Below are 72,089 nucleotides of genomic sequence, written 5' to 3'. Positions count from 1 at the left end.
CTATGTAGAATATCCAAAAATTGACCAAAACACTCCTGGAAATAATAAGTAATTTTAGCAGGGTTGTAGGATATAAGGTTAATACACAAAATTCAATTACTTTTCCTGTATATCATCAATGAGCAAATGGTATTTGAAATTAAAAAAAAAATACCATTTGCATTAGCACCCCGAAAAGTGAAATACTTGGGTAATAATCTAACAAAACATGCACAAGATTTATATGAGAAAAATTGTAAAACTTTAATTAAATCAAAGAACTAAATGGAGAGATACTTTATGTTTGTGGATAGGAAGACTCTTCTTTCAAGATGTTGGTTCTTTTGAACTTCATCTATAGATTCAATGCAGTCCCAATCCAAATCCCAGGAAGTTGTTTTGTGGGTATTGAGAAACATTTTAAAGTTTATATGGAGAGGCAAAAAGACCCAGAATAGCCAACTCCATTTTGATTGAGAACAGCAAAGTCATAGGATTGACACTTTCTTCAAGACATACTATAAAGCTACAGTGATCAAGAAAGTGTGATATTAGCAAAAGAAAAGACAAATGGATGGATGAAACTGAAGAGAGCCCAGATATAGACCTACATAAATAATGTTAACTGCTCTTTGACAAAGTTGCAAAGGCAATACAATGAAGAAAAGTTAGTCTTTCAACAAATGGTGCTGGAACAACTGGACATCCACATGCAAAAAAAAAAAAAATCTAAACACAGACTTTACACCCTTCACAAAAACTAAACTCAAAATCAATTATAGGCTGGGCATGGTGGCTCACGCCTGTAATCCCAGCACTTTGGGGGTCTGAGGCGTGTGGATCACCTGAAGTCAGGAGTTCAAGACCAGTCTGGCCAAGATGGTGAAACCCCATCTCTACTAAAACTACAAAAATTAGCCAGGCATGGTGGTGGGCACCTGTAATCCCAGCCACTCAGGAAGCTGAGGCAGGAGAATTGCTTGAACTTGGGAAGCAGGGGTTGTAGTGAGCTGAGATAGCGCCATTGCACTCCAGCCTGGGTGACAGCATAACTCCGTCTCAAAAACAAACAAAAAAATCAATTTTAGACCTAACTGTAAAAAGCAAAACTGTAAAACTTAGAGGATAACAAGGGAGAAAATGTAGATGACTTTCTGTTTGGCAATGACTTCTTAGTTGCAACACCAAAGACATGAACCGTGGAAGAAATAATTGATAATCTTTACTTCATTAAAATTAAAAATTTTGCTTTGTGAAAGACACTATAAAGAAAATGAAAAGAGAAGCCACAGACTGGGAGAAAATACTTGCAAAAGACATATCAGATAAAGGACTGTTACCAAAAATGTACAAAGAAATCCTGAAACTCAACAATAAGAACACAACCTGATTTTAAAATTGGCCAAATATCTTGACACCTCACCAAAGAAGATTACACATAAGCATATGAAAAGATGTTCTACATCATATGTCATGAAGGAAATGCACATTTAAAGCAATGAGATACCACCACACACCTGTTAGAATGGCCCAGATCCAGAACACCAACACCACCATTTGCTGGTAAAGATGTGGAATTCTCATTAATTGCTGGTGGACATGCAAAATGGTACAGCCACTTTGGAAGACAGGTGAGCAGTTTCTTACAAAACTAAGCACACTCTTACCATAAGATCTGGCAATTATCTTTCTTGATATTTACCCAAAGCAGTTGAAAACATGTCCACCCAGAAACCTGCACATGATTGTTTATAGCAACTTCAAAATTGCCAAAATTTGGAAGCAACCAAGGTGTTCTTTATTTAGGTGAATTGGTAAATAAACTCATACTTCTAGACAATGGGATATTATTCAGTGCTATAAAGAAATGAGCTGTCACATCATGAAAAGTCATGGAGGAGCCTGAAATTCATCTTACTAAGAGAAAGAAGCCAATCTGAAAAGACTGCATACTGTATAATTTCAACTATCTGATATTTGGAAAAGGCAAAACTAAGAAGACAGTGGATTGGAGGGGAGGGAGGGATGAATAGGCAGAGCACAGAGGATTTTTTAGGGCAATGAAATGATAATGGTGATTACATATCATTATCTATTTGTCCAAACCCACAGAATGTCCAACACCAAGAACAAACTCCAATGTAAATTATGGACTCTGGGTAATAATGATGTACCAATGTGTGTTCATCAGTTGTAACAAATGTGCACTCTTGTTGGGGATGTCAATAGTGTGGGAGACAGCATGTTTTGGGACAGGGAACATGTGCGAAATCTCTTCCTTCTGCTCAGTTTCACTGTGAACACAAAACTACTTTAAAAAAAAAGTCTATTTTAAAAAGAGAAGAGGGCTTAGGACAGAACCTTAGAGAATTCTTAATATTGAAGAACTAGCCTTATAATAGTTCTGCTGTTCCTTGTGAAAATTAACTTAAATGTCTGCTCTGAATATAAAAGTGAACATAAGCTGTTTTTAGTAAATTTTCTGTAGGCAAATGATGAAAGAATTTTTTTTTACCTGTTTTCTGATATAGTGACCCTTAGTGTTCATACTTTTAACAGTCTCAGCTTTGATACTCAGAAACAACATGGAGAGCCAGAGAATACAGTAATTTGTTATTTTGCTGAGGCACAAATTCAAACCACATTCACTTTAAGACTCCCGTTTGGGAGAGTAACTTAGCTCTTAAGTAAGCTTAGCATTCCTTTCTGTAAGATTCTCTGCTCCTCATCTCTTGCTTAGTGACACCTGAAGGATCTGAAGGAATCACGTGTCTGTGTTCATTAGTTTCATGCATATTAATTGGGAAATTCCATGTAGTATTGGTGAGTTTGAGGATTAACAAAGATTTGTATTGGGCCACATATCTTGAAAATACCAAGGATGTACTATGCCTTTTGTAAATTAAATTTAGCTTTGTCTCCTAGCATTAGAATATTTTATGACTAACACTAGGCGTTTAGTTGTGATGGGGGAAAAGGATAAATATTTGAGTACTTTGTTTATATAAGAGTAACTGTTTTTCTGCTTGGGGAAAACATTCAGTGGAGATCTTAATAAGGATTGACTTTTCTTGGTAACAGAATGGATATTAGTGGTGGATGACATCTATACAGCCAGACACAAATCTGAACTTGTTGGATCCTAAATAAGTGTTTAAATATTTGTTATATTTCCTAAAATGATTGGTCTGTAAGATGGTTAATAGTAACTTATGCAAAAGTCCAGAAATTAGGTGTTCATATTCACTGAGAAAAGTCTGCCTTAAAAATTAAACTTCTTTTTTCTGATATTAAGAGCACTATGAAAATATATAGAATAAAAAGTAGAAGCTATCTTCTGCCCACTGTGTAGAAGTCGGCTTATCCTCCATTGGGTGTTAATCCTTACATTTTTCCATGCATTTCTATACATGTGTGTACAGATGAGCAAACATCATTTTTGGGTTTAATTTGTTTTGTTTTCCCTTAGTGGGGTAATACAATAAGTATTATTTTCCAACTAGCAGTTTTTTTTTTTTTTACTCCAGCATTTCTCAGAGTTTGCATTATGCATTATGCATTGTGAATTTCCAAAAGTGGGATACATGATACTGCATGTGTCAACTTGACCTTAAAAACCTCTTGTCCAGGAGCCTCTTATAGACACACTGGTTTGGGGAGTACTGATTTGCAGTTTTTGCCTAGTATCTGGGAAACAGGATGGTAATTTTGCTTTATGATCCAGTTAATGGTGAGTCACTTTATAATATAAAATTATTTCACATGTGGCCTTTTTGTTTAGATCTGTTAGTCAAGTGTATTGGTGAAGAAACCAAGTATGAAAGCATCAGACTTCTGTTTGATGGCTTACAGCAGCCAGTACTCAACAAGCAGGTAAAGCACATTAAAGCTGATAAACTCATGTTGGCTAGGTTTGGTGAATGACATAGTAAGATGTCTGGTAAGTCATTAGCTGTATAAATGACACTATACTAAACCAAGGCAATATAATTTTAAACATTTAGATAGAAAAAAAGTTTTATTTGTGTTACTCTTTTTGTGTCAGTTTTTTTCTTAATAAGATGAATTATTTTGATTTAAAATTAATATATAGTAATTGTAGAAAATTTGGAATAGAAAATTCATGAAATACAGTAAAAAATTAAAAATTGATAATTCCATTGTTCAAGTCACATAGAATAACCAGTTAACATTTTTTGTTTATGGTTTATGTAAACTATATATAAGCTTTATATATTCTGTTGAGATATTGATACATTGTAATTTTGTGTTTTTGTTTTTCTAAAAATTAAAATACTTAACATAAAAATGAATTAATGAGGCATAATGAAGTGTCCTCACGCAAACACATGTGTACTTATTACCTATTTTGGAAATAGAACAATACTGATACTACTGAGGCTATTTTTGTGCTTGTTTTATATTATCCCATTCCTTGCGTTCCCACTTAGAAGTAACCACAATCTTTAATTTTGTGTTTATCATTTTTATGGTTTTTATGTTTAGTGCCTTAACATTTATTATTATTCTTTTTTTGGTGCTTTAGCTGACTTATGTTTTATTGGACATTGTGATACAGGAACTGTTTCCAGAGCTCAGTAAGGTAACTGAAAAGCAGTAATTTTATTCATTATTTTCTTAATGGTATGCTGACATTTATTTTAATTAGGGACATAAATGTAAGAAAACCCTTGTCTCTGTTCTCTGTGATTCTTTAAAAAATTAACCTCAGCAAATTGCCTTTTATATTTTCTTTATTAAACATGCCCAAACAAATCTGGGGGACAGCTATTGAATAGCTTCTGCTTTGACTTCATCCCTTTTTAATTACAAGCAGATAGGGACCCTATACAGTCTTTCCAGGAGAAGTGAGTTTAAGTCCTAGCACTGGAATAGGCCAAGCTCAGTGTTGTCATCTGCACCATTGTATGCTGTGTAAGTCAGAAACTTGAGTTTTTTTTTGTTTTTTTGTTTTTTTTTTTGAGACGGAGTCTCGCTCTGTCACCCAGGCTGGAGTGCAGTGGCCGGATCTCAGCTCACTGCAAGCTCCGCCTCCCGGGTTCACGCCATTCTCCTGCCTCAGCCTCCCGGGTAGCTGGGATTACAGGTGCCGCCACCTCGCCCGGCTAGTTTTTTGTATTTTTTAGTAGAGACGGGGTTTCACCGTGTTAGCCAGGATGGTCTCGATCTCCTGACCTCGTGATCCGCCCGTCTTGGCCTCCCAAAGTGCTGGGATTACAGGCTTGAGCCCCCGCGCCCGGCCAACTTGAGTATTTTTGAAGCAATTTTTATATAAACCCAAGCACAAAATGAACTAAAATTAGAGCACGATCATATTATTATTATGTTGAATCTTGAGGATTTTGAGTTTTGAGCAAAGTTTCAAGTCATTATTTTCTGTCTTTTTTTTTGACTAATCCTTTTGGTTCAATGAAACAACTATTGTTCAGTGCTGTGATATTGCAATGAAGTGTCACTTTTGCAGAGTAGAGGAAACCAGATTTGTGCTATCTACTTATTATAAACTTTCAAGTTGGCCAGGCACGTGCCTCACGCTTGTAATCCCAGCACTTTGGGAGGCTGAGGCAGGGGGATCACGAGGTCAGGAGATCAAGACCATCCTGGCTAACACAGTGAAACCCCGTCTCTACTAAAAATACAAAAAATTAGCCGGGCATGGTGGCAGGTGCCTGTAATCCCAGCTACTCGGGAGGCTGACGCAGGAGAATCGCTTGAACCCGGGAGGCAGAGGTTGCAGTGAGCCAAGATCGCGCCGTTGGACTCCAGCCTGGGTGACAGAGCGAGACTCCATCTCAAAAAAAAAAAAATTTCAAGTTATTATGGTATTAAGTGCATGTTAAAACAGAGTGGCAGTTACAGACTTTATATCTTTAATTTTCATGGGAATCAACAACAGGAAACCTTTAGCTATGTTTGAGACTTCATAAGGTCTGTCATTAAATGTTGCCTTTAATTCTCATATCTAGAACATAGATACTACTTGCTCCGTATGCCAACCAATTTATTTTGGTTTACAATATATGTATGTGTTAGGTTAGAATTTTAATTCTAACTAGAGCTGTTAGGCAATTTACAAATGAACCTGTGTCTTCTTGTCTTATGTTAAATGGATTTATTTTTACTTTAGGTACAAAAGGAAGTTACCTCTGTGACATCTTGGATGTAAACACTTGGATTTGGTATAGAATAACCCATTGAAATTTCTGCTGTGCTAGGGTGGTATAAATGTACTTTTTTGGGTATATTCTTATATATATTATGTACATTGCTGTCTGAAATTTTAATTATTTTTTGTTTTTAATAAAGACTAACACAGACTTAATAATGATTAAAAGTGATTGAGTCTCGTAGCCTTTCATTTACTAGCTATGATCCAAATTTTATTAGAACATACGTCACTTGTTATTGCCATTTTTAATAGAGAAAATTCATAATGATAGGGGAAACAGATAAGACTGATAAACTTCGTACTGTATAACTTTGAAAATAATTATGCCTAGTATGGAGAAACAGGAGTAAGATCTGATTTTCTTATTTAGAGTTAATATATTTTAGTAGATTGGTTTTCCTTTTTTTATTTTGTACATAGTTAACTGTGTATCTATAAATAAAACATCCTATATGAGTTTTTCATAATAAACAAGGGACTTCTCTTTACTCTTGCTGGGTGTCTGACAGGCCATAGCCCTGTTCGGTGTGAAAACTGAATACTTACGGATACTCGTGATTGTGTGGTTGCCTCTAAGTTTCACTGAATTGTCTGTAACTATCAATATATTCCCAAAGCTCATGTAAACAATTTAGGCAAGTAGACTTTTAGTTTATGTTGTCTGTTATCTCTTCAAAAGGAAAATGTAGAATTACTTATACTTCTTGAAAGTTAACTTAAAAGATTATTTTTAAGAAATCAGTGTTTCATAATTTTTGCAATTCCTTACCATGTCGTGCAGTTATCCTTGAAACAAGTTTGTCACGATTGAGCATTTTGCATTAGGTTATTGGCTGTAGAGTTTATTCAGAAAATTTATTGAGCTTCATCCATGTATTAGACACTAAGCTGGGTAATGTGAGAACACTGAATATAATTTAGAAAATTAACAAATTTAATTATTCATTTTTCTCAAGATTTCAAAAAATGGTTGTTAGGTGTTACAAATTTTTTAAAAGGTTTTCTTAGCAGTTCTATTATACTTTTAAATACTTGAAAGTTCTAGGATATGTATGAGTTTCTGTGAATCAGTGGGCTTTTTTTCTTTTCTTTTTTTTTTTTGAGATAGAGTCTCGCTCTGTCGCCCAGGCTGGAGTGCAGTGGCCGGATCTCAGCTCACTGCAAACTCCGCCTCCCGAGTTTACGCCATTCTCCTGCCTCAGCCTCCCAAGCTGCTGGGACAACAGGTGCCCGCCACCTCGCCTGGCTAGTTTTTTGTATTTTTTAGTAGAGACGGGGTTTCACCGTGTTAACCAGGATGGTCTCGATCTCCTGACCTCGTGATCCGCCTGTCTCGGCCTCCCAAAGTGCTGGGATTACAGGCTTGAGCCACCGCACCCGGTCCAAATCACTGGTTTAATACCAAGCCTTAATGAACAGTTACTGATTTCTCAGGGACAGGTGGAAAATTGATCAAACCATTCACATTTAAATCCATGGCATTTTGAATATTATTATTTAAAATGTCATAGGTAAACTGGAAAAATAAAATATTTTACAGCCTTTTTTATGTCATCCTTACCTATTCTTCTTTAAATTGTGATATTCTCTTTATTTAGATTAAAAAAAATTGGTGAGTGTATCATGTCTACTCGAGTTGCCATAACAAAACACTAGACACTGGGTGGCTTACACCACAGACATGTACTTCTCACAGTTACGGAGGCTGGGAAGTCCAAGATCAAGGTGCCAGCAAATTAGGTTCCATTCTGAGGCCTGTTCTTTTGGCTTGTAGGTGGCTGGCTTCTCGCCGTGTGCTCACATCACCTCTTGTACATATGTGGAGAGGTAAAAAGAAATCTCATTCTTTCTTCCTCTTCTTAAAAGGCCACCAATCCTGTTGAATTACGGTCTGACTCTTTGGACTTCATTTAACCTAAATTATCTCCTAAAGGTTCTATCTTCAAATATAGTCACATTGGGATTTATGGTTTCAGCATATGAATTTTAGGAAGATATAGTTCAATCCATAACAATAGGTGAGCTCTATTTAAAGAAGATGTTTTGTATAAATGTCTGTACATATAAAATTAATAAACCACATTATGAAAGCGGAAAGGAACTAAAATACAATCCCTATTTAATTTTCCAGGAACTTTATATACATCATCACAGCAAGTCTGAGGTGGTGTTTCTTCTTTTTTATAGATGAGGATATGGGGCCCTGAACGAGTGGTAAAATTAGAATTTGAACTTAGTATCTCTCTAGTCTTCACGTTCTTGTCACTGTTGCACCGTGAAAGGAACTTATTTTCAGATGTAGTCACTCTCTGGATCCCTTTAAAAAATATGCTCCCTGATTTATTTCAAAAATTTACTTTGTACATTCCTTTCTATTCATGTTTGTGTGTGTCCTCTAGTGTATGAGCTTCGTGAAGAACACATTTTTAAATGTGTTTACATAAACAGAGCTGTCAGTTTTTCTGGTTGGGGGAGATACAATGAAGTTAAATAGATGTGAAAACACTTTGAAATTTATAAAGAACATTGTAAGATTGTGTTAAAAGTATTAATTTTTTTTTCTTCAACTTTTAAGTTCTGGGGTACATGTGCAGATGTGTGGGTTTGTTACATAGGTAAACGTGTTCCATGGTGGTTTGCAGCACAGATCAACCCATCACCTAGGTATTAAGCCCAGCATCCATTAGCTATTCTTCCTGATGCTCTCCCTCCCCCTGCCACCTCCTGGACCCCCACCACAGGCCCCAGTGTGTGTTGTTCCCCACCATGTGTCCATGTGTTTTCCTTGTTCAGCTCCCACTTGTGAAAACATGCAGTATTTAGTTTTCTGTTCCTGCGTTAGTTTGCTGAGGATAATAGTTACATATTAGAAGATTCTGATTGAAAACATTTAAATTACCATTTATTGACTTCCTAAAAAATGTTATATTTTTACAATAGAAGTATAAACAGAAGTCTCATTTGCCCACTGTTGTTCTTAGCAGACTGTATAATAAGATATGTACAAGTTATAATTTCAGATCAACATGAGAATAAAAAATGACTGACTGGATGAAGAAACAAATGAGTATGTCTTCTTAGTCCACTATACAGTAGTACTCTTTTATCTGCAGTTTTGCTTTCCAAGGTTTCGGTTACCCAAGGTCAACCAAGGTCTGAAAAACGGTATAATAAGATATTTTGAAAGACCGCACTCAAAATATCTTGTTACAGTATGTCATTGTAATCATTCTATTTTGTTAATCTCTTACTGTGCCTAATTTTACATTGAATTTTATAGGTATGTATGATTAGGAAAAATAGTACAGTCATGCTTCATAATGATGTTTTAGTCAATGATGGATTGCATATATGACAGTGGCCCCCTAAGATTGTAATGGAGCTGAAAAATTCCTGTCGCTTGGTGATGTAGCCAACTTAATGTCATAGGACATTTGTGGTGATGCTAGTGCAAACCTGTATTTCCAGTCACATAAAATTGATAATAAACCACTGTGTTACTGGCTTATATATTTACTATAGTATACTTTTTAGCATTACTTTAAGGTGTACTCCTTCTGCTTATAAAAAAAGAGTTGACTATAAAACAGCTCAAGACAGGTTTTTCGGGAAGAATTCCAGAAGAAAGCATTGTTATCTTAAGAGAGGACAGCCCCATGCATGCTACTGCCCCTGAGTACCTTCAGTGGCACAAGATGTGGAAGTGGAAGACAGTGATGTTGATGATCCTGTCCCTGTGTAGGCTTACGCTAGTGTGTATGTGTCTTAGTTTTTTGTTTTTTTTAACTTCTATGAGACGGGGTCTCACTTTGTTATCCAGGCTGGAGTGCAGAGGCGTGATTGCAGCTCACTGCAGCTTCAAACTCCTGGGCTCAAGGGATCCTTCTGCCTCAGCCTATCAAGTAGGTGGATTCCCAGGAGTGAGGCTGAGGCGGGACGATCCCTTGAGCCCAGGAGTTTGAGACCAGCCAGGGCAACAGAGTGACATCCTTTCTCCGCAAAAAAAAAAAAAAGAAAAAAAAGAGGAAAATTAACCGGACATGGTGGCACATCCCTGTAGTCCCAGCTACTCATGAGGCTGAGGTGAGAGGATTACTTGAGCCTGGGAGGTTGAGGCTTCAGTGAGCAGTGATTGTGCCATTGCACTCTACCCTGGGCAACAGAGTGAGACCCTTTCTCTAAAGAAATTAAAGAAAAATAAAAATAGAAAAAAAGCTTATAGAATAAAATATAGTAAAAGAAAATACTTTTGTACAGCTGTACAATATGTTTGTGTTTCAGGCTAGGTATTAGAAAAGTGTCAAAAAGTTAATACTACTCTCAATCATTTGCATGTTGTGGGCTTTTCTGAATAGGATGGGGATGGGTAGAATTGTAAGCAGTGATCAGATAGACCAGCAGCCTGTGTTATCAGTCCTGTAGTTCTAGAGAACAGCAGTTACTGAAGTTACATTACTAGTTTGTTCATTATGACTTTTATTCCCCAGTAGTAGACGGGATCTCTTTTCAGTTTTACCCAGAGATAGATTTTTTTTTTTCTTTTGAGACAGAGTCTCACTATATCGCCTAGGCTGGAGTGCAGTGACGTGATCTCGGCTCACTGCAACCTCCACCTCCCAGGTTCAAGTGATTCTCCTGCCTCAGCCTTCTGAGTAGCTGGGACTACAGACACCCGCTACCACCCCTGGCTAATTTTTGTATTTTTAGTACAGACGGGGTTTTGCCATGTTGATCAGGCTGGTCTCGAATTCCTGACTTTGTGATCTGCCCACCTCTGCCTCCCAAAGTGCAGGATTGTAGGCATGAGCCACCCTGCCCGGCCTCAGAGATAGATTTTCATTGAGGAATGAGGCAAGGCTAGATGAAGAAGACTTAAGGAGATTAATGATACATTTATGTTGTAAATGAGCAGGAATGATGCTATTTGTATTTCTTAGTGGTGACACAAAATTTGTGATTACATAATCACAGTTTCACAATGTGACGAGTTAGTGAAATTTTCAGCAGCACTGTTTGTATTAATGCTAATATAAAGTCTGTGCATTGTGATTTTACCAGTAAAATAAAACATATGTTTATCCTTCAAATGTATAGCCTTCCCTACTTCATCTGTGGAGTTTAGAGCTGAACAAAGAATCAACATCCAATTAAGAGCATCAAGCTCAGTTAAAAATTTGATTAGCCGTATTTATTTATTGCTATAAAATAATACTTTGCAATATCTTAGGGGCTGATTTCATTACTCACATGCTTACAGATTATTTAATGACTTGTCTTACCAAAAAGTTATTTTGTTTACTTCTCTGGCATTTTTGACTTTCATGAAAATCTGGATATCTCACATGTGAATATACATTATTGGAGAGAAAGTTGAAAGTGTAGTTTTTAAGGAAGACTTAGAAGGCGATTTTTTTTTGTTTTTAACTTTTTTTTTTTTACATGTTTTGTACATGAATTCATATTCATTTTCAGAGGGGCCATTTCTGGGTAATTTTTAAAGAAAACCGGGTTTAGTTGGCTCATAGTTATGCAGGCGGTATAGGAAGTATGGTGGTGGCATCTGCTTTGCTTCTGGGGAGGTCTCAAGAAACTTAGGACAGAAGGCAAAGCGGGAGCAGACACATCACATGGCCAGAGCAGGAGCAGGAGAGAGAGCAGGGAGTTGCCACACACTTTGAAATGACCAGTTTTTTGTTTTTTTTTTAGACGGAGTCTGGCTCTGTCACCCAGGCTGGAGTGCAGTGGCTGGATCTCGGCTCACTGCAAGCTCCGCCTCCTGGGTTTATGCCATTCTCCTGCCTCAGCCTCCCGAGTAGCTGGGGCTACAGGCGCCTGCCACCTCGCCTGGCTAGTTTTTTTTTTTTTTGTATTTTTTTAGTAGAGATGGGGTTTCACCGTGTTAACCAGGATGGTCTCGATCTCCTGACCTCGTGATCCGCCCGTCTTGGCCTCCCAAAGTGCTGGGATTACAGGCTTGAGCCACCGCGCCCGGCCAAAATGACCAGTTTTTATGAGAACTTACTGTCACAAGAACAGTACCAAGGGGATGGTACTAAACCATTTATGAGAAATCTACCTCCATAATCTAGTCACCTCCTACTAGGCCCCACCTCCAATGCTCGGGATTATAATTCAACATGAGATTTGGGTGGGGACACATACCCAAACTGTATCAGAAACCAAAAGGCTGGAGTTCATTCCTCAGTCAGCCTTCTATCTTTATAAACTTGGGCTTGAACCAGGCTCAACAATTCAGATGTTCCCGTCTCTATGTAGGCAACATACCAAGGCACAAGAATAGTCAAATGTCTTTATGGGTTTTAGCTGGCAAAGATGAACCCAGCAGCTCTCCAGCCTTAGTCTGGGACCTGCAGCACGAGGGCTGTGTACTAAGACTGTTCTTGTGGTGGCATTTTAGCCATGCCTCACTTACCTTGCTGTCCATTTTCTAGGATAGCTTTCCAAGTTGCTTGATTTGGGGAGCAAGCTAATACCCCTCTGATAATGTGTGTGTGTTTACAGAATATATTTTTCTCCAAGTATCCTAATGAATAATGAGCCTAGTATAATTTTCACTGTTGTAACTAATATGCCAGCCATGCTTGTCATGGATTAGAGTTAATTGGTTTTATATTCTAGCTAGCTTATTTGTTAACAATGTCTTTCATGAAGTATTTAATTTAGGTTCTTAGAGGCCTCAGAGGCACTACTCACTAGAAATTTGAGATCCTTCCAATTTATTGTAAAACTCCAAAGCTCCTTCCTTGATTGCACTGGATAAGAAAACTGGTTCCCTTTGCTGTATAGGAGCTAAAGGAGCTCAAAATGTCTTCGATTTTGTCAGGAAAAAAATCCCGAAAAACAAAAAACACCATGAATTATAACCTCTCATTTACAAAGTGTATGGGACATAGAGCTGCAGGTTGCCCCAGGGCTGCTGCAGCTGATTATGGAGTTGTACTGAGGACTGGCAATCAGTTGAATTGTATCCTCCAAAAAGATCTTGAAGTCCTGTGGCGGGACTTCCATCCTAACCCCCCAGTAACTATGAATGTGATCTTATCTGGAAAGAGGTTTTTGTAGACAATTAAGATGAAGTCATTATAGAGCAGGCACTAATCCGGTATTATTGACGGCCTTATAAAAGGGAAATTTGGGCACAAATATAATCAAGTAAAAAAAGAAAAGGATGTAAAGACATGGAGAGAATACCATATATAAGCCAAGGATGCCTTAGGCTAGAGGCTACCTGGTGCTAGGAAAGAGGCATGGAACAGATTCTCTCCCACTGCCCTCAGAAGAAACCAACACTGCCAGCTTGACCACAGACTTCTAGCCTCCAGAAGTGTTAGATGATACATTTCTGTAATTTAAACCAACCAGTTTGTGTACAGGAACCTTTACCTAATCTTGGCAAGCAGCTATGGCTTCTTGCCAAACCAAACATCCATGGGACTACTTACTCACAGAGGTAACAACTTCTGAAGGACACCTATTAGCAGCCTAAACTTTCCTCTAGGAAACCCAGCCTACTCTTGTGGCAGACTGCTAAAGGCAGCTACTGCTGTGATCTGAATGTTTGTTTTCCCCCAAACTCTGAATGTTGAAACCTGATCATCAATGTGATGATGTTGGAGTTTGGGCCTTTGGGAGGTGATTGTGTCACGAGGGTGCTGAATGGGATTAGTGCTTCCAATAAATGAGGCCCCAAAGTCACCTGCCCTCTTCCATCTTCTGATGACACAGTTGGTGCCATCTATGAATCAGGAGTCAGGCCCTCACCAGACACCAAATCTGCTAGTGCCTTGCTTTGGGATTCCCCAGCCTCCATAACTGTGAGAAATAAGTTTTCTGTTGTTTATAAGCCACCCATTCTATTGTAATTTGCTATAGCAGCCTGATATCATTTGGCTGTATCCCCACCCAAATCTCATCTTGAATTGTAGCTCCCGTAATCCCCATGTGTCGTGGGAGGGACCCGGTGGGAGGTAACTGAATCATGGGGGTGGGTTTTTCCTGTGCTGTTCTTTTGATATGGAAGTCTTATGAGACCTGATGGTTAAATAAAGGCAGTTCACCTGCACATGCTCTCTTGCCTGCTAGTATGTAAGATGTGCTTTTGCCCCTCCTTCACCTCCTGCCATGGTAGTGAGGCCTTCTCAGCCATTTGGAACTGTGGGTCCATTAAACCTCTTTTTCTTTACAAATTACTCAGTCTTGGTTATGTCTTTATTAGCACTGTGAGAATGGACTAATATAGTAAATTGGTACCAGTAGAGTGGGTTACTGCTATTAAGATACCCGAAAATGTGGAAATGACTTTGGAACTGGGTAACAGGCAGAGGTCGGAACAGTCTGGAGGGCTCAGAAGAAGACAAGAAGATGCGGGAAAGTTTGGAGCTTTTTAGAAACTTGTTGAATGGTTTTGTCCAAAAAGTCCAGGCTGAGGAGGTCTCAGATGGAGATGAGGAACTTACTGGGAACTGGAGCAAAGGTGATTTTAGCTATGCTTTAGCAAAGAGACTGGTGGCATTTTGCCCCTGCTCTAAAGATCTGTGGAACTTTGGACTTGAGAGAGAAGATTTAGGTTATCTGATAAAAGAAATTTCTAGATGGTAAAGCATTCAGGAAGAAGCAGAACATAAAAGTTTGGAAGATTTGTGCTCACTTCAGCAGCACATATACAAAAAAAAGTTGGAAGATTTGTAGCCTGACGACACAATAGAAAAGAAAAACCCATTTTTGGAGGGAAAATTCAGGCCTGCTGCTGAAATGCACGTAAGTAAGGAGGAGCCAAATGCTGATCATCACGACAATGGGGAAAACATCTCCAGGGCATGTTGGAGACCTTCATGGCAGCCCCTCCCATCACAGGCCCAGAGGCCTACAAGGAAAAATAGCTCCCTGGGCCAGGTCCAGGCACCCCCTGCTCTGTCCAGACTAGGGACTTAGTGCCCTGCATCCCAGCTGCTTTAGCTCCAACCGTGGCTAAAGGGGGCCAAGGTACAGCTTGGGCCATGCCTTCAGAGGGTGCAAACCCAAAGCCTTGGCAGCTTCCACGTGGTGTTGAGCCTGCAGGTGCACAGAAATCAAGAATTGAGATTTGGGAACCTCCTCCTAGATTTCAGAGGATGTATGGAAACACCTGGATGTCCAGGCAGAAGTTTACTGCAGGGGCAGGGCCCTCAGAGAGAGCCTCTGCTTGGGCAGTGCTGAATGGAAGTGTGGGGTTGGACCCCACACACACAGTTCCCACTGGGGCACTACCTAATGGAGCTGTGTGAAGAGGGCCCACTGGGGCACTGCCTAATAGAGCCATGAGAAGAGGAGCTTTGAGAAGGGGGCTGTGAGAATGGTAGATTCACCTATAGCTTGTACCATGTACCTGGAAAAGCCACAGGCACTCAATGCCAGTTCATGAAAACAACCAGGAGGCCGGGAGTGGGGTGGGGGTGGTTATGCCCTGAAAAGCCACAGGGACATAGCTGTTCAAGACTATGGGAACCCACCTCTTGCATCAGCATGACCTGGATGTGAGACGTGGAGTCAAAGGAGGTCATTTTGTAGCTTTAAGATTTGACTGCCCTGCTGGATTTTGGACTTGTATGGGGCCTGTAGCCCCTTTGTTTTGGCCAATTTCTCCCATTTAGAGTGGCTGTATTTACCCAATGCCTGTACTTCCATCGTATCTAGGAAATAACTAGCTTGCTTTTGATTTTACAGGCTCATAGGTGGAAGGGATTTGCCTTGTCTCAGATGAGCCTTTGGACTGTGGGCTTTTGAGTTAATGCTGGAATGAGTTAAGACTTTGGGGAACTGTTGGGAAGGCATGATTGGTTTTGAAATGTGAGGACATGATATGTGGGAGGGGCCAGGGGCAGAATGATATGGTTTATGTCCCCACCCAAATCTCATCTTGAAATGTAGCTCCCATAATCCCCATGTGTCATGGGAGGGACCCGGTGTGAAGTAATTGAATCATGGGGGCAGGTGTTTCCCATGCTGTTCTCTTGATAGTGAGATGGTTTCATAAAGGGCAGTTACCCTCCACGCACTCTCTTGCCTGCCTCCATGTAAGATGTGCCTTTGCTCCTTCTCTGCCTTCTGCCGTGATTGTGAGGCCTCACCAGCCATGTGGAACTGTAAGTCCATTAAACCTCTTTTTCTTTATAAATTACCCAGTCTCAGGTATGTCTTTCTTAGCAGCATGAGAACGGACTAATAGCCCAAACAAAGACAGCTAACATGGTTTTAATGTGTCTGACTAATTGAGGTATAATGAAACCAACTCATTGTGTTATTAGTATACTTGAAGATTCTTGGGCACACAGCCAGTACAGGTAAATTAAAATCCTCAACATTAACTTGGAAGTTTTTATTTGTAGGAATCAGTACTGGCCTCAAAACCATTTTTTATATCAGATTCTGTATGTCAAAGCCACCAAATTTAGTAGTCTTTCTTAAAATACCACTCACTTTTCTCTCCTACTTAAAAATTGGATGCATTTTTCTTCTCATTTTAGGGGTGTGAGGGGGGATGGAGGGTTATCAGATGGTAAGCAGCTTATGATCAAAAGAAATGATACCAGTGAAAATCTGTCAAGAGTTTTCCTTCAGTCATATTGTCTTGAGTTGCAGGTGTTTGAATGAGAGAAGAAATAACTATCAAAGACTAAAGAGCATATCTTCAATTTTATTGTCGGGAATCTACAATTGCAAAGTGGTTCAAAGTCATTTCTTATACCACTGCACAATACACACACACATTTAGGGAACTTAAAAAAAGTTCTTTAAAAAATTCTGATAAAATTTACCTTTTTTTACTGGCCAAGCGTAAAAAATAAACCCTAAATGTACCTTTCTCTAATTTTCTTTGTACAATCTTACTGACATTTTTTATAGCTAATCCATATATGCACAGAACCAAGGCTATTATTTTACTGCAACAACTTTTATAAAAAGGTTATGAGGTTTAAAAGTATGTTTTGTATCAAGAGTACTTAATATTTGTAAACACTAAGAAACAAACATACTCCCTATCCAAACCTCTAGCTGCCATTTGCACACTTTAAGGTGAAGCCTCCCATTTCTTGAATTACTTAATGCAGAGCTGAGCAGGCTCATATTGTTCCACTCCCATCTTAAGTATTTGTTCTTTGGGCCTAAGTCATTTCATCAGCATGGGTATTTGCTGACCACCCACTCAGAGGAGTTCTCATATCTGGACTTAAGAATGATTTACAGTGACTGTTCAGATTTGGAGGCAGAGTGACTTCAAAAATGTATACGTCTTCCTAAAGTCATTTCTTTGAGAACTCTGGACATTCCATAACTGGGTGTGTGTGGTATGAGTAGAATGAGTGCAGTGCTGGCATCTTGTGGAGAGGGAAAGGTACAGGTTTAGAATTACAGCTTATCTTAGAAGGTTCTCTTCTCATGATACCTTCATGTTAGGAAGAAGAAAGGGGACAGAGGCAGAGCTGATGGAATCTCATAAAATAACAGTTAATGCCATGTTTCGGGCACTTTGCTTAACAAAATATCTGTTTAACATGTGTAAATGCTCTTTATCTCTTGCTCTTTTATAATATAAACCAGTCCTGGTGTCTTGTTCTTCCCTTTCCTTTCTCCCCATCCTTTGACTGTCTTTTGCAGCCTCTGGCCTTTCTCATTATCTACTACAGCTTGCTACCTGACTCATCAAAGGCACATAGGTGTTGCAAGACAGAATGGTATCCTGTGTTTATATCATTAAACTTGCTATTATAACAGGAGCTAAAAAGTGAAAAAATAGAGACAAGAAATAAAGCAGAAATTTGTCATCCATGAGCTTGGGGCTATTGATAATTATGAAGAGAGGAGATATTAAGTATCATTCTGAACAGTAACTTGATATAGTTGAGAGTGCTGGACTTGAGTTCAAAAGACCTAGGTTTAGGTCTTGGATCTGTCAGCGTTAGCTGTATGGGCAAGTCAACCCTTTCTGAGCTTCAGGTTTTTCATCTGGTAGGTGGGAAAAACATCTCTCTTTCCTACCAAAAGCAAGTTGTGGATATCAAATGAGACAATGTACTTAAAACTCCTTGTGAATGATAAAATTTTATGTAAACATAAGCTTTTTGATGGATTAGAAGTGGATATGAAGAAGAAAAATATGGTTTAAAATTGTTAGTACAATTTTATTAAAATTTGGACATGTAAACTAAATATAGTTGGCTTTCTCCTTATAGGGCCCTATGTTAATTTTTTTTCTAACTCACTAGGTTGCTGACCCTGAGTAATCATGTCAGTCTGTTCATTTTATAATGCTCTAACCTTCAGCTTCTAGGAGCCTGTAACGATGGTTTTTGCTGTCACAAAGCCAGGTCCTAAAAGGCAGATTTGAATCTCACTTGAAAAAATGCATTTTCACACATTAAAGGCAAGGAGAATTTTTGGCTATTGGTATAAAACAAAGATCACTGCACAAAATGAAAGAAATATTAAAGAAAAGCTTCCATGGCAATGACTTCCTGTGGAAAACTTGATCCGACCTTCAACTGCTGGATAAATTACTTTCATTTTTGAGATATATGTAGAAACCACATTGATATCTTGATCACCTAGAAAAACATATACATTATGTTAACTACAGAAAAGGTAATTGTCAATCAACAGTAAGGTAGTCCTTTGTAATTATAAAAGGGAAGCTATTTCATAAGCAGGGGTAAAGTGTCACAGAAGACAGGAACGCTGGTGATCATAAGTACAAAGAAGTTGATTGCTTTTTCATGCTCCCAATGTAAAATGTGTCTGTTGTTCAATATTGGGTAATTGGGGGAAGTAGAGTTGCCTCAGCTCTGAGATTACTAGAAAGAGATCATTGACATCATAGCCTTTGAACCACTCCAGAACAAGGGTGGCTTCCTTTTGTTTACCTCCCCAATAATTATTTTCACGTAATTGATGATGATGATGGGCTTAGGGGGGTTTCCTTTACCAAAGAGAGGAGAGGATAAATGCTAATTGCCTATAGCTACAACAAACCCATGGGGACCCAACAGAATTTAATTTGAAAAATAACGCTCCGGTACTTAAGAACCCTTCTCTCTTCAGTGGTTTTCACCTCTGGGTGTACACTAGAATCACTGAAAAAGAGTTTAGCCCCAATCCAATTAACTTAGAATCTCTCAAGAGATGCAGCTGAGCCATTGGTATTTAATTTAAAATGCTCCTGAAGTGATTCTAATGTATAACCAGTGTTGAGAACCCTTAGATCCAGGGCTTCCTTATCCTTCTGCGTGAGCTCCTCTTTCTAACATCCATCAGTCTAGGCTTGAGTGGTGGACAGCTGATGACTATCAACCTCTTTGTCTCATGGGGCTTTTATGCTTGCCCTTCCATCTTCTGTCATGGAAGGGACAGAAGAAGCCAGCACCTTCCCTCCCAGAAAGGGCTGCCTCGTGGTCTGGTCCTGCCCTCCACCCTAAGTAGCGAAAATGATAGGTCCAGCATGATAAGACTGAAGAAGATCCTGGTGGAACTTCCCAGAAATGCCAAGAAGCTACCTGTGTGTCTTGTAAGCTTGCTGGTCTCTGCCCTAGGAAGAGGAAGGGGAAGTGTGTTCTATGTCAGTGGTCTGTATGCACATAATGTAACTCAACAGGATTTCTAAAAGTGAGACTGGCATATAATGCCCCTCAATGCTGCCAGAAGTACCAACTGACATCAAGTATGGTTATTCCTATGATTTGTACCACCAACCCACTGTGCTGAAAGGGAGGCACTTACCCCATCCATTTCTACCTGACTGATTCACACAGAAAGCTTCTTCAAGAAAGAAAATTTAAATGATTTAATGTGATGGTTTTCTGTATGCTAAAATTCCAGAGGTGTGATTTTTCTGTAAATGCAAAACTCATTTATATTTCACAATTTAAATAGGTGCTTAGATGTAATTAAAAGGATTTGAAAGCATTTTTGATTTACAAATGTTTTCTCTCTGGGGTTGGATGAAGGCATGTTTGTGCTCAGGGAGTGACAGGGTACATACTCCTCTCTGCTGTGCTGTGCTGCTGCTTTCCAACAAGCAAAGCAGGAGGGAGTCAGCAAAACAGGGAGTCACTTTGCCCTCTTGGCACCACTAGTAGCTCCCCTTCGTGGCCCAATTTGGTTGTTCTTTAGAGAAAGGAAGAGACACTCATGCTTACCAGAGTCATGTCTTAATAATTCATCTTTTATCATCTGGAATCCATCTCCACCATTGGCCAGGAAGTTTGGGAGGATCACCTTATATATCTCGTCCATTTTGAGAGGGTCATAACTGGGCACTCGACACTTGGTGCAAAGAACATCTAATTTGACTACTCTGTCTCCAGGTTTTCGGGAAAGATCATATACCACATGGATTCCTAGAAAAGAAATTAGTCTGTTTTCACCAGATCCAAAGGGAGATTTCTGTTTCCTAAGGAATTTTGGTCAAACTCTAGAATTGGGGCATGGGGCTGTGGTTTTTCCTTTGGTTTAAACTTGAGTGAAATTTTATCAAGAGAATTGTGACATTGCAGCCATCCTTTATCATTGAGTCCTTCCAGGACATAGGAGAACCACTGGAAGGAAAACCAGCTTTGGACCAAAATGGGCAAAGGGTGACTCTACATGGAGAAACCACATCTTTTTCTATTTTTCCCTTAAAATGCTGAATTGGCCTAGTAAATTGATTCAATGGCCTTAGAAAGCGAGAAACAGATCAGAGGCACAGAGCATTTTACAATTTTGAAGACCATTAAATGGTAATCATTTCGGATTGGGTGACTTTCACAAGGCATAGAGCTATGCAGTGCTTTGTTAGAGCGTCAGAAGACTGCTTTTCCCTCAACTCCCTTCTGGGAAAATGGAGGATGTTTGGGTTGCCCCATAGGCAGTAGGATAGGGCCCCACTGCCTTCTGTAGCCCTTCAATCTCAACAGCAATGTGTTCTGCAGAGGGAGAACTCAGCAAAGCAATTCTATCAAGTGGGACCATAACCTAAGGTTAAAAAAATGAAGCCAGATTATGGTTTCCAGGTAAACTAAGATTACTTTTAAAGGATTAATTCACTGGACTGTGGAATTATTAACAAAAGTGTTTCAGAAACCCTTGGCAATTTAGGAAGCATTTATTTCCATTCAACTTTCGCTACAGCCCATGAGATAAACAGGAAAGGTTTTCTCCCTGTGCCCATAGGGGTTGAGAACTTGCCCCAGGTCACAGTGGGACTAGAACCAGGTGTTAAGGTGTGTCTGTGCAGTAGGCTGCTCCTAACAGAAATCATCCTGGTTAATACAGATTGGACAGCATTCCTTTAAATCTTGGCATAGTTCCAGGCAACGATGAGTAGAACAAAGGAGAGGATTTTTTTTTTTCTTTAAGAATATTGAATGCTTAAATAACTTAAGATTTTATTAGAAACTAGACCTCAAAGCAGCTGACCTGCTTAGAGGGCCCATCTGATGTCCAAATCAGACTTGGCAAATACTGCTTATTGCCAGGGCTTTGGGGCTTTGACCCCAATCTAATCTCAGTGGCTCTGAGAGTCCACAGCCATTAAGGGATGAGGTATTGGTGTTGGAAAAATCCAAACCAACCTGACCACACCACTTTTGGTGAGGGGGAAGCTGAGCCAACCAGCAGGAAATCCCATGTCACTTTGGATGGGCCAGCCCTACAGGATGGGTGACTTACCGCCCACCTGCAGGAACTCTCCAGTGGACTGGCCATAGCGGTGCACGCTGTGCTCAAAGGCCTTCTTCAGGGTGGAACCTTTTAACTGGACCAGGTCAAATGTACCTCCAAAGGGCAATACAGCAGCCAGGTTCTCCCAGGTAATTGTGCCTGAGGGTAGTCACAGATGAGGCAAGAAGGAAAATAGCTTGAGAAAATGCTAACACCATGACCAGTTTCCCTCAGCACTGGGGGAAGAAATGAAGGGGACATGGGGAGGCTTAGAGAGCTATAAGAGCTTATAGAGCATATCAGCTATGTCTAAGTGGTTCCTGACACTTAGGGAGGGAATGAGTTTAGGAGGCCTCTGACCCTGCACTCCACCACTGGGCAAGATGGCAGGAGCTCACAAATGACTGTGCCTCAGAAGGTCACCATGCTCAGTCTTAGATCTGCTAGCCTGGGGCTGGATCTCCAGTAGTTTGTTTTGCATTGTTCAATTCCTCCAGACAAACAATGTCCCTGCAACCTGTCCCTGTTGTCAGACAATGGGATGCATTTGGGGCCTTATACTGATAACCGATTGGTTTTCACAGTAAATCAGGGAGGGCTACAAGAGTGTCTTGAGTATTTGTGTAGTTGATTTGTTTTGCCATATGATATAATCTTGGATAGCTGTAAATATACTACGGTAACATTTTAATCCAGTGGTATGTCTTTTTAGGACAGAAGACTGGTGATTTTTGTCTCTTTTCAGATGCCAAGGTGGAGACTGTTGATATTTTGCATAAATCAGAAACAACTAGTATAGCTTTTTAATCAGAAATTCATACCAAGCTTGAGTTCCACTAACAGCTGCAGCTTCTGTGTGTGAATACATGTAAGCTTGTATGTGTCCTTCAGGCTAGGTCTTAGGCTTTAATAATGGCTAATCCTAACTTAAAGGAATGACATTCTGGTACATGGCTGGCAGCAGAGATGAACTGAGGCTGCACGTGGGTGTGTTCAGGGCAAGAACCACAGCAGGAAAAGATCAGAGAGAGAACATGACACACTGAGGAGCTGGGCCTGGGAGCATACCATTGTTGCGCTCATCAATGGGCGACCGGATACCACCTCCATTTAAAATGCACATGGATACATGGTTCCAGAACATTTCATCAGCGTGTCTGAGATTGTTGTTAATCTGAAACAATAGCACAGATTTACATAAGTTACTCTGGTTTTTCTTCCTTAGGATCAGCTCCAGGAATCTGGTTAGCTCTCCTGAGGAAATAAAGCTACTTTTCCCCTGCTACTGTGTTCCCAGAAATTTCTCAACTATAATTAGAATTAGTTTTACACTCTCAGAAATAAAAATACACTGTTACCAGTCCATGTCAAACTCTTAGTTCCCCCTCCTGAAACTCCCATACTGTCAGGCCAGGTGGCCTTAGCAAAATGGTCTCTCGGTTGTAGTCCTGGTGTCGGGACTGGGCCTCCCATGGAAGGTGGCCTTCAGAGCCACTCCTGCACAGGCTTCTCCAGGGCAGGCCATGCCCTCTGCCTGATTCTGAGGGCTTGGCCTAGAGCCTGCTCAACACCAGATCTCATGCCAAAGAGAACCTGGCCTCTATATCTATGTCTCCAGCTGATTCCCAAGTTGGCAATTTTGGAAAGACAGGGACAGCCTTTTAAAACTGGGGAGAATCACATCCATTCTTTTCTTTTATAAAATATATGTTTAGTTATTAGAAATAAAATGAATACATTCTCATTTAGGAGAAAAAAAAAAAAAAAGCCAGGCGTGGTGGCTCACACCTGTAATCCCAGCACTTTGGGAGGCTGAGGCAGGTGGATCACCTAAGGTCAGGAGTTTGAGACCAGCTAGCCAACATGGTGAAACCCCATCTCTACTAAAAATACAAAAATTAGCTGGGCATGGTAGTGGACACCTCTAATCTCAGCTACTTGGGAGGCTGAAGCAGGAGAATTGCTTGAACCCAAGAGAAGGAGGTTGCAGTGAGCTGAGATCATATCACTGCACTCCAGCCTGGGTGACACAGCAAGACTCCGTCTCAATAAATAAGTAAATAAATAAATAGCAAAAGCTCTCCTTTGTTCTAGCCTCTTTAACAGAGGGATAAGCACTGCCAACAGCCTGGGTTGTTTCCCTTCAGACTTCTCTTAACATTTATATACCAGCTTCTCCTTAACTACTTCTCTGGCATTGACTGCATGATGCTCAGGAGACACCAGCAGTCTGGTCTTGGCATGAGCATGATTGTTGTCATTTACATGGCAAACATTTATTGAGTGCAGTTGTATCCTGGGCACTGGGCAATGCATGCCAAGCACTGACAAAAATGACTTCCCTGAGCCCAGCTGTAAGCCCGTGGAAGTGGTAGTCCGACATAGGAGACCTTGGCTCAATAAGGCCCCCAGAGAGCTACCATGGCCATTCTGCCTGCAGACAAGTAGACAGGGGCTTGTTCTTCATAGGTGATCTTGCTCAGCCACAGGACTTGTTATTACCATTAAAACTGTGTGTTGTCTTTCTGTGCCTGTGAAAGAGGTTCCTGTCACACAAGGCCAGGGTTCTCTGGAGTCAAGTGAACAGATGAGAGAAAAACAGTTTGGCCAAGTTGGATCCAAGCAGATATGCTTTTATGTATTATGTTGATATCTCAAGGGTAGCAGAGTTTGTGCATTTGCATCATCTTACAAAAGGAAAGCAACATCCAAAATTCAGACATCTAAGAACACCTTAAAGATTTTAGTTCTTGTAAAGCAGTATGTTGGTGGTTACCTGATCTCCTTCCAACACCTTAAGAAGGTACTGAGTATAAAGCTACATCAGACCTTTGTTTAGGCACTAATGTTTTATTTATTTTTCATATTTATTTAATTTTAGAGACAGAGTCTCGCTCTGTTGTCCAGGCTGGAGTGCAGTGGTGCAATTATAGCTCACTGCAGCCTCCTGGGCTCAAGCCATCCTCCCACCTAAGCCTCCTGAGTAGCTGGGACTATAGGCACATGCCACCACCCTGGCCAAAAATGTTTTGAAATCCCTCATTCTGTAGCTATCAGTCTATCCCTTCTCACATCCTTCCTTCCTCTTCCCTCTTCCTTCCTAGCATATGTCCACTCCTGCAGATGACTTACCATAGCATCACAAATCAGGTTGCCCATGTTGCATTCTCTAAAGCGGCACGATTGAGAGGAGCCATCCAGATAGACAATTGTTTTCCCCAATTCCTGGGTAGAATAATTGTCCAATTTTATTCTCCATTTGTTAATGTCTGCTTTTATGCTTGGATCTAGAAGAAAGAAAAGAAGGTAGCCTACAATTAAAGCAAATCTCACACTGTGCTAAATTCTGGAAAAGGAATGAAACATCATCTATGTTACTTGCTGTGAGAACATATTTCTTTACCATATTTGTGTGCATTTTGGTTTTGACCATGAAATCTCCTTAGAAACTTCTATTTTGTTTCCTGGTAATAAGACCTGGAATGCATCTTAATTTAAGAATATGCTGAACATCTACCAACTCACCACACCTGTATGAGCTACCTGTTGGCCCACCTGGGACAGCCTTAGTGATGGTGGTAGGAGCTCTGAAAGGCCCAGGGGCAGTTATAAAGGGCCTGCTGAGGTGCAGCTGGGCTATCGCTGTCAGCGTCGTCCTGGGCCCCTTTCCCATCTAGCTACTGAGGGGCTTGTGTTGTGACTACAGGCTCCCCTGGGTGCTATGCACCTCACCTTCCTGATGTGATCATAGTCAACAGAAAAGGGAAGGTGAGAAACAAGCACAGGAGTGTGTTCTGGATACATACGAAAATCAATGATAGAAAAATGTACTTTTACTCTGAGACACAGACATAAAAATAAGGTACTCCCTCATCTGATAAAGAAACTGACGCCCATGAGATTGGGCAGCTTGCCCAAGGCACACTGCCTCTAGTTGGGGGGCCAGGACTTGAGCTCTGCTCTGCCCAATTTGAAACCCTTTACTTAAGTTATCATCTCTCCTGTAAACACAAGCTGAGAGTGGCTTTTGCATGTCAGGATCAAGATTTTAAAAGGCAGAGGAAGCAGTGATGCATGTAATCTGATGCTGAGAAGACTTGAAAAAGCAAGTGGGGCTTTTTGGCATTTGGGTGTGTTTTAAATCTATCCATGAAGAGGGCAAACTCAAGGAAGAAGCTAAATTCTTCAACAGTATTATAATCTTTTCCTGAAACATTAAAGGAAAAAATGAGAAGGACGAAAATATCCACTATCTAAATTTTAGATTGGTGGAACATTCCCCTGAACTTCACTTACCTTCAGGAATGCTGCTGTTTAGAAGAATGGGATTTCCATGGGAAGAGATGACGTTTCCTCTTTCATCAAACTCGATCTTCAGATAGCCTAGGTATTTGCCAAAAGCATAGGCCTGGACTACAGGAACCTTCCGCCCATCATCAGAAGTGACTATGAATGGGTACTTCCCAGCAGGCACCTCTTTGGAAGGTGGATTGCCTGAAATAAAAGAGCCACAGCTGATCAAGTCAGCCCTTGTACATACATGGCTGGCTATAGGCCAGCAGGCCACTGGCTGGATGACAGAGTTTTAAACTGATGATTCGCCATCTGTTGCTCTACATAGCTAGTCTTTCAGAGCCCTGTCTGGGCATTTGCCCATTTCCGAATGCCCTTTTGGTATATGAATCCTACCATTCTCAACTCAGCAAGCTCTTCCTAAGACTCGGGCATTGTGCCTGTGCTGTGGGGCACACAAAGATGAAACACTGTTAAGAGTATCCTCCAGGCTTACTGTGGCTCCATTCTCACTAGCCAGGTGGATTAGCCAAGCCACTTTACCATACTGTACTTCAGTTTCCTTGCCTATAAAGTGGGAGAAATTCATTTGAAATGAAATCCATTTTAAACAATCCCTATTTTACAGGGCCGTTGAGAGGATTACATATCTAAACTCCCTAGCTGGGTGCCTGGCATATTGTAGGTACTCCATAAATATACAATAAGAGTGCATTTTTTTCTCTTATAAGGAAATAGCACTCTCTAGAAACCCCAGACATAGACTTCAGAGCTTAACATCTTTGGTAGAAGATACAGAGATGACAAAGAGCTGTTTTGGGATTTGCTGCTAAATGTTGCGTCCCTTCAGATGCCTTTTAGAAGAGCCACATTCACCCTGAAGGCCAGCCAGCACGCACACTTCTCACCACAGCCAGCCGTCACACTGGTCAGGCTCTGCAGGCCTCTGTCTCAAAGGGGAGATGTGGGAGCTGCTCGTCACCCAGAGGCTAGAAGGCCCACCACTGCCTGGAGTAGTGGAGAGTATGCAGGAGGGTGGAGAGTGCCACCATACAGGGAGCAGGCAGCCCAACCTTTAATCACTTGGCACATTTAAGTTCCTTAACTGTAGACATGCTTCAGGAACTCGGTGGCTTACATCTTACCTCCAGGGAGACAATGGCACAGTTCAGCTGTTTCAAATTAGAGACTATGGGATGGATTCAGTTGACCACATTACTGTTTCTATCATCTCCCTCTTCATACCCATGGCTAGTCATTCCTATTAGATATTCACAGAGGGTCCAGAGAACTTCAGCAAATGTTGATTACACACAAGGACCTGTTATGAGAATCAGCCATGAGTCAGACCCTGGGCTTAATCTCATTTAGTCCTCCAAGCTTCCCATGGGACAGGTCCTCTATTATCTGTACACTGCAGACAAGAAAATTGATTGTCATAGACAGAGTACCCAAGGTCACACAGCTGGTACGTGATGAGGGTTCGGAGGAGGCAAACTGAAAACCCATGCTGCGAGGTATTGGAGCTTACGTTTTCTCCACTACCCACAAGCCTACCATGTATTTTTTTTTTTTTTCCCTAAAGTCTGCAAGCTGGTTGTGAAAGGCCACTTACCAAATCAAATGCAAACCCAGGATTTGCATCTTTGTGTTCCAAGCTCTTTCTGGGCTTCTCTTTTCACATAAGACAAGCTGAGTAACATGTTACGAAGAATCCAAACCTGCCATGCTCCTGTGCCAAGAGCGCCCCCCCTTTCAGCTCACTAACCACAGGGCAGAAGCACTGCAAATACTAACGCTTCACAAGCAGGAAATAGTCGTTGCCAATATTAACATCCAGTTTTCTTGCTCTCACTGGGAAAAAAAAGAATAAGGTCTTGGAACTTTATTTTTACAGAAGCACCTAACTTGAGATCCAGTGAAAGCCTTTGTTCCATCTCCATCTGTAGTGGATGCAGATGTTGTCTGTGACAGTGGCAGATAACGTGATGCATGGAAGACCAGCATGGAAGGTTAACATCCTACTCAGCCTCATTCTGCTCTGTGCTGGTCCTCCTTTGGGCAAGCCTGGTGCCTGGTCTTTACTTCAGGGGACCAGGTGGTTATGGCAGCCTCTGTCAATTCGTCCTCTGATGATAGATGCTTGGGACTGTGCAGTTCCCCAAATGTCCACAAGGTGGCGGAGAACAACCCGCCCAGGGAGAGAAGGCACTAGTTGCAGGTATCAGGAGTCTGTCAGTTTCCTGGAAACCCAAGAGCTAGGAAAGCCTGATCTTTTTTTGGCCGTTATCTATCTGCCTTCCGTAGAAATATCTGAGCTTAGAAAGAATGTAAAAGTTTAGGAATCCAGTAATCCGGTTAGATGCCTCAGCATGCACTCTGCAAATAGGAGCCAGCAATCTCAGCTCCAGAAAACATTCATTCATTTGGAAAGACCTTCATGATCCTTTTGTCACTGGCATATTAAATGGGCTTAATCAGGAACAAGGAACAAGGAAGATGCTAACCATGCAGCTGGTCTGGTTTGGCTAATCTCTGTCTCCTCCACAGCTGAGCTCTTTCTGCTCCCCTTCAAGTCCACAATCCCAGGAAATCACTGACACAGAAACCAGTACAGGGTTTCACATTTTCTACGCCATTCCGTGCTGTTCAGGTGAAGATGTTCGTGCCCAGAATATTTTTTCCACAAAGAGCTACACATCTGTCTTTAGAAACCTGACTTGTCATCTTGGCAGGAAGGAAGATGTTCACCAGAACCCTGTTCCAGTCATCTAGCCTAGAATTCATCCAGGAACCAAATCCAAAGGGGCTGTGGAGTTGTGGACTGACATCTGGAGTTTATAAAGGCTTCATTTCCCAGCATGGTACGGGTGCTTGAAGGAACCTCAAAGGACTCTGTCCTGGGAGCCAAGGAATGTGGTGAACCTAAGTGTGGGTCCGGACAATTGCCCTCCTGGTGTCACATGGTAATAAACAGAAGTGCCAGGGAGCAGCCTTTTCTTTCTCTTTCTCTCTCTCTTTTTTTTCTTTCTTCCACCTTCCCTCCCTCCCTCTTTTCCTTTTCTCCCTCCTTCCTTCCTCTTTTTTCTCTCTTCCTTTTCTTTCTTTCAACAGGGTCTCATTCTGTTGCCCAGGCTAGAGTTCAGTGGTCTCCAATTCCTGGGCTCAAGCAATCCTCTCGCCTTGGCCTCCAAAAGTGTTGGAGCCACCCACCTGGCCTGATGTGGTTTTCAATGGACTGAAGTATAGAATGTTGTAAGGCAGTCCATGCTATGATTTTAACACAAGAACTGGTTTAAGAATTCCTGAACTGGGACCACATAAGGGGACTGGATAAAAAGGATTGGTTATTAGGTTATTTCACGTGATTGCTTCTAAGGGACTTGACTCTTTTAAATTACTTGCAAGTGCACACTCCAAACATAAATATGATCGTGCACTTCCTGGTTTTAGATATTTCAAAAACATTAACAGTTTTAACATGAACATCCTAACCTATAAGACCTACATCATGTGGCCCTTATCGCACCAGCTTCATCTAGAACATTCAGCCTGCCCTTCAGCATTCTTAGCCTCTTCCCATTCCTAGACCACACCCACGTGCCCAGGAACCTTATGGAGTAAAGAGCTTCTGAAGCCAGAGGGCTACATGTGAATTAGCTACATCTTTTTACTTCTTGTTTATTCATCTGTGAAGTGGAAAAAAAGTAAAAGCACCTACCTTACAGAGTTATTGTGGGGATTAGGGAAGTTAATGCAGCAAGTGAAGCCTGACTCGACTGAAGGGAAATTCTTAATAAAGATTAACAATGATTATTGACCAAGTTAACTCCTGGACATCTTTCTGATCTTGGCCCTAATGTTAGTCCATCAGGGAAATACTCACTGATGATCCTCTAGACTTGGCCAAGTCCTCCTTTTACACGCTCTCACAGCATCTTGTACTTTTCCTTTTATACCATGCTTTGTAATTATATATAATATGATTTATTTGCATAATTATGTATTTTTTAAAAATCAGATCAGGGTCAGTATCTCTTTCAAGACATTTAGTTCTATGAGGGCAGAGGCAGCTGTGTCTCTAGGATTTGTCTAGCATGTGGTAGGTGCTAGATAGATGTTTGTTGAATGACAACTTAAGGAGTTGAGCAATCACTTTTCTATGGATCATACATGATTAAGATGCTTTCCCTGTGGTGGAATCATGCAGAAGCCAGCAATGCCTGAGTGCCAGCCCTCTACCCCAGGTTCCCTCAATTCAATGTCCTCAACTATGCAGCTGGGTGGCAGCTAGTGAAGAGGAACCTGAACTGGGAGTTGGGATACAGGAGAATGGGTTTTGCTACTAGCTCAGTTTCAGTCTGGTTTCTGGACTATGGGAGAGACATTTAGTCCCTGGGGCCTAATTTTATTTTCTAAATTTGTAAAACAAAAGATTTGATTAGTGGTTTAAATTAGTAGTTTTTTGTTTTTTGTTTTTAAGCTATTAGTATCTTTAACATACAAGAAATCCTTTTGTGGCAAGGCAAGCCAATAAAGCAGGAAAGCTGAGTTCCTCAGGCTACACCCTGCTAGAGCTGGAACCCAGGACTAGGTTCCTGCCACCAGAGCCCCTCAGAGCACAGCACAGAGACTGCTGGCCTAGAAGTCCCCTGCACCCAGTCCCTCCAGCTCTCCAATCAGGCCCAACTGCTGTCTCTGCTTCTGCTAGTCTAGCAGCACCTTCAGGTGAACAGGACAGAGCGTGCTCTCTAGTCATCACAGCCCATTCAAGAGGTGTCCAGCAACCAGAGGAGCAACCACTGTCTCTTCAGTCATCTCTGTACCAAACCATGATGCACAAGCTGTCATGTCAACTTTAGGGAATTTGAAGGATCAGGTACTGTTATCTATGCCCAGACTATGTCACTCTGCACATGCTTCGATTTACTGCTCAAATTCTTTCCTCTGGCCTTTCAGTGATGACCCAGGAAGTCTTTAAAAGAGATTATGCATCTTCTGGTAGTATCCAGAGTGGGCACAAAGCCCTCATGAAATCCAATCCAGGCTATCTGCTCATACCCAAGCCTGACAGGCTGGGCAAAGCAGGGAACCCTGCAGGTAGGGAAGAGTTCACCACACATTTAGTCACTCATTCAACAGATCTTCGCAGAGCTCCAGTGAGTGCCCATTGTTTTGGATCTCCACTGCCTAGCAGGGCCAGGCCCATGGTCTGGTGCGTCATCTTTTGGAATGGCTGCTCCATGAATACAGAGTAGGGGAAAGTGAGCAAATCCTTAGCTTTCTGCTAGTCTCTTCTCTTCACATGGAATCTGGCCATCTCCATGGCTCAGCATCATTCCAGAAACTAGGATTCCCATTCACTTCTTACATTATAAAACAGGCTTCTATACAACAATGTTTAAAAATAAGAAAACAAAAATTATTGAAACACAGCTACCTTCTGGTTCTATCACCATGGCCTGTTAAAATGCAGTGGCCAAAAGAATGGGGTGGAGAGAGAGATTGATTTTCATTTTGGCACGCCCATGTAGTTCCATTTACTAACGGTGTTCTTTTCAGAAGTAACAACTTTGTTTCTTGAGGTTAAAAAGGAGGTAACTGTGACCATACATTGATGTAGTCCTGATATATAAGCATTTGGCCAGAGTTCTTCCTACAGTGGTTGTCAGCTGCTGTGTGAAAGGCTGTGTATAGTTGATGAGTTGTCTAAATGAACAGTTCCCTTGAGTCATTCCTTCCCATCATGCTGGTGTGCAATGCAGTGTGGAGTACTTCAGATAAAGCTTAGAACCTGGAGGTCATCTGGAATGGATGGCCAAAGCTCTGGTTCCAAATCATGACAGAGTACTTGGAGAGTGTCTTACAGATGAACAATCATGAATTCCTAGACATAAATGTTTCTTGGCCTGGGGGAAACATATACTGAGGACAAGAGAAATGAGTGAAGAATACCTACGCTGCTTGGGTTAAACCACTGAATTCCTGGTTTCTTATCTTTTAAAAGTAAGAAGATACATTTAGTCATTTGTGAATTTAGCTTAGATTCTCAAATTTAGGATATCTTTTTTTTTATTTAACAAAAATATGTATTACAGTTCAAGTTTAGGACTAGTGGCTAATTTTATAGGGTTTAGAGGGACTTTAAAAATTTGTTATAAAAGTAAAACTAGCATTACAGAATATTTGGCAAATGCAGAAGAAAAAAATTATTCATAGTCCTACTGCCTTTAATATAATTTCTGTGAATTAATATGTATGAGAAGCAAGGAGGGGGAAATTGGTGTCGGAATACATTTTAAGGAGAAACCATTTTGTTCAGTGAAATACCTTTATTAGATTTCTTCAGATAGGATATATCCTACTGGTTTCTATTTCTCTAGCTCTCTCTTTCTCTCTCAATACTGTATATATAGAGAGATAATACATGAGAAGAACTGGGCCCTAGAACATAGTAGGTCTAAGATAAATATGTCAGTTCTCTAATATTCTCTCTCTATATATACATATGTATATAATATATTTAACAGATCAAATATGTCTAATATAGACATATTTATACATTCTATTCATATATTATCTCACTTAATCCCCACAACTCTCTAAGGTAGCCATATCACTGTCACCATTTTAAAAAAAGAAAGCTGATGCTCAGAGTGGTTGAGTAACTTGTCCAAAGTCAGACAGCTAGTGGTGGCTGAGCCTGAGAGGAAACCAGTTCTTAGAGTTTAAAGCACTTTCCAAAACCCCATGCCACTTCCCAGTGAAAGTTGGAGAAATGAGATCCTTTGCAGAAGACGATCCAGCAGCAAAGTTAAGGAAACACAAACTTCAGTCCTGGTAAGAGATTCGTACCTATGAGTAGGCTTAAGACTTCACAGTAGCTGGCCATCACCTTTCCTTATAATTCAACCCTGCCAAATGACCTTGGACTGCCATTTGTTCTGTAGTCATTCATTTTAGATTTTGATTTTGGATAGTCTCACTTCATCTTGGAAAGCAGTTTCCTGAGACAGCTAAAACGGATCAGTGTTATGTGGCTGCAAAAATTACAAACCAGAAGGTTCTGGCTTTGCTCTGTAAAGGAAGCAGGTGCTCCGGCTGGGCCATGGCCAGAAGTTTACTGAAAGGACCCAAGAGGGTGACCACCAGTACAAGTAAGTCCTTGTGCTTACCACATTCAAAAAGACCAGGAAAGCAAAGTCTTTTTTTTTTTTTTTTTTTTGAGACAAGGTCTCTCTCTGTCACCCAGGCTGGACTGCAGTGGCATAATCATAGCTCACTGCAGCCTCAAAATCCTGGGTTCAAGTGACGCTCCTGCCTCAGCCTCCCAAAGCACTGGAATTGCAAACACTGGGATTGCCAACATGCCCAACCACACTCAGTCACGAAATTATCTTTGAAGCTACCACCCACACCTCTGCCCCTTCGCTGATTCTCCCCCATCACTTAATAAACACAGATGTCAGCAGTTCTTATCAAATGCCCAAAGGAAATGGTTCTTTGTCGATGAGTGTTTCCCTGTCTTGTGAATGTTGTAAGTAATAACATTGTTTTCTTGTTCTAAAAGGCAAGATTATCTAAACTGCAAGGATGAAAATTAATGGAGAGATGAATAATGATTGTAAACACCAACAACAGTCTTCCACCCTCTTTACTTATTCTTATTATAGCAGGGATGTATCCATCCCATCAGACTATGCACCAGCCTGACGGCAGCATAAAGAAAACGCAGCAGGTGCTTGTCATCTGTCTTAGTTATAATTACACTGTAGGCTCCATTTGTTTTAAGAGCAAAATTCTGTGGTCATTAAAATTATTTCTTTAGATACATGAAAAGTTTTGAATTTTATATTCAATATATGTGCCTAAATCCAGAAGCAATGGAAATTAGATAATTTTTAAAAATCTGATCAATCAAATAAAGAAATCTTACTTTTTAAAGAAGTTGCACTTGTTAACATCCATTTAACAGTACTGGATACCTGCCTTCCAGTGTCAGCCACGACACAGTCAAGGGTATAATGGACACTTCCAGGCTAGCAAGGAGAGAAGTGAAGCCTGCTGGACTGGGAGGGAAAGACGAATTCAAAAGACTTGAGGTTTCATAAGGCTGAAGGTGAGCTCTAAAAAAATAAGGGAGTGAGAAAGCTTTATGGCTAGGAGGCCTGTGATAAGATAGTTGAGAGTGGAGGCAGGGAAATATGAGGTAGAAAAGGGTAGGGTCCCTGGCAATGGCTCCACCCTCAAGCCTGGACCCATGGCCCAAAGTGAGAACTTTATATCCCCATTTTTCTGCCCGAATGTTGCCTTTTCCAAATCACCCTGGCCTGCCCTGTCCCCTATCCTGTCCTCATAAAAACCTCAGGCTCCACTGGCAGTGGAACGGCAGAGAAGGAGATAAGAGAAGAAGCAGCTTGACATTGGTGAAAAGCAGCTTGACTTCAGAGGGATGGCTTGACGGTAGGACCTCGGAGAGGAGTTCAGCCGGGGATGGCCTAATGCCAGGAGGAGACACCTTCCCACACCATACCCTTTCCAGTTCCCCATCCCACTGAGAGCCATTTTCATCATCAATAAAATTCTCCACATTCACCATCTTCAATTTGTTCTTGCAAGCTGATTCTTCCTGGATGCTGAACAAGAGTTTAGGATACAGAGGGCTGTCACACTTAACTGTTAAACACTTAAACTGTCCACAGACAGCAAAGCTAAAAGGGCACACTGTAACACATGCCCTCTGGGGCTCCAGGGGTCACAGATACTCACTTAGATGCTGCCGCGGGGCTGCACAGAGTTCTACTCCTGCCAGCACCCAGAAGCACTTGTCCCAGCCTCTGCACGCGCTCACCTATGTGTTCTCCCTCCGGTGAGGAGTTGAGAGCTACAGGATGAGTAAACAAGACAACCCTTTCATGAGTCCCATGAAGGGGTCAAGGGAACTATCCCATTTCAGTTTTGGACATGGAGAAATTGTGGAGATAATCAAGTCTCGGCCTGTGGCTCCAGAAGTGAAGTTGCTGAAATGGAGTGGAGCTGTCAGTCACTGGGTTGAGGAGATCAAGGGACTCTGAACTTTGGGTATTGGATCAACTACCCACATGGACACTCTGCCAGGTGAAGGCAGGAGCTGGAGTGGAGAAGAAGATAGGAAATTGGGTACTAAATTCTCAGTGATGTGGGACATTGCTTGGAGGTGATTAGATGAGAGTGATAAGGGGGATAGATGGTCTGAGCCTCAAAGGAGTTAGAGGAATAAAGTTCATATCAGTAGCCTAACAAAAGTATGAGGTATTCTACCAAATTGTTTATATTTCCCCAAATCCTGAAAAGTAAGCTTTCAGGCTGTATGTATGGATGACTTTCTATATAACAGGATGTTAGAATGGGAAGGATGACAGAATTAACAATTCGAATCTCTTTACCTGGAGGCTATGGAAACTGGTGCTTATATTCACCCAAGGCCACAGCTAGCCAGATTGATTTGCAGAATCCAAATATTGGATTAAAATATTTAAAATAGTTAAAATATTGGGAGGCGAAGAGAGAAACAGCATCTTTGGAGTCCCTTCAAGGACAGCACAGAGAATGGAGTGCCCTGGTGTACCTGCTGCAGGTACTTTTTACTACTTTTTTCTCTAAAGGAAGTAACATGGACCAGTTCGTGACTCTAGGATTTAAGATTTTTAGAGAAAGCGTTTGCATTTTAGCTCTTATCTTTGTAGCTTTATCATTTTGTAAGCCTCCTAGAGGGAGCCTTCACTCTGATGTTAGACTGGTCAGCCAGTGCTGGGGTTACCTGCATATGCATGGTAGTTGGAAAGGAAAGAAACTGGAATAACTTTCAACATTTGGAAGGGATCCGTTCATGCACTGTTTTAGTCATGCCTTATTTGAAGCTGAGTTTTAAAAAAATATGAGCAAGCTACAATACAATAAAATTAATGTAATGGGTGGTAACCAGCATTTAAAAAAATCAAATAACAGAAGAGAAAATATGAGGGTGCAATCCATGAGCTTTGGAAAGGTTTTCTTCCATGTGTGTTTGTATATTGGATACAGTGTGTGCAGAAATGATTCTCAGTAAGATTTAAAATTCCAAGGGATGTATTATTTTAACTGTATTTTTATTAACTAATCATATTTACCAGATTCATTATTTTAATGTCATTCTAATTCCATAAAATTATTCAGCAGAGTTGTTTCTTAAGGCCAGGAAAGTTTATTTAAACAGGCAAACATGCCTCATGCCTATTGTGTCCTGGAATTACCTTTAATGTTTTTGTTGTTGCTGTTGTTGAAATAGGGTTTCACTCTGTCATTCAGACTGGAGTTCAGTGGAGCAATCATAGCTCATTGCATCCTCAACCTCCCAGATTCAAGCAATTCTCCCACCTCGACCTCCTGAGTAGGTGGGACTACAGGCATATGCCCCCACACTTGGCTAGTTTTTTAAAAATTTTTTTGTAGATATGAGGTCTCCCTATCTTGCCCAGGCTGGTCTCGAACTCCCGGGTTCAAGCAATTCTTCTGCCTCAGCCTCCCAAAATTCTGGGATTATAGGCATGAGCTGCTGTGCCTAGCCACCTTTAATTGTTATGTTCACTCATCAAAACGATGAGTATGAAAGTGGAGATTTTCATCAGAACAAGTTTAATCTTGGTAAGCAATCATGAAATGTGAAGTAAATGACTAAGTCTTGGTTATCTCAGTTTTCTCAGAGACTGTAATTATTTACTTCAAGATTTACAGATAAGCAAACTCTAATTTTTATCCTCAAATCTTTCTTTCATCCAGTCCTTCATCATTAACTAAATTTATCTACTTAGCAAAGGCACATACAGTTGGCTGTCTCTCTGTAGGTTCTGCATCGTTGGATTCAGCCAACCATGAACAAAAAATATTTTCTAAAAAAGGATGGTTTTATCTGTACTGAACATATACAGATATTTTTTCTTGTCATTACTCCCTAAACAATACAGTATAACAACTATTTTCATATCATTTACATTGTATCAAGTATTATAAGTAATCTAGAGATGACTTAAAGTATATGCGGAGATATGCACAGGTCATATGCAAATACTACACCATTTATGTAAGGGACTTGAGCATCCATGGATTTTGGTATCCACAGGGAGTCCTAGAATCAATCCCCCACAGATACTAAGGCATGACTGTACTGTTATGGGAACAAAGGATAGGCTACAGAAATAATGGGAATCTGGGCATGGTCACCCAATCTTTTCAGGTCTCTCAGGGCACACTCATTGATGGACATGCACCACAGGCCATGAATGATCAGTTGTTGCTGTTGCTGTAAGACAGCATTGATTAAGATGCAGTAAAGACAAGTCAGGGGGAACATAAGAATGTTCATATCTGAATGAAGGGGTGAAACTCCTTTGAGTGTTCATGCATTATTTTGGTCATGTCTCATTTAAAGCTGAGGTTTTAGAAACATGGATTAGCTACAGTACAAGAAAATAAATTTAATGAGTGATAACTGGCATTAAATGAATAAAACAGTAAAACAGAAAAGTCAGGGTGCATTCCAGGTGCTTTGTGAAAGTTTTCTTTCACTTGTGTGTGTGTGTACTTTTGTGCATTTGTATGTGAATGCACACACACATATACGTTTGTGTGTTTTGGCTCCCTGTCTACAATGTTCTTCTTACTATGGGTCAGAGTTTAAACATTTTGAAACCATTACTCTAAAGGAAGAAGGGGGAGAAGACATACCTAGCTCCCACTGTGTGTCCAAGGGTGCTGACACTGCCTCAGAGAAAAGCTAAGGTTTGGGTTTTCACAGGTCTTATCCAGTGAGCCAGCACATAACTAAAATAAGAACAGCTAACATACTAGGCCCTGTGCTAAGGCCATTTACCTATACATTCATTACACATATTAAGTCACAGTGACCCTTTATGATAGGTACTCTTGTTACCACCTTCATTCCACAGATGAGGGTAATCAGGCATTGAAAGGACCCCATCATTAGTGGTAGAGTCAGAAGGACTTCATTGAGTCTTCACCCCTACCTGGTGCTTCCCAATGACCTGCTGCAATTATTTCCTAGTCTTCACTCTATTAGTTCATTTAACCCTTATGGAGTTGTTGAAGCTGTTTGATTGCAATGTTATTCATGCTAACAATGTCCGGTGCTAGGCGTCATCCTCATCACATTTATGGATTGTCTGCTATGTGCCTGGGGCTGTTCTCGACATCTTATGGACATCTTTTCCCATGGAACAAAATTTACCATTCTTATGAGTAATGTAAGTGCCTAATCTATTTTAGTCTTATCTGTCAAAAAAAGAAAAGCCCTATTACTGGTCATAACCCATAAATTGATTTCACAACCTCTCAGTTTAACTCAGTTTGAAATGATTCCTTAGCCTGTGTTTACCAATAAGTAAAATATCTGTGAAGGAATTTAGTTAGCACACATTCATACTGGTATTTTCTTAAGTGAAGACTAACTTTAGTTTGTGAGTTATGATTTTGACTGACATATTTTTATGAGCAAGCAACCTCCACGACACTGCATACCAGAATATAGCTATTTATAGTTTATAAACTGCTCTCACATATTTTTACATCTCATATAATTTTCACAGTAACGTGGAACTTTGAGCATGATCATCCCCTATTTTGAAGGGAAGCTAGCAGATTCAGAGAGGCTAAGTGACCTGCCCAAAGTCATTCAAGTGGATCAGGAATGGGGACTTTTCACCCAGTACTGTGTTTCTTTCCTTTTTATGATTTATGTCTTGCTTTCTGATTGCAAAAGTAACATGCATTCATTATTGGAAAATACTCCAAAGTACTAGAAAGAAAATAAAAATTACTTTCTTAGTGATAATTCCTTTTAATGTTTTTGGGTATTTCCTACTTATTGTTTGGGGTATTTTGAGTTTTGCTTTTTATCAAAATAGCATGGCCTTTGACAGCCCACATAAGGATGGTAGAAGCAGGAGCCTCTTCAAAGGGAGGGCTGTTCCCACACCAAAGCCTTTCTTGCGAGTGCTGGTAGACAGAAGAGCTGTTTATCAGCCTCTTCTTCCCTCCCTTGGGCATACTTCAAAGATCTATGCAGTGCAAGGTGGGGGAAGTGGGAAAGGTGGAACCAGATTCAAAAGTTTTGGGACATTATAAGTTTAAAGTGGAAAACTCACAAAAGAGTTATTCTATTGAAAAGTACTTAACACCAATCTGAGAGAGAAAAAAATAGAGTGGTGGGGGTAGTCAGGTAGTGGGTAGGAAGAGTGCATGCTCTCCTGAGGACCCAGGGTCATGTGGCTTCCAGGATACTTATATTCCTAGTCTGCAAGCAGAGTTAGGACTCACACTCAGAGTTCCAGCTTCTGCTACCTGTGCAACTTACAAATCAAATCCACCTTGAGTTATGAAGGCCCTTATTTACATTATTTTGTTTATGCTTAAAGTTTTTTATATGACATGTTGCTTTTTGATAAGAATCTATCATAAATGACTTGGTTGGGGCTCAATAGTCTTTTTGTTTTACATATGTGTGGTTTATGTATGTTTTATACATATTTTATGTCATATATTTATTATATACATAAATATATGGAATTGACTTATCATGAAATCAATAAATTTCTTAGTAATGTTTGTGAGTAAGATTTACACATGTTCCCATTTAATGTATATTACATATATATTATAGATCATATAATATACATTACATATTAAATAGCAGTAAAAAGAATAATAACAGTTACAAAGGCAAAAGAGACAAAGTACTTATCTGGACATTCTGGCTCGTGCAATCCTTTTGAAACAATTACCTGTGTAAAGAAATGTGTTGGAGTGTCCTCCCACCACGACGTCCACACCCCTCACTTTCTGAGCGATGAGTTTATCCGTTTCAAAACCCGAATGTCCCAGTGCAATAATTTTGTTCACATTTAGAGTTTTTAACTTATCTACTTCAGGTTGTAATGCAGTGATTTCATCTTCAAACACTAAATTTGTTCCTAAGGAACAAAATAAATAAAATGGATATTTATTAACAATTTTTATTATATTACTTATTATACATATTAACATGCAAAGGTTAAACACCTTAATTTACTAAAGTTCAAAAGTTAGTAAAACCAAAACATATTTATTCATTAAGTACAAAACCCCTAAGAAGTAAATAAAAATTCAAATCAATATCCTTGTTACATTTACTTTATGTTGTATTAGTTTAAGGTTATGGATATTGTTTTGCTCGAACTTGGTTGCAAACTGTGAGGAGGCTTCAGATATTGTTTTATATGTTTGTACATCTCAACTTCCACAATACCAATGCAGAAAATGCCTGAGCATGTAAGCATGATATACAAAATAGTATTAGCAACTCCAAGATGTTGGTTGGAAACTTGGAATAATCAGTGTTCAAATTTAAAACTGTCAAGAAGGTAGTCCTTGAATGCCTATTTTAATATGGCAGTTGATAAGTTTGTCTTGTTCTCTTTAATGCCAGCAGGCCAGGCACAGTGGCTCACACTTGTAATCTCAGTACTTTGGGAGGCTGAAGCAGGCAGATTACTTGATGCCAGGAGTTTGAGATCAGCCCAGGCAAAATGGTAAAACCCTGTGTCTACTAAAAATACAAAAATTAGTCAGGTGTGGAGGCACATGCCAGCTACTTGGGAGGCTGAGGCAAGAGAATGTCTTGACCTTACCAGGCGGAGGCTGCAATGAGCCGACACCATATCACTTCACTCCAGCCTGGGCAACAAGAGCGAGACTCTATCTCAAAAAATATATAAATAAATAAATAATGCCAGCATTGGAGCATTATTGAGCTCTGCGTTAATAATGGGGGCCTCATCTAAATGTTGCTGGCACTGGGATAGTGTACATTCTTCCCTGGGTGCTTATTACTGCTCATAGGGGTAACAAACGATAGCCTTTTGGTATCCACTGTCAAGCATGGCTCTCATTGTGCAACCCAGGTGCTCTGTGTGCAGCAAGACAACTGGTTCCTCCCATTGGCTCTGTAGCCACACTTGAGCAAGCTTTGAGGTTTTATGGCTATGACTGGCATGAAGGTGACTGCAAATACAGACATACTGCCCTGAAGTCATGTCTGGTACTCTGTGACAAGGGAGTCCTCCAGTAGATCCAGACTCTCTTATGCTGATTTCTAAGAACCAGCACTAAACAAGGAGGGGAGGGTGGGAGAATGACATCTCATTAAAAACTTTCAAAATGCAGGAGTCTCCAATCTCCACTTTGAAAAGTACTAATTCAAAGAATAACAAGATTATTAGAAATGGATCCCTTGTTCCACTGTGATGTTTAGGAGTGTCTGTGTGCTTCAGCAGGGGAACTCCTGAGTCCTTAAGATTAGCCAACTCCGCAAGTGCAAGTTATCATGGAAGATAATTCGTGGCTGACATCATAGCCAGGGAGGCCCCAGAATTACAGTCTAATAATTAGCAGCTCACAGATGTGCTGGACTGGCAAGGCTGCCAGCAACTCATAGGCAATCTTGACAAATCAAGAGTTGTAGTTTTGCCACCATTGTCTATCATGAGAACATCAAGGACAATCAGCCTCCTACTGGTCGCCCCAAGAAACCCAGGGCTCCCCGTTGCCCCTCAGTGCTATGTTGCCTTCTATGTGAGCCTTTCCTTGAACATCTCTTTGAAACAAGGTGCACCTTCCCCCATGCTGCACTTGCCATCCTCCTCCTGCTGAAATCTTCTCCACAGCCTTACCACCTTCTGACACACCAAACCATTTACTCATTTATTGATTCCCCTGCTAAACATGTAAGCTCCAGTGGGCAACTTCTTTTTTTTTGGGTCAGTGTCCCTGGTGCCTAAAACAGTGCCTGGCACATAGACAAGTACCCAGGGGAATGACTGAATGTCAAGAGTATGCTACCATCTTTTGCTTAAGGTTTGGCTGCCAAGAAGGAAAAAAAAAAAATCAGAGAAATGCCTCCAAAGTCAAAGGAATGTATTCTTCTATTGTATCAGAAACCTCACAGGACCAGGCATCCCATATATACAAAACATGGGTTATATTTCAAGATGTCACGAGAAGAGTTGTATTACAGGTATTTCATGATCTAGCTAAAATAAATTAGATTAAATGTGCTAGAAATACAAGTTATACCCCTGTGGGTACCCAGTCCGCTAGGACTGGGAGGACTGGGCTTGATTAGGGCCAAAGAACTATAGGAAGAACCCACACCAGGCTGCTGGACCTGTGGTCTTGGAAGAAGCAGTGCTCCTGGAAACATTCTATTCCACGCCATCCCTTTCTTGCACATTGGGCCCTGGAAAATGCAGCCCTCTCTTCCGGCAGCTGCTGGAAACAGCATTGTCGCTTTGCTCCCCTCTCTGTTACAGCCTGGTAAAGGGCTGGTCAGAGTCCCAGCTGGGGCAGTTTGATTTCTGGAGGCGCTGTGCCTTTCCACCAAGACCTCCACCTCCTACCTCCTTATGGGTGCCTTTTAAAGAAGAGACAATGCTTTCCTCTGAATCACACCTGAACTTCTCAGCCCTACAATCAAGCCCTGACCCAACTTTCTAGCTTTTCCTAGTCAGAACCCATGCTCCAGGAAATGGAACTACCTGCTGTTCTGTGACTGTGGCCCCTATACCTTCCTGCTCTCATGTATTCATCCCAGCAATGCTTCCTGAGGACTTACCATATGCCAGGCATTGTGCACAGTCCATTGGGCAATAGTGAGACAGCAGAGGTTGCTACCCTCATGAAGCCTGCATCCTAGCATGTGACCCTGACCTCACTTCTGGAATGTCCTGTGCCCCAGGGATGTTTTACGCAGCTCTCAAGGGGACCAAGGAGGTCAAGTGAACGTGACCCCAGGGTGGGGTTGGGGGGTTCTTTAGCAAGTCCTCTCACTCTTCTCACTGACCACTCCAGCCCCAGCTGCTCCATTCTGCCTCCATCTCTGCCTCCATCTCTGCCTCTATGCCAGCTGCAGGACCCGCTCGCTGCTCTCAGCAAACACAGCTAACTTTTCTGTTGTTGTTTCCAATGGCCTGGACTTATTTTATAATAACAACAATAAATATATATTTTTGAATTGTCAATTATATGTCCTTTATCAGTTATTTCTTAATGAAATCTCATGTTTCTAGATAACCCTAGCTCCTAGTTTCCCTTTTTTTCTTCAAATATGGAAAGACATTTAATTTGGATAATTTAAAGAAAATGTCATTTTTGTGCTCATCACCAAAGTGTTTCAAAAAGTGTTCTTATAAAGTGCCTCAAAATAGTTTCTTGAAGGGTCTTAAGATTATATATGTGTGTGTGTCTTATGTGTATGTATGTGTATGTATCATATATGTATGTGTGTATGTCTTAAGATTATATATATTATATGTACATGTATGTATATATGTCTAAAATGTATATACATACACATATATGTACATATGTATCATAAGACCACTATATATATTTCTGGGAAAGTCAGATACAAGAATGTCATTAAAATGAGATAAATAATGAAAAGTGAGAAAGGTGAGTTAGCTAGACATGTAATAATCATCCTAGAAAAGGAGCGATAAGGTAAATTGAGGTAAAACCCCAGCTCTGGGCTCATGGCTCCACAGGAGAAGGGCAGTGAGTTTTGAGGCTCTCATTCTCTAGTAAATGAACCTGTACTGTTTAGCACTGGCTATAAACTGTCTCCTCTTTCCATTTTGAAAGCACTGAATTAGACAAAGATACTGTTTTTGTCAACAAAGTTCACTGAGCAGAAGAGGACATCTCTTTAAGAAGTACCTTGGAACAACAGCATAGAATTTACCAGATTGCTTTGATCAGTATTATTCTAAGTGCACTATTTACCCAGTTGTTCCTACTTTTATCTACAGTCCATAAATATAATGCCAAGCTGTGATTTAGGGCATCTGTTTTCAAGCAATGAGTGCTATAAAAGTAGAAAATACCTGGATTTGAGAGAAAAGGGGTTTCTTTGGAAGTGTATCCAACGATTCCCACAACTTCATCACCAACAGGAAGAACTTTATATGGCAAATAAAGTCCTGATATTTGAGATGCTAGTGGCCCCTTTGCTTTAATGTTTGCACTCAGAATTGGAAATTTGGCCTCTTTGAGGAGTGGCTCAATCAGTCCTTCTACACCATTATCAAATTCATGATTTCCCAATGCCTAGGTAAAACGGAAAAGAGAAAAAGAATTAAGTACTTTGCAATTTTCAATGAGAGAATACTTTAAAAACATACATTAGCCCAGTATCTCCCAAAACTGACTAAGCTTTGCGAGACATATTCCATGATTTTGTATCCTCCTCACTTGGGTCAGGCCCAGGGACATTCAGATCATCATACTGGTTGAGAACTGCTACCCAGGTGTCACACCACCTAGGAAAGGTGGTTTGCCAATGCACATACACAACACCTGGAGAGCTGGCCGGGGTCCACTGCCCACCATCTCAGATCGGGGGCAGGTTCCAATGTTCACATTTACCAGCCTTGGCCCAATTTTTCCATGTTGTTTTTCTCTCATAAACCCACATTTTAGACCCCATCATTCAAGCCGCGATCTGCTGGAGAGAATGATTAACATCAGCAGGACGTTAGCAAAAGGCAACCTGAAAGGTACGCTTGGCAGAAACCAAAGGCCTCCTTCCTCATTTCATCTCCTTGGTCATCATTCACCTAGGTTCCCACAATTGCTTCTTCCCAAGCACTCCTGCCATCCTCTAATTCTTCTGGGAAGATGAAGATCCTCAGTAGCAGGCAGGGGCTAGCGTCTCCATATGTTCCAGTGTGGCTCTGGCTTCCTCCTCTGGTCAGTTCTGGGCACCATTTGCTCCAGTCCTAGCAGTTTCACATTTGGGGAAGAACTCCATGGTGAAATGATTATGCAACCTTCAGCGGGTTCTGAACCTGTTCCCAGCGCAGGACTTCAGGAGGAGCAGGGATGGTGACAAGCAATCCTTCTTAGCTCTCTGCCATTCCTCACTGGTTGAAGAGTGGCTGCTGGGTGCAAAACCACCCATTGTCTGTCATTGTGCAGCTCCCCATAGTGAGTTGGGGGCTGGGGCGGGGGGACTGGGGGAATCCATGCAGTGGCCCCAATGACAAAGCATGACATGTCAGGTGGCTTCCCAGAAAACCTTCCACTCCTTCCTCCATTGGCCTCCTGGATACACCCATCTCCTCTGGCCCGCTACCTACCTGCTTTGGCTGCCACGGCTGGTTTGCTGACTTAGTACTTAAACCAGCAGATCTCAGACTTTCTAAATACCACATCCAGTTTCATTTTACTTTGTGGGTCATCTAGGAACAGGCATGAAGTGCTGGCTGGTGACCCGTCCATTTAAATGAGGGCCCCGTGCGCTCTCTTACAGCCTCACCCTCTTCCTTCCTTGCTCATTCCACATTCTGTAATGGCATATTAGCAGGGTCTTTCTTTTACATCAGTCTCCTGACTATATGAGTGCTCCTGGGCCACCGGGACCTGCCATCTCTCCTGCTCAGTGCTGTCCCCCTCTTTGGCACACAGGCATTCACTGAGTACCTGTGCCTCCAAGGGTTGTATATACATCCTCACGTGAATGTGTTTATGCAGAGAAAGCAGCACAATGTCTTTACAGTCCTACATTCTTGTCTCCCCTATTAAATTCAGAATTTTGAAATTTGCCTTTTCCCCCATCTCTGATGATCTACCCATTTTTACCTCTTCCTGTTATGTAATTAATTTTCCTCTTAAAAGCTGATCTGGTCTTACATGTTCTTGCAGGCTTGGGTAATTGTTATTTTTTCCTTCTATTCTTAGAATGGTATGATTTTTTCCTATGGTGAAATAAGTCTCCCTTGTTACAGTACGATAACTCTCTGGCTTAACTATAAAATTATTTTGTTTTTAATGAATGTTTCTACAGTTCTTCAAGAAAGACTATCCAACTTGTTAGCCACCTTGCAGTTTAACAGCAACATTATATTCCCAGCACTTGGCAATAGCTGAAGTTACAGTTTTCCTTTATTTGTTTGATGCCTTCTCCACCTCTCCATCCTAACTTGAGCCTAATCCCCTTGAAAGTAGTGACTTTGACTGGCTTTTCATCTCTCTTGCCCCATGGGGAGAGGAGTCCCTGATTCATGGTGCTCAATGTGGTGGGATGGACTGAGTAAATGACCTCATTCCTACTCATACCTTCAACTGTAAACTGAAAATCTCCAGCCCTGACTTTTCTCCTGACATCTAGATCTGTATGTCAACTGCCATGTGTCATTTCCTCCCAATGTCTCAAATGTGCCCCAAGCTTACCAGGCGCAAAGCCTCTTCCCTGTGACTCACTGTCTTGGCCCAAGATGCTACCATATACCCAGTCAATAAAGCCAGAAACCCTGGGGCGGTGGAGTCCTGCCCTCTCCCCTCTCCTTCACTGTCACTTCCTCTGGCATCCCTCTCCCTTACCTAAATGCTGCAGTTTCCATTCACCTATCGTTGCTGCCTTAGTGTGCTCCTGGATTACCACAGCCTCCTAGTTGGGTTTCCAGCTATTCTTGTTTCTTTCGCTAAACCATTCTTTATATTGCTGACAGAAAAATCTTTCTCAAATGCAAACCTGACCTTGGCAATCTCCACCTTAGGTCTCTACAGAGGTACAGCCTTTATGATAGAAGTAAACACCCTAAGCAGCGCCCATGGGGCTCTTAGGGATCTGGTTTTGCCTTCCCCTCCAGCCTCATTCCTGATACCTACCCCATAAAGTATGAGGAAACAAGGCAGGGGTAGCTCCCTCCCAGGCTCCTCCCACTCCTCAGCAGTGACCCAGGGCACATCTCAGAACTGCAGTTTTCTCTGGAAAGGCAGTGAATGAATGAAATAAAAGCAGTTAAGGAAATGAGCCAGCATTGAGTCAGCACTTGCCACATGCCAACATCATGGAAAGTGAGTATGTACAGAGTACAGAAAATCTGATTTCATGCTGTGAGGGTGGTACTCTTATTGCGCTCATTTTACTGATGAGAAAATCTGAGATCTAGAGAAGTTAAATGAATTGTTGCAGATCACACAATTTGTAGGTGGGAGCTGGGACTAGAACCACTTCTGTTTGATTCCAAAGTTCTTAACCTCTGTGCTTGGTTGTACATTTGCATAAAGCCTAGCACATACAAAACGCTAAAACAAAAAACAAACAAAAAAATTCCTAACTACTTGCAAAGCAAATGTATCCCTCGCACTATCACAGTGCAAGTAGTTAGTACTACCATGGCAGGGATTCACTGTTGAATGAATAAATTAATGAACAAAGGAATTACTAACAAGTTTCTTTCTTCTATACGTAGCTAACTTTTCCACAGAAATTAATGCAGACAAATTCCTTTGTAAATATTTATTTTCTTTAGAAACTCGTATTTTCATTTGCCACCTTGACTTCCTTCTACCAGTTTTTCTTCTATTGCACTTAGGAGAACTCAGTGATTCCTAAACTCTTCAGGATCATACTACTCACCTCAGTACACCAAGTTCTAACCACACTGAGGTATACTGCAGGCACTCAAAAAATCTTGTAAATACATTGACCTAGTTAATTCATTTCTGTTATTTTTGATGAATAACATGAAAACATCTAAGGAAAAGACTGCCTAAGAGAAGAACGCAGAGCAGTGAAATATAGACGATCATAACAGAGCAGATAATCTTACTTAGTGCTTTCTTTGGTCCTCTCTGAACATTCCCATGAACTTTCCTTATGTGTTCCTGTACATTTTTTGTAGCTAAACTGTTACTTGCCACTTATTGTTTAACCATCAGTTTAGGCATTTGATTTCCATGACCCTAAGTCATATCTTTTTTTTATTTGTATAAATGTATGGGGTACCTAAATCATGTTCTGATGCTCTTTCTCTCTTGTTCTGTTGCCTTCCAAACATTTCATTACTAAGATTGAGCTCATTCATTCATGAACCCTAGACCTTCCTTAATTCTAGCCCTATGACATCTTGTACGTGTTTACTAAAAACATTAAACTTCACCAAATGCACTTTTCTGTAATTTAAGAGAGCAAAGCCCGGCGAAGTGATCTTCAGTATCTCCAACAGCAAAATCATAGAAACATAATGTGAGCATCTGGCCCACCCCCAGCTTCTCACCCCCACCGCTTTCTTTATGTAGAAGAAAGCCTAAAACACTATTTTTTAAAAAAGAATTGATGGTCTTGCATGAAAGAAACTTTCCACACTCACACAGAACAATTAGCAAACCCTCAAAAAATGGTTTCATTCACAAACAAGTGCCAGTAAGATAGTAGCAGAAATATAAAGGTAACTTATAAATTAAAACACAGAAATGAAAACAAGAAAACCTGGGCAATTGTCCAGAGAGGGCTACTGGAGTGCCAGGCTGTGAACTGTGAAGCTGTTTGGCTAAGCTTTTCACCTGTTTCCAAGCAATTTGGTTTCGCTCACTTGACAACGAAGACATTGCTTAACTATTTTTTACCAAATTTGTTTCAAATCCTGACTTCCGAAAAGTTTTAATGGTTCACACACCAAATCATACCAAAATGGAGCCCATTTAAAAGAAGCAGGTAGAGTGAGTAGTTTTATTAATCGTTCAGTAAACATCTGCTGGGTACTGGTGCCAGAGCTCACCTGGTGTCACAGAGAACATAGAGTCAATCTGATGTGTGAACAGACAGCCACAGTGGATAGATGGTTAGAGATGTGTGTGCAAGGTACAGGTGATACACCAGAGACAGACGTCTGCAGTACAGGTGTTATGGAGAGACCTCAAAGATGTCACACCTTGAACTGTGTCATAAGCAGCTCATGGCATCCGGCTGATTTGGTGCTCCTGGAACTGAGGGCACCTGAAAATCTGGCAGAAAAAAAAAAAAAATGATGCAGCTAAGAGCATCTCTGGGAGATCAGGGAGGGTCTGTATGGTGTCCAAGGAGTCAGGGCTCTCATTTTGAGGGAAGTGGGAAGCCTTGAAGAGAAAGTAGGGCTGGAGGCAGTCGGGGGTGCTTGGAAAGCTCAGTCTGGTGGCCTGCAGTGAATGGACGGGAGCTGTGTGAGCCTGGTGGTCAAGAGACTGGCAGGAAGAGACCTCTCCCGCAGGGGTGAGGTGACGTGGCAAGTGGGACAGTGGGAATGTGGTGGGGAGGTGACACTGAGGGGACAGTGCAGGAGTGGAAGCCACAGGAATTTTCAGCTGGCTAGGCATGAGGGCATGGGCAGGAGAGAGGATGGGGCTTCTGGTGTTTCACTGTTCCTCCGTGCATTTCCAACAGGAACCATACGCATCCTCCCAAGCGTCTCACGCACAACGTCACTGGAGCTAAGCGCCCTTCTCTGCTGGTGGTTGGCCTGGCAGGATAGGGAGGAGTGGGGAGCTAAGGGGAGATTGGGGGCAGAAGAAGCAGTTACCCCGAAATCTCTCTAGACAACTCCACAAAGCGTCTCTTGAAACAAGAGAAGAGAGAGGGGTGCCAGGCCTCTACCCCACCTGTCCCCTCCCATCTCCCAGTGTCTTAACCCACTTTGCCTGGTTTCAAGCTGGGTGGGACCGAAATGGGGGTAGGCTTTGGAAAAAGCCTAACTAACTGTTAACTCTTGGAATCAAAATTCTGCTGCAGGTTGAGGCAAACTAACCAACGATGCTGTACCAGGGGCTCGTCAGAGCTGGGTCATGGTGATCTCCTCACAGCTTTATATATCTGGAGACACTCATTTCCCAGTTAAGAAAGCAGCCTCTGTCTCAGGTGCAACCCAACTGCCTCTTGGCCTGTCAGGCTTTTTCAGCCTTCAGGGCTTTGTGGCTTGCTTGCTTTTTGTGGCTCAATTTCCTGCTAAAGTTTTCACTGTGGCTATTGTGTTCATTTGTCAGAGGCTTTCAAAACAGAAGTCTTTACTATTTTGGTACCCCAGGACAGAAAGACTGTGTTTTGTAACCTTTTTTTTTTCCATTACAACACACATAGAAAATGATGAGACTTGTACAGAATTCATGGTCACATGGAGGGGTCTGCCAGGGACAACTGGACAAGGGGCTGAAGGACCAAAAACTCCAGCCTCAGGATTTAACTCTGTCTCTTTCCCCCTTCCTCCAATTATTTATTTGTTCATTCATTCAGTAAATATTTACCAAATATTTCTCCTGTGTTAGATACATTTTAAATGGTTATAGGGATCAATTAACGTATATTATTTAATTATTTAATAACAGGGAGAGGGACTGCTTTGATCAATCAATTCTAACTGGGGAGATCAGGAAGTGGGAGATTTCTCTATAAAAATAAACTGTTCCAGAATAATAAGAGGCCTTCAGGGAAGACTGCTGGATGTCCACTGACCTCTGTGTTTCTTCCTGCAGACAATGTAGACCAAGGTCCTGCAGGCCAGGATCAAGTCTGAGGCCTCCACCCTGGTTCCTGTGTTAGCCAACATCTCTGACCTGCTCTCACACCATGTGTTTTCATTCCTCTTGCTCTCACCCCAGGAGTGTTCTCATTATTTCTTTCATTCACCTATTTACTCAATACCAACAGGAGCATTCATTTACAGGTGAAAAGAGTAAATGGAGAAGTGGCAGCGCTTCCTTGGAAGAGCTTTGGGAAAAAAACATGGAAGTTGGCACATGGCCTCAGGACAGTGTGGTCAGGCAGCGGAGTTTCAGTGTGGTTGCTAAATTCAGTTGCAGATTCCATCCACATTGTGTGTGGGTGAAATGTGATAAAGAGAAAAGTCAGAAGGATTCTTCCCTCTTTATTTAAAAGTATTACCTGTACCATTTGTTACTTGCTAAAGATATATTTTACTGTTGTGAAAAACCAATAAACAGATTCCATGCTTATTATTAGTACAAGGATGGAAAATAATTTTTTTTTTTTTTTTTTTTTTGAGACGAAATCTTGCTCTGTCGCCCAGACTGGAGTGCAGTGGCGCAATCTCGGCTCACTGCAAGCTCCGCCTCCCGAGTTCGCGCCATTCTCCTGCCTCAGCCTCCCCAGCAGCTGGGACTATAGGGGCCTGCCACCACGCCCGGCTAATTTTTTGTATTTTTGGTAGAGATGGAGTTTCACCGTGTTAGCCAGGATGGTCTCAATCTCCTGACCTCGTGATCCACTTGCCTCAGCCTGGAAAATAATTTTATCTTGAGTGCCATCTGTAGTTGATTGACAGTAACTCCTTGCAGTATGGGGATAAGGAGGATTCTGAGGCTCAGTCGAAACACAGTGGGAAAGGCTGACTAAATCAATTGACTTCTCTCTTCTTAGGGCCAAGTTTTTCTTAGCATCTGCCATGGACAGGATAAGGGGTAGGGGAGGGTCACATAATGATATCATGCATTTGTTTGCATTTCAACTTGGGTGAGTACCCATTTAATTTAGTTTCCAAGAGATGATAATTGAATGTTATTTTGAATTCTTTTTAGCATATGAATAGAGATATTATTACTTCATAATTACCTGAAGTAATTTCCAAATAAGGTCATCATATATCCCCAAAGGGAAGGTAGTTTTTGGCTTGTATAGAGAATTCATGTGAATTACAAGCCAGACTTTATACACAAACTTTCTCTCATGCCTAACTAATTGCAAGGTATTTTTAATAATCAAAACAAGAAACTTGGATTCAGAATATCTTCATTCTTTGATCTTTGATTCATATGACCTTCTGGGTCTTATTCTTAGTGAACACGGTTTACCCAAAGCCACTAGACTTTTATAAGCTATCCACATCAAATGTAAATATTGACAATTACCCCCAGAAGGTGTTAAAAATACCAGACTGTATCCCACAGGGTTCATTTAACAATAACAACAGGATTTTGAGTCACAGAAGAATAAAATCTCCTTTGGTTCGTCACATTTTCATTTGGTTTTGGCTTTAAACATCAGGCAAAATTCCAGGTATTTGGGAGTAAAAAATACTGGGCTGGGCTAGGCTAGGGAATGGAAACTAGAGGGATGAGGCAGTAAAAATGTTCCGAGTGACGACAAGAGGCTGAAACAAGGAAATGTTAGACGGTAGAACAAAGGAAAGGGGAGTTTCTGTAAAAGCAGTGCCGAATGCATGATGCAGAAGAAAAGAATGCTTTTAATCCACATAAATACATTTTAATAATGTCAAAAAGCCATTTGTCAGAGGTGTGCAGCACATTTATTTAGCTAGTCACTTACACACTAGCTCATTTGTTAAGGGCTGAAGTTGCAGGAAGCCCTATAATTGAAGAGCTAAAGAGACAGCCTGAGCTAGGCATGGTGGCTCACGCCTGTAATCCCAGCGTTTTGGGAGGCTGAGAAGGGATGATCACTTGAGCCCAGGAGTTTGAGACCAGCCTAGGCAACATTGGGAGACTCTCTCTCTCTTTCTCTCTTTTTTTTTTTTTAATGAAAGACAGCCTGATTTATTATACGACGGGGCTCAGTTGCCAATCACCAGCATCATCCAGGGAGGATTACAAATTACATTTGGTTTGGTTGATAGGTTTCTGGCATTGTTGCTCACTTCTGCTGTTGGATTGGCTTCCATCCCTGCAGTCCTGGGCCAGGGAATGTTGGCCACAGCAGGTAAATGCGGCATCCCACTGAATGGCAGGAAACACCCTGGGGCTCAACCCAGCTGCACCTAGGTTTGGTTGTTGAAAGAATGCATGAATAACAAGTACCGAATAGACAGCACTCTACTTGTATGGGGAGGCGGGATGTATAAACTCTCCATACATGCAAAATAGGCACATCAACATTCAGAATTAACTGCCCAACTAATTGAGGTCCAGGAAGGTTCAACTGTATCTCTGAGGGGCTAGAGGGCTCCAGCTAATATTTGGATTATATATAGGACTAATTATTCAAGTGAGGGAAAAGAAGTGTCAAAAGAATATTCAAATTCTGGTTATGTGACTGAGGAAAATAAACACAAAATACAGAGCATTCAGATGTATTTGTGAGTGATGTACAGAAAGCTGCCAATATGATGTTGATTCATTTGGTTCTCTCCAATTTTCAGTTAAGAAAACAACAAAGGCTATTAATAGTACAAGGACAAGATGAGCTGAGAAACTACCTTTGCTTCCTCCCTCCCCTGCCTGAGGCTGGTCATCCAGCCCCTCTCTGCTCTGGAGTTTAGGCTGGAAAAGAGGAAGCAGAGGCCTGAGGCCACATCCCCAGGATGGGAGTGGGGCTGTTCCTGTCTCTAAGGCTTGGGGATCCACAACCCCCTAGACATTCACAATTTCTGACACCTGAGCTTTAGGAATAATTACTTTTGTTGTTGTTGTTGCCTTTTTAAAAGTGTCATTGCAAACAGGATCTCTCTTTCAAGCTTCCCAAACTGGTATTGCTAATTTGTCTTTCCCAAGAAAGGCTTCCTGATCAAAGATAAAGTAATTCTGACAGTTTCCTTTAACATGAGAGTCCTTGTAAGCACTTGTCTGTCTCCTTAGAGACAAGTTTTTAGGGGAGGAGAAGAAACATGCTCACTGCTGATTTAGGCATTGATGCTAAATATGAGGGTCTGATGTGTCTTCTTCTATAGACCAGATCTTTAGCTCAAGAATCCCCATGCATGGGCGTTAGAATTTCAGTCACTTTTGCTTTTCTCTGTTTAACCTCTCTCCTTTATAGATCTTACCCAGCCCCTCTATGTGGTTAAGAGGAACTTGAATGGCCATTACCCACTCTGCTATTTTCTGAACAGTAATTTTCACCCTAGCAGGTCCAGACTGCTATCCTCAGCACTTAGCAGAGAGCCTGGCATGTGGTAATGCTGAATGAAGATTTGCGAACTGAATGAATAAATGAGCTCCAAAGACTCAGGCTCAAAACTGGGCTCATGCTCCTCCCATTCCCCAGGCCATCATTTCTGTTACTACCAGAGTAACATCCCGTGAGCGTCCTGGAAACCTCTTCACCTGTAAAACGGTGGCCAACTGGAAGCACCTGAACGATCTATGCTATCTCTCCACAAGGAAATAGCTGCCAATAAATAAATAAATAAATAAATAACTGTGAAGGAGAAATTAGAGAGTTGTCATGCAAACTTAGACTTGTCCAGAGACAACCAAGTAATGTGGGCAGATTAGAAGCAAGAGAGAGGGGTGGGGAGGAGCTGAGGTGCTGAGAAGTAACATGTGATAGACCACCCTCTCCAATTCCCCCATTTTATAGATAAGGAAACCACTGCCAAACTCACACAGCTAATAAGTAGAAGAGCCAAGAAGTAAAACCTGGGTATTCTGACGTCCCATACAAATCTCTTTCCACTGCTCCTGTCTGCTGAAGCCTTATACAGTCCAGTGGTGCCCAGTAAGTCCAGGAAAAGTCTTCAGATTGCATTTCAGGGCTTGCGATAGCAAGCCTCAGCTGTCAGCGGCAAGCCGAAGTAGAAGAATCCAGCCGCTGTGTAGGAGCATTAAAACCCGCTGACTCTCCCATTGCCTTGTGCTTGAACCCTCATAATCATCTTTTGATTACACCCTCTCTTGAGCCGCCCCTGCCAAGAGAAGGCGAGTACAGCCAGCACTTACTGTGGACTGGCCCTGTGCTAAGCACATTATATGCACTACTATCTCTTCTAAACCCCACAGCACCCTAGGTGTGGGGACATCAATCACATACCTCACACATGTGGAAATGGAGGCTTCATGAGATTAGATAACCTGCTCCCAGTCCATAGATTCTAAGTGGTAGGAAGGGGACTTGATCCCAGTCTCACCCCCACGTTTACTCTCTTAGCCTTATACCTACCAGACAGCCTGCCTTTTGCAACTGGTTCCTGTGGATTTGGCCTCCCCAATTACCAGAGTTTAGGCGTTATCATCTCATACTTGGACTGCTGCCTGGCCTCTTTCCTCACCCTCTTCTCTCCTGTCTTCTCCCACCCATCCATTTCTACTCATCTTCCAAAACTGTGATTTGCCTATGTAGCTGGGAGGGTTTTTCCTCACATCAATCAATTTCCTAGTTCTGTGTGGACACCAACTTGGTGTCCAACAATTCAAATGAATTCTGACACTCTCTACCTGGACTTAGCATCAGATCCCACAAGTGAGAAGGCTCAAATGCACAAGACTGCCCCCACTTCAGACACCAGTCGAGAGTCCTGGGCCACCTGTATTCCCAACCAACTAGTTATAAAGTGGAGGTTGCCGTGACCCTATCCTTAGGATTGATAATTGGCTAGAACAATTCACAGAACTTGGAAAGCACTTTACTCACCATTACTGGCTTATTACAAAGCATACGACTAGGGAACAAGCAAGTGAAGAGATGCACAGGGCAAGGCATGGGAGTGGATGGGTGGAGCTTCCATGCCCACTCGTGCGCACCACCTTCCCAGCACCTCAATATGTTCACCAACTTGGAAGCTCTCTGAATCTGGTTGTTTAGGGGTCTTCATGAAAGTTTATCATGAAGGCATGATTGATTAATTCATTGACCATTGGAGACTGAACTCAATCTCTAGCCCATCTCCCCTCTCTAGAGGTGGGGGAGGCAGGGCTGAAAGTTCTAACCCTCTAGTCATAAATTAGTCTTTCTGGTGACCAGCTCCCTTCCTGAAGCTATCTAGGGGTCCCCAGTCATCGATCATCTCATTAGCATGCAAAAGCACACACACACACACCACACACACACACACAAACTGCTTTTTGTCTCTACTGTCACACTTAACACAGAACACGTCTGTGACCAGATGTGTGTGGGATTTCCCCCACACACCAAGCAATTCTCCAGAAAACACAAACTGAGTGTCCTATAATTGAATTCAATTCTGATACTATCTCAAGACACTGTCAGATCCCATAGGTTAAGGGCTCAGTTCTACAAGACTGTCCTGACTTCAGGCTGATCACAAGCCTGAGGTTGTGCTTCTGGCTGAATGGCTATAAATCAGAGATTTCCATTACTCCCTCCATGGCTTCAATTAACTTGCTAGGACAGTTCACAGAACTCACTCATTAGTTTATTATAAAGGCTACTACAAAGGATATAGATGGACAGCCAAGTGAAGAATGGATAGACCAAGGTATGGGGGCAACGTGGAGCTTTCATGCCCTCCTTGGTTGTGCACCCTCCAGGAACCTCCACATGCTTAGCAACCAAAAAGCTCCTCACATCTTGTTCAAGAGTTTTTGTAGAGCTGAATCTCCAGTCCCACCCTCCTTTCCTGGACTTTGGTGGGTGGGACTGAAAGTTCCAACTATTTGATCCCCTAATCCCTTGGACTTGCTGGTGACTGGCTCTATCTTGAAGCTATCTAGGGACCTCACCCTAAGTCTGCAGGAGTATAAACCCAAATATTATCATGGGGTTATTATGAATCACAAAGGACGTTTCTTTTTTTTTCTTTTTTTGAGACGGAGTCTTGCTCTGTCCCCGGGGCTGGAGTGCAGTGGCCAGATCTCAGCTCACTGCAAGCTCCGCCTCCCGGGTTCCCGCCATTCTCCTGCCTCAGCCTCCGGTGTAGCTGGGACTACAGGCGCCCGCCACCTCGCCTGGCTAGATTTTTGTATTTTTTAGTAGAGACGGGGTTTCACCGTGTTAGCCAGGATGGTCTCGATCTCCTGACCTCGTGATCCGCCCGTCTCGGCCTCCCATAGTGCTGGGATTACAGGCTTGAGCCACTGCGCCCGGCCAGGACGTTTCTATTACTTAGGAAATTTCTAGGGTTTTAGGAGCTCTGCAACAGGTACTGGGGACAAGGACCAAATATTTATTTTTTATTATACCACAGTTGTCTTCTACTCAGAAACCACATGGTTGCCCATGGCAACATAGCTCAAACTTCTCAGGTGTTCGTTAGAGTTTACACAACCTCTTCTGCCATGATTCCTGCTACTTTACTTCGGTCCGACCTGGTCCATTGTGTAGATTCCTGCCTCTACGCCTTTGCCCCATCCTCCTGTCCCTTCACTGAATCAAAACATTTCACTGTAGGGCTCCAGTTGTTCAGATATGTATGGGACCTCAGAGGTAAGCTGGTTCAAACTTCTATTTTATAGATGAGGAACTGGTGATGCTGAGAAGTGAATTGCATAGCCACAGATTGTAGATTTATCTCTTAAAAGGCAGAAAGAATCGTAGTGATCTCTGAATTTCCAGTGAGGAGGGTTAAAGGTGATAAGCTTTAAATTAGCAAACTATTAGGTGAACTTTCAAAACACAAATCACAAGGAAAAAAAGATTAATTCAATTACAACAAATGAAGAATTTCTGTTCAATGAAAGACACCATGGACAAAATTAATAGACCTAACATCATTATAATATGTTTGCAATCTCAAAAATTGATCACGGATCAAAACCTATAATTCCTGAAAGTCAAAAAATATAAAACTAACCCAATTTAAAAAATACCAAAGAATATGAATAAGCAATTAGGGAAGAAGAAACTTAAAAAGTTAACAAACATATAAAAAAAGTCCAAACTCACTAGTTATTAGAAAAGTACATAATAAAGCAGCAATGTGTATTTTACACCTACAATAAAGCTGGATACTGCCATGACATATAGGAAAAATATGGAAGTTTACATGTCCTGTTTGGGAATGGGAGTAGGTGGAAGAGAATGGAGGGTACCAGTCATTGAGGAAAGCAGTCTGGTAGTACTCAAAGTATGCCCTGTGGCCAGCAATTCTGCTCCTGGGTAGAAATCCTCTGGTGAGACCATCCAGGAAGATATTTGGAGCAGCATTATTTGTGGAGGCAGGGTGTTAGGCGCCATCTCCAAACCCATCAGCCAGGGAGCAGATGGGTAAAATACGTGGAGGTGGGTAAAATACACAGAGCACAATTCACAGTGGTGTGTAGGTACAAGTGCATCTAGGGCAACATGGACAAATCATAAAAACAACAAGTTCAGGACAAAAGTAAGAAACAGAAAGGGTTAAATAACAGGGCTAGGTATGCAATTATAAAATATAAGCACATAAAGGTTTTGCAAGTGCATGTAGAAACAAAACTATATGCAGTCGTCAAACACATTAGAATGTTGTCTATGTGGGAGGTGGAGGGTAGCGAACAAAGGGCCATTCTACCTGACTAACCTGTCCCCTGGGTGAGTTCCCACCCTGGCTGTTGCCTCCCCCATTTAGGAGCAATTGGCTAGGGTTAAGGCTGCAGCCTTATGGGCAGGAAGTGGGTTCAGCAGCCAGGGCCTCAGAAGCGGAGCCAAGTGGAGAAAAGGCACACTTCTAGGGGACCCTAGAGACCTGCTCAAAGCTACCTTCCCCACAGCCTGTCTTGATGGTGAGAATCTCACCTCGGCAGGTGGATACCTTCAGTTTTGTGCTGTGGGGAGATTTCATAAGTCTGCTCAATGAGTAAATATAACAAAAATAGTTTAGGCAATGATACTTAGGTAAGATTGCGGAGGGGAGGCAGGTGGTAGACTGCCAGGCTGTGAGAACCAGATAAGCTGATGCACAACCCAAACCTTCCCTTCCTCACAATTCCCCTCCTCCCCATCCAGGGCACATGAAACTAACTTTCAGTGAGCACTTACTATTAATATAAATCAGCAGGGGTTATCTCATGCATTCCTCACAAACCTCTGCAAGTTGGGGGTTATCACTGCTATTTTACAGCTAAGGAACATGAAGTTCAGAGAAAGTAACCAGGCCAAGCGCATACTGTCAGTGCTTCCACGCTGTCTTCCTCGTGCCTCAGGGGACAACAGTCCTTCCACTGAGACAGCTACACTAACTGGCGAGTTTTGCCATCCTCTTCCCAGTTTTCTGCCTACTAGTGGGTCCAGGGGGTCTCCAGGATTGCCCTGGGGCCTCTACAGCAATCAGGATTACTCCAGTAGTTCTAGAAAGTGTACACCCCCTTGGAAGTTCCTGCTCGAGGGGACTCCTGTGTTTTAGCTGGATTCTAGGAAATTCCTCTTCGTCCTCCATATGCTCCAGTCCTTTTATGTGGCTCCTTTGAACCAGGTCCAGTCTCCAGGAAACTGGAGATGCCCCTCCACAACTGTTTTCCACCCTGATTTGAATCCCCAGTGTCCTAGGAATCAATATGCGGTGAGTGGTTATGGTGGAGGAACGTTTATACCACAATAGCAATAAATTCTCTGAGGGTTAGTATAATATAAACAATGGACAGTGAAACATCTGTGCAATACGGGAGTACAGCAGAGCTTTAGCACATGCTTTAGCACTACAGAACTAGGATTTTATGCTGGTCAAATCATGTCTGACAAACCCCCAAACTGCATAGGGTAAGTCCTGAGAACACAGCCATCTAACCTTGCCATTTGATCTGCTCCCAATCTTAACCCCCTGCCAACATTATGTAAGTAGCCTATTTTTCCTCAGAACCCAATTCAATTATCTTGAGCAAAATTTGAAAGAAAGTAATTTCATGCAACAAAAAGGATTTTGAACATCCATAGAAGAGATAGGCTGTAACTTACAGCAGTTTATTCAGGCCTCACGTAGATGTCCTGTCATAAACATTTGATACCATGATTAATACTAGGAGCTCAACTGGACTTACAAGCGGGAAATATTATTAGGGAAAACTAGAAATTCCTCATTCTTTTTTTTCCACTGAAAAGGGTTCACACAATTGTGGAGAAAAGAGTGTCACAAAAAGTAAAGTCTACAAAGCCGTGGTTTATGTGCAAAATAAAACAAACACATGTAAGTTTATTCTACCCTTCTGGGAGGAAGTGGAGACACAGGGTAGTAAAAATTCAATTCTATAAATATTTATTTTGTCATTACTGAGTGCAAAGTATCAGGGAAGTGTAGCTGTGGAATACCAATGCTTAAGAGACCACAGAGTTCTTGAAACCCACAATTCTTGTTCAAATCCAGATGCGGGTGAGCCCCACCTCATGAACTCTGAAGGCTGAAGGATCAGTGGGAATTTCTGCTGCTGAGTGTCCCTGATAAGGCCAGAAGCATCAGAATGGAGGGAGCTTTCTCCCCTTCTCTCATCTCATGAAAATGAGCTTTCTGGTTGTGGCAGGTGGGGGAGGGACCTTTAAAACCATACAGTGGTGCCCTCTTATCATCTTTTCCTGTCCTCGTTTCTCCAAGCTTCCAGAGGGGAAAATAAAACCAAACAAACCCCTCAGCATTGTGCTCTCCTGACCTCTAAGCTCTTCTCATATGAAGTGTACTGTTAGCTTTCTGTATCCCAGCCTGATCACACTTCCCTTTCCCTTCCACGCTTGTGGACTTCACAGATTTCTCTGGACCTTTCTCTGGAGATTTCTCTGTTCTTCCTCTTCCAAAGCTCTTAGGTTTTCTTCTCCCAAGTTTCTCCACAGTCTTGCTGAATCCCTTTACTCAAGGCTTTTACACAGGTTAAATTTGGGTGGTGGTTTGATTTTTTTTTTTTTTAACCACCATATATACATCTTGGTTGTACTTATTTATTACTATGCAAGCCCCTCTGCTCCTTTTCTAGAATTTAGTGCAACAAAAAAGGCATTACCTTTAGCAGAACACTGGGGACTTTGAACTAAACTTTTACATATGTTTTAAGTTAAGCCCATTATCTCTTAAGCTGGACTCTTCCTAAATCTCTGCTGCCAAACCTACTTTATTGAAATCCTTTGAAACCCAAGTGTTTCCACATTTTGGCTCTCTCTGAAGTTTCTTTCTTTTCTTTCTTTTTTCTTTCTTTCCTTTTCTTAACCCTATATTATCGTGTCTGGTAATAATAACATTTATAGACACCACACTATGTGTCTGGTAATAATATAGAGACCACACTATGTGTACTATGTACAATTATGATCCTTATTTTTATAGAGGATAGAACTGAGGCAAGAAAGAGTAAATAACTTGCTCAAGGTCACATAGAAGGTAGTCAAACAGAGAATCTACCCCAAAGCTGTAAGCTTAATTATGCTCAAGCTCCAGGGTCAAAGGGATCTGCTGTCCATTCTTATCACGTCTCCCTTTTTGGGGGGATGGTGCCTGATAATTTATTCAGCTTCTTTGACGCTGTTTCCTTTTCAATAAGATTGAGATAAAGCATTTTTCGAAAGATCTAGATTGAGATAAAGCATTCTTTGAAAGACCTAGCAGTAAATGAGAGCAGCGTGAGGGACCTCATTCGGTCCCTAGCACTGGATAACTGTCAGTGCTTCTACGCACCCCACCTGAAGACCCTCGCAGGCAGGAGAGGGTCCTGCCCCTCTAAATATTCCCATCTCATAGTGGGGGCACAATAACATCCGTTTAAGAAGAATCGTCCAAGGGACTTCTATGTATCCAGCTGGCACACTGGCTGGAGTCTCACTTTATCCCCACATCTCTCCGCGCCCTGGTCCTACGCTTGCCACACTCTGCCATCCGCTGCTTCTCCAGCCCGGCTCCTCTCTCAGTCCGGGACTATTATCCCGGGCGCGGGCTCGGGTCTTACCATGGCATCGTAGCGCAGGGCGTTCATGAAGTGCGCCACCTCGGCACCCTTGTACACGGTGAACCAGATGGTGCCCTGGTACTGGTCGCCGGCGTCCAGCAGCAGCACGTTGGGTTCGGCGCGTCGGATCTGCTGCACCTTGGTGAAGAGCCGAGCCACACCACCCATGCAGCGGCTGGCGTTGACGCACTTGCTGGAGTCCTCGCTGGTCTGCTCCAGCCGGCTGTGCACGTCGTTGGTGTGCAGAATCGTGAGCTCCCAGGCGCCGGCCGCAGACCACAGCAACGCGCCGACGGCGAGGAATAGCGTCGCGGGCGCCGGCGCGGCTCGGGGACACATAGCTGTGGCGCGTGAACTGGGTGCGAAAGCGGGCGAGCGGGGCGAGTGCCGTCGAGTAGGGGCGAGCAGCTAGGGCCGGGGCTCTGCGTCCTGGCCAGAGGGGCGGGGCGCAGGTCAGGGCTGGGGCGTGTCCTTCTTCAGCCTGGAGGCCGGCTTGGCTGCCAGGCGCAAACTCGCGACGTCACCCGATCCGACCCTGGCACCCGGAGAGGCCCTGGCGCGGCTGTCGGCTGGCACCCGCTCACAGCAGGAAGAGTGGGGAGGTTGTTCCCGGCGGCGAGCGGGCACTGGCCGCATCCCGGCCGGACCAGGGAGCCTGGGTGCGGGCAGTTCGGCTGCTGGTGCGCTGCTCGTTCGGAGGCGAGAGGAAGGAATTGGAGGGTTCCACCCCGCGCGTGGGTCCTCGCTGAGTCTCGCCTCGTTCGAGGCACGGGTTTTTCTACAAGAGAAATGTTATGGATTGTGTTGGGTTTGTGGTTGAGCGAGCTCATCACTTCAAAGAACCAAAGAGGGAAGAGAGAGGGGACGGGAAGAAAGCTGAGCGAGCTGAGGGGCAGACAGGAGGAGTAAAGAAAGGCCGGGCAGAGGAGCTTCTTGCAGTTTCGGGCTGTGAGAGCTTCGGGCTCACTGAGATGTGACGCTTCCTATTGGGTTGAGAACACACGAAGTCTACGATGCTTAGACAAAAAAATCTCAGAAACTAAGAAATCATTCGAATCCAGTTCCTCGTTTATTCACGATTAAAACCTTAGTGATTAAACAGTGGCGACGCGTGGACAGCTCCTGGAAGCAAAAACACCATTGGGGTAAAATCCGACAGCTATCAGGACGGGAAGGGATGCTGCCCTTCGTTGCTTTTCTGGTCTTGTTTTTCTATTTGACTTACCTTTTTCTTTCTTTTCTTTCTTTTGTCGCGTGTGCTTTCGGTGTCATAGTGAAGTCATAGCCAAATACAATCTTAGGAAGATTTTCCTCTATGTTTTCTCCTAAGAGTTTTATAATTTAAAATCTTAGACCTTTAATCCATTTTGAGTTAATTTTCATATATGGTATGAGTCTAAATTTATTCTTTTGCATGTGGATATCCATTTTTTTTAGTACCATTTGTTGAAAAGACGTTCTGTGCCCTTTTTTAAGACACTGGCCTGAGGCTCGGAGATTGTAAATCATTTGCCAAGAAAGGCCATGCAGTTTGGGAGCAGCAGAGCCTGGGGCTACACAAGACCCTTGCTTCTGGGACACCCTCTAATGTCATGCTTTGCAACGTTTTGCTCTGTCCCTCTTTGAGCACCTGCTAGAAGCAGGTAAAAGAACTGGTAGTTTTACTGTTTTAACTTAAAAAGAAAGATTTTAGACTTACAGAAAAGTTGCAGAGGTAATAAAGGGAGTTCCCACATACCCATCACCCATATTGCCCTATGTTAACAGCTTATATAACCAATGAAACTAAAAAGTTAACAGCGATACAAAACTATTAACTGCATTACTGATTTTATTTTAATTTCACCAACTGTTCCACTAATGTCATTTTTCTGTGCCAGGATCCAATCCAGGATACCATATTGCAGTTAGTTTTCATGTGTTCGTAGCCTCCTCTAATCTGTGACAGTTTCTCAGTCAGTTGTCTTCAAAAACCTTGACACTTTTGAACGGTACTGGTTTCTCTATACTGTCCCTCAGTTTGGGTTTGTCTGATGTTTTCTCATGATTGTTCTGAATCTGTGGATGTTTAGGAAGAATGCTACAGAGATTACGTGCCTTTCTCATTGCCTGGTATCTGTGAGTACATGATATCAACATGACCTACCACTGATCACTGGGGAACTGCTCATTTGTTGTTTCTTGTCTGTTAAACCTAAGCCACTGCAATAGGTTCTGAAATTCCTGTCCCGGGGATGCTACCAGATTTCTGCTTCAATATCATTTCCATGCCATTTGTTTTCACATAGATCTAAAATGGCCTTTGATTGTTTATTGCACCAAGTTCAAGCTTCGCAAACTGGCCTTTTGAAGTCTCATTTTATCCAGCCAACTTTACCTTCCACTGTTCCTCATACATTCCCTCTGTCCTCATTTTTTTCTCTCCAAACCACCATTCCCAGTCTATCCTCAGGCCAAGGCCCAAGGTTCCTTTAATTTCTTGTTAAAGTGAACATGAAATTACTTTGACTCCTTCACACAGCAGTGAGTTTTTCTCTTTTCTAAATTTCTGGTCAGTTCCTTACAATCTCACTTTAATGTGGTTTTGCTTTTTTTTCTCCAGGTGTTTAATGTGTGTTTTTGGTCTTCTCTCCAAGTGATGGAAACAGAGTTGCTGCTTCAGTGGTAGTAGTACTTGGAATTCAAGTAACACTAACCTAAAATCTACTGTAGACCCAGTGGGCGATAGTATGAAAGAACCAAGAAGGATTTTGGCTGTCCTGGAGCTGATAATGCTGCAAACAAGGTGAGGGTGTATACACTAAGTAGCAGCAAAGCCATGAGGATCATAGAAAATTTCCCAAGTCCATGAGGAAAAAAAAAATGCAGGCAAAAATCTGCATACAAATCAGGGCTTTATTTATTGTTTCATCAGTTGATTAGACTTAAGCAAGTAATGAAGAAAATGTCAAAATAATGCAGAATAAACTTAAAAGTGTGTGGTACTAATATCCATTTCATTGGGAATAGCCCTGTAAATTGAGGAAATATGATTTCAGTACATATTAGAAAACTATTATCTGATTCAGGAAAAATTTCACTCACATCATTGATGAACAACATATCTAGTGCTAAAACTAGGTTCTAATTTAATGAGTATAGCTTGTACTACACTCACACTCATTATATAATAGGGTGACAAATACTTTAATAATAGATTACATATTAGATCCAATGACAATATGTTATTGATTTATTAGAAAATAAATGGGTATATAACTCCATTTGTCAAATCACAGTTCAATTGGAACCACAGGTTGGCTATAGATTACAAAAGTTCTGCAAAAACCAATGAAAGCAGTCTGTAGGAACCAACAGTAAAATTTACAAATAGTAAATTGTGTGTAACAATCTTTTATATCAGAAAAATTTATAATAAATACGTGTGTATATAAATGCATGCATTTTTCTTTAAGAGTCAGTTGTTGAACATTTACCAGCACACCTCTAGAGCTATCTAATGAATAATATATGTTTACTTTTCTTTGGTAATGAGAACCTATTTTATGTCTTATCACAAAGTCTTTAATAAAATATCAATTTTTCTTTAAATTTGCTGAGATAGATTTATTTAGGTGGGCTGAATTAAAACTCCGAGACCTGCTTTGAGATGAATGCAGGGTGAAAACAGGGACCGGCCAAGCGCAGTGGCTCACGCCTGTAATCCCAGCACTTTGGGAGGCTGAGGCGGGTGGATCACCTGAGGTCAGGAGTTTGAAACCAGCCTGGCCAATATGGTGAAACTCCATCTCTACTAAAAATATACAAAATCAGCCAGGTGTGGTGACAGGCACCTGGAGTCCTAGCTACTCGGGAGGCTGAGGCAGGAGAATCTCTTGAACCCTTGGAGGCGGTGGTTGCAGTAAGCCGAGATGGTGCCATTGCACTCCAGCCTGGGCAACAAGAGTGAAACTCCGTCTCAAAAAAAAAAAAAAGAAAAGAAAAGAAAACAGAGGGACCTTGTCATAGGCATCCTGGCACATTTGTATTATACTGTTAATGGGCTATTAATATTTCATCTTATTGGTAAGAAAACTTAATGTGACGTTTAACCTGGTTGAATAATTTGCTTAAGATCATTCACGTCCAAGTAAGTGGCAGGCAGGTTTTGAGCACAATTGAATTCCAATACTCAGGTTACATTGTTAAGTCTTCACAAAAGCATGAAGGGTAGATATTATTATCTGCTCCCCACCCCCACTTTTTCTGTGGTGAGAACGCTTAAAAATCTACTCACATAGTGATTTTCAAGTATACAATACATTGTTATTAATTATAGTCACCAAATTATACAGTAGATCTCTTGAACTTTTTCTTCCTATCTAGCTGAAATTTTATATTCTTTGACCAGCCTCTCCAGTAACCCTTCAGGCAGCCCCTGGTAACCACCATTCTGCTCTCCACATTTTTTTTCTTCTTGGCCTTAAAACACCACTAGGGGAAAAAAAGAAAAGAAAAGAAAAGAAAGAAATTACTGGTATAAAAATAGTTTAATTTCTGTAACTTTTTCTCAGACATTCTGGCTAAAAATCAGCCATAACATGAAATCAACACATCCCTGTCTGTGTTTCACAATTCTCAGAAGGCGCTAACATCTTGGTCTTCTAGCCTCCGGAACTATAAGACGGTACCTTTCTGTTGTTTAAGTGGTCTTTGGTATTTTGTTATGAGCCCTAACAAACTAATTCATGAAGGCAAACAAAACAATTACAAAACAGTGTGACCTAAATGGGGCATGTGTGTGAGGCTGCAGGGGTGAGCAGAAGCCGAGCCATACAGGGACATGTGGACCAACGTAGGGAGCTTAGATTTGCTGCTGGGCCAGAGACTAGGGTCTTAAAAATCTCTCAAAGGCAAAAACCTAGATTCTGAAAAGGAGCAGAGAATATGAGTCAATGCTTTTCTTAGTAATATGTTCATTTCTGAATGATATTTTTTTTTGCCAAAAATATTTTTTTCTAGACTTGGGGATTTTGTATTAAATTTCAAAAGATGATTTTTTTTTTTTTTTGAGACAAAATCTTGCTCTGTAGCCCAGGCTGGAGTGCAGTGGTACAATCTCAGCTCACTGAAACCTCTGCCTCCCAGGTTCAAGTGATTCTCCTGCCTCAGCCTTCTTAGTAGCTGTGATTACAGGTGCACACCACCATGCCTGGCTAATTTTTTTGTATTTTTAGTAGAGATGGAGTTTCACCATGTTGCCCAGACTAGTCTCAAACTCCTGACCTCAGGTGATCTGCCCACCTTGGCCTCCCAAAGTGCTGGGATTGTAGGTGTGAGTCACCGCACCTGGCTGAAAAGATGATTTTTAAAACTATTTATTAAGTCATTATAGATAGGCCAGAAGTTGATGACAAATAAACCATATTGTGAAAACAGATCTGCTAGGATTTTTAAAATTATCTCAAAATAGAGGAGATTCTTTTATCAGTAGCTAAAATCAGCTACCTTCTGAAACCAAGAGGAATTAAAGTTTTTCAACTATATTAAGAATTGATATTTCCATTGATACTGTATTATTTTTAACTTAAATTATGGGAAAAGGGTAAACTATATTATTTTCTTCAGGAAGAGGATTAGTAAAATATACTCAGTTCAAAGGAAGTTAAGAATTTTAGTAGGAGCATGGATCTGGTCCAACTAGATTGAAAATATCAATATAAACTACTTCCTTTATAAGTAAAACGGTTTAGCTCTTCCACTGAAATAGCTCAAGAGCGGCTGGGCACAGTGGCTTATGCTTGTAATCTCAGCACTTTGAGAGACTGAGGTGGGTGGATCACCTGAGGTCAGGAGTTTGAGACCAGCCTGACCAATATGGTGAAACCCCACCTCTAGTAAAAATACAAAAACTAGCTGGGCATGGTGGTGGGTGCCTGTAATCCCAGCTATTTGGGAGGCTGAGGTAGGGGGACTGGTTGAACCTGGGAGGCAGAGGTTGCAGTAAGCTGAGATCGTGCCACTGCACTCCAGCCTGGGCAACAGAGTGAGACTCCATCTCAAAAAGAAAAAATAAAAAGAAATAGCTCAAGAGCAATGTGACCCCATGACACATGTTAATGCTTACTACTATGGTAATATTATTTTCCACTAATGGGAGCCAGGATCCTTAGAGAAATGGCTAATTTGATATTTGAGGTTACCTCCCATCAGGGTCACAAACAAGAATGTAGGCAGCTTCCTGATTTAAATCACTGCTAATGAGATGAAGTCATCTGTTAAAAAACAAGCAGCAAGTGGTCTTCCAGTCGCTATGATGAGAAACTCAGAATGTAAGCAATCTCATGAGATTGCCCATGATAATTCCAACACTTGAAGGGCACATTACTGTCACTTTCAAAGAATCATTCTATTCCAACTTCCTTTTCAGAAAAACTGTGAGTGGCCAGGCCATACTGTTTTCTACAATAACACATCCTTTTGAGCTCAGAGGTTCTTAGGTTTTCTGTGCAATGGCTCTTTTTACAATCCAGTGAAGCCTATGGGCCCTTTTTAGAATAATAGTCTTAAATGCATAAAATAAAATAAGTTGAATTACAAAGAAAGCTAAGTATAGTGAAATAAAGTTATCAAAATATTCTTAAAATTTGTGATATAGTAATATATGCATTCTTTATGAGTAAATTAAAAAACAAAAACTTTAAAAATTTTGCCTAAGTAAGCTAAATTTTATTTTTGAAAGACATTATTATGAAAGCAGTAGTTGCTTAGCTTGAATAAGAGGATTAAACTATGAGGTGGTCTTTGACAAAGCAGTATGTGTCATGTTGGCTATCTGATGAATTTTGATTTTTTTTGGATGGCCACAAATGCTGATAATCCCAGGTCACAAACTATATTGTTGCAAATGGAATTAAAGTTTCAACAGCTCACTTTACAAGGCCAAGACAGGCAAATTTCTTTCTAAGAATATCACAATTTTTTAGTTAAATTTCAGTTGTAGTGAAATTTTGATCCAAATATCAATGACTTCATCTTTGGCTAGATCAGTATTTTCAACACAGATAAAACCAATATTTTATTTCAATGTTTAGTGCTTTTTATTTAGTTTAGTGTCTTGGTGACCTGGGATTTGCAAATATTTCATCAACAGAAGATCTCCAATATAGTGTTGGCTAGAAATTATAATAGGGCTGGGTGCAGTGGCTAACGCCTGTAATCCCAGCACTTTGGGAGGCTGAGGTAAGCAGATTATCTGAGGTCAGGAGTTCTAGACCAGCCTGGTCAACATGGTGAAACCCTGTCTGTACTAAAAATACAAAAAAATTAGCTGGGCCTGGTGGCAGGTGCCTGTAATCCCAGCTACTTGGGAGGCTGATGCAGGAGAATCGCTTGAACTTGGGAGGCAGAGGTTGCAGTGAGCTGAGACTGCACTATTGCACTCCAGCCTGGGCAGCAAGGACAAAACTCTATCTCAGAAAAAAAAAAAAAAAAAAAAAAAAAAAGATAGGGCTGGGTGCAGTGGCTCACGCCTTCACGCCTGTAATATCCCAGCACTTTCGGAGGCTGAGGCGGATGAATCACAAGGTCAGGAGTTCGAGACCAGCTTGACTAACATAGTGAAACCCCGTCTCTACTAACAATACAAAAATTAGCCTGGTGTGGTGGTGCACCCCTGTATTCCCAGCTACTCAGCAGGCTGAGGCAGGATAATCACTTGAACCTGGGATGTGGAGGTTGCAGTGAGCTGAGATTGCGCCATTGCACTACAGCCTGGGCGACAGTGAGACTCTGTCTCAAAAAAAAGATAAAAAAGAAATTATATATTTATATTATTCTCAAACTTACGTGAAAACCATTCACTATTTTCACCATTAATATGGTTTGGATATTTGTTCCCTACAAATCTCACATTGAAATGTAATCCCCAATGTTGTTGGAGGTGAGGCCTGGTGGGAGGTGATTGGCTTATGGGGGCAGATCCTTCATAAATGGGTTGGTGCTGTCCTCACAATAATGAGTGTGTTTTCACTCTATGATTTCACATAGATTTGGTTGTTTAAAAGTGTATGGAACCCTAACCTGCTGCTGCTCTCACGTGTGATGTGTCAGTTCCCACTTTGCCTTCTGCCTTGAGTAAAAACTCCTTGAGGCCTCACCAGAAGCTAAGCAGGTGCTGATGTCATGCTTCCTGTAGAGCCTGCAGGACCATGAGCCAATGAAGCCAAGTTTTAGGCAGAATTATAATTAGGTATTGACCATGGTGCACTGACACAATTTGATCCACTTCCCTGCAGCTGCTAACTAACTTGAGAGTCATGTAGCAAACTGACCACCTGCTCCCCCATTGTTCCTATAGATAGAATCTCCCACAATGGACTTGTTGTTTTTTTGAGACGGAGTCTCACTCTGTCACCCAGGCTGGAGTGCAGTGGTGCAATCACCACTCACTGCAATCTCTGCCTCCCGGGTTCAAGCGATTCTCCTGCCTCAGCCTCCCAAGTAGTGCATGCCACCATGCTCGGCTCCTTTTTTGTGTTTTTCACAGCGACAGGGTTTCACCATGTCAGCCAGGCTGGTCTCAAACTCCTGACCTCAGGTGATCTGCCTACCTTGGCCTCCCAAAGTGTTGAGTTTACAGGCCTGAGCCACCACGCCTGGCCGATAGTGGACCTTTTAACCCAATAATTGCTTAAGGTGTTTTTTGAGATCCTGAATTCCAGCAGAATAGCTGATGCCAGCTGGTCTGAAGACCCCCAGAGCAGAACTGACTCAGGACAGGAATGTAGTCTCTTAATCTACCTACACCGTGACTTCACCTCTCACTTCTTGACCAATTAGCAATCACTACATTTTAGCCTGTCACCTGTTCAGGTCCCTTAAAAGTCCCATCTCCCAATCTTTTGGAGATGTGGATTTGATGTTCCCTCCTGTCTCCTTATTTGGCTGTTTTATGATGATTAAACTCTTTGCTGCAACTCCTGCTGTTTTGATATATTGTTCTGTCACTACGCAATAAGCAGTTGAATGTAGTGGTCCTATAACATCTTTGCCAAATTGAGGAAGTTCTCTTCTGTTTCCAGCTTGCTGAGAGGTTTTGATAATGTTTATTTTCTAGAAAAGAAAAATCTGAAAATACCCAGAAAACTTCAGAAGTCTATCAAAAGTTCTATCTGTCTAGATGACATTAAAATTGAACCATGGATTTACAATCATTTCCTTTCTGATATAAACTGTATTCTCTGGCATTGATTAGATAAAAGGATCAATAAAATATTAGCAAATTAAACAAATGTATAAAAAGGGTCATACTCTATGACTGAGATTTAGCACAGGTATTCAAGGCTGGTTCAACATTTATTCAAAAATCAATTAATGTACTCCATCATATCAACAAGCTAAAGAATACAAATTTTAATTTCATTTATATTAATTTTTCCTTTATCCTTATTTTCAGAGACTATGTGCATGAATAAAAATTCATAACAATAGATACAGAAAAAGCATTTGCCAAAACTGAATACCCACTCATAATAAATAATCTCAGTCAATTAGGAACAGAGAACTTCCTCAACTTGTTAAAACTATCTATATGTAATTCTAGCACTTTGGGGGGCAGAGACGGGTGGATCACTTGAGGTCAGCATTTTGAGACCAGCCTGACCAACATGGTGAAACCTCATCTCTACTAAAAAATACAAAAATTAGATGGGCATGGTGGCGCATGCCTGTAATCCCAGATACTCGGGAGGCTGAGGCAGAAGAATCGCTTGAACCTGGGAGGCGGAGGTTGCAGTGAATTGAGATCATGCCATTGCACTCCAGACTGGGCAACAAGAGCGAAACTCTGTCTCCAGTAAAAAAAAAAAAAAAAAAAAAAAAAAAAAAAATATATATATATATATATAATAACCTACAGCTAACATCATACTTACTTGTGAGAAACTTGAAGCTTTCCCACTAAGATCAGAAACAAGGCAAAGATATTTCCTTTCACCATTGCTTTGCAACATTGTCACAAACAAGAATGTAGGTACCGGAAGTTCTAGCTCATTCAGTAAGACAAGAACAGGAAATAAAATATATAATGATTGTGAAGGGAGAAATAAAACTGTCTTTATCACAGATGACGTGATTGTCTATGTATAGCATCCAAAAGAATTGATGCAAACACTCCTGGAATTAGCAAGCAATTATAGCAGGGTTGTAGGATGGGATATAAAATTAATACACAAAATATCAATTACTTTTTTATATACCAGCAATGGACAAGTGGAATTTGAAATGAAAAACAGTGACATTGACATTGGCCCACCCTAAAAATAAAATACTTAGGTATAAATCTGAAAAAATGTGTACCAGATCTATATGAGAAAGCTAGAAAACCCTGATAAAAGAAATCAAAAAAGAATTAAGTAAATAGATATGTCATATTCATGGATATGAAGACAATATTTTGAGGATGTCAGTTCTTCTCCACTCTTCCCCAAATTCAACAAAATCCCCTAAAATTCTCAGCAAGTTATTTTGTGGAGGCTGACAAACTGATTCTAAAGGTTATATGGAGAGGCAAGAAGATCCAGAATAG

The 72,089-nt window shown here is 41.5% G+C and overlaps 2 protein-coding genes across 16 annotated transcripts in view; one reads left to right on the top strand and one right to left on the bottom strand.

The window, feature by feature from the left end:
• The window catches only part of SNX14 (sorting nexin 14), a 96,702-nt gene extending 90,364 nt beyond the window's left edge, over window positions 1-6,338 (top strand). For all 15 annotated transcript variants that reach the window (XM_033234514.1, XM_033234520.1, XM_033234515.1 and 12 more), the window contains 3 exons: window positions 3,761-3,852; window positions 4,526-4,582; window positions 6,128-6,338. In XM_033234514.1, coding sequence (XP_033090405.1) covers window positions 3,761-3,852; window positions 4,526-4,582; window positions 6,128-6,166 — 188 coding nt within the window. In that variant the 3' untranslated portion in view covers window positions 6,167-6,338. The remainder of the gene's footprint in view (window positions 1-3,760; window positions 3,853-4,525; window positions 4,583-6,127) is intronic.
• A 10,508-nt stretch (window positions 6,339-16,846) lies between these two features.
• NT5E (5'-nucleotidase ecto) lies at window positions 16,847-62,056 on the bottom strand. Its single transcript, XM_033234512.1, has 9 exons — window positions 61,523-62,056; window positions 44,107-44,329; window positions 39,970-40,158; window positions 26,159-26,356; window positions 24,995-25,149; window positions 22,931-23,036; window positions 21,872-22,021; window positions 20,359-20,559; window positions 16,847-18,771 (listed from the first exon to the last, which is right to left on the bottom strand). The coding sequence occupies exons 1-9, from the start codon at window positions 61,859-61,861 to the stop codon at window positions 18,608-18,610; spliced, it is 1,725 nt and encodes a 574-aa protein (XP_033090403.1). The 5' UTR covers window positions 61,862-62,056; the 3' UTR covers window positions 16,847-18,607.
• Between the last annotated feature and the right edge of the window lie 10,033 nt (window positions 62,057-72,089).

This window comes from Trachypithecus francoisi, unplaced genomic scaffold (assembly GCF_009764315.1).
Source record: "Trachypithecus francoisi isolate TF-2019V2 unplaced genomic scaffold, Tfra_2.0 Lachesis_group15, whole genome shotgun sequence".
Taxonomy (NCBI): domain Eukaryota; kingdom Metazoa; phylum Chordata; class Mammalia; order Primates; family Cercopithecidae; genus Trachypithecus; species Trachypithecus francoisi.
The sequence above is the reverse complement of the archived record's forward strand: the minus strand, read 5'-3'. Positions and strand labels throughout refer to the sequence as shown.

Excerpts from the sequence above, each read along its gene's own strand:
- NT5E (XM_033234512.1), bottom strand. The coding sequence starts at position 61,861 with ATGTGTCCCCGAGCCGCGCCGGCGCCCGCGACGCTATTCCTCGCCGTC. Across the intron at positions 25,150-26,158 it reads AAACAGCAGCATTCCTGAAG|ATCCAAGCATAAAAGCAGAC; the intron begins GTAAGTGAAGTT and ends TCTTTCTTCTAG. Across the intron at positions 23,037-24,994 it reads ACCTGATTTGTGATGCTATG|ATTAACAACAATCTCAGACA; the intron begins GTAAGTCATCTG and ends CTATTGTTTCAG.